The 72,089-nt window shown below is 45.0% G+C and overlaps 1 protein-coding gene and 1 long non-coding RNA gene across 3 annotated transcripts in view; both read left to right on the top strand.

The window, feature by feature from the left end:
- Positions 1–26,359: 26,359 nt before the first annotated feature.
- On the top strand, positions 26,360–52,316 carry LOC130295771 (uncharacterized). Of its 2 annotated transcripts, none has more exons than XR_008848980.1 (3): positions 26,360–26,795; positions 34,921–35,337; positions 51,616–52,316. It is a non-coding gene; the product is annotated as an uncharacterized LOC130295771 (long non-coding RNA). The 2 variants fall into 2 exon arrangements; XR_008848981.1 differs by lacking the exon at positions 51,616–52,316 and adding an exon at positions 36,250–36,880.
- Positions 52,317–68,311: 15,995 nt separating this feature from the next.
- LOC130295768 (protein-L-isoaspartate(D-aspartate) O-methyltransferase-like) overlaps positions 68,312–72,089 on the top strand; it is a 134,896-nt gene continuing 131,118 nt past the window's right edge. Inside the window, exon 1 of the mRNA XM_056546853.1 lies at positions 68,312–68,367. Within this exon, the coding sequence (XP_056402828.1) occupies positions 68,327–68,367 (41 nt within the window). The 5' untranslated portion in view covers positions 68,312–68,326. The remainder of the gene's footprint in view (positions 68,368–72,089) is intronic.

The raw sequence follows: 72,089 nt of genomic DNA, 5'->3' as shown, positions 1-72,089 counted from the left end.
CCAGTGACTACTGCCGGCAGTGAGGACCTACACCCTGCCCAACATCACCAGTGACTACTGCCGGCAGTGAGGACCTACACCCTGCCCAACATCACCAGTGACTACTGCCGGCAATGAGGACCTACACCCTGCCCAACATCACCAGTGACTACTGCCGGCAGTGAGGACCTACACCCTGCCCAACATCACCAGCGACTACTGCCGGCAGTGAGGACCTACACCCTGCCCAACATCACCAGTGACTACTGCCGGCAGTGAGGACCTACACCCTGCCCAACATCACCAGTGACTACTGCCGGCAGTGAGGACCTATACCCTGCCCAACATCACCAGTGACTACTGCCGGCAGTGAGGACCTACACCCTGCCCAACATCACCAGTGACTACTGCCGGCAGTGAGGACCTACACCCTGCCCAACATCACCAGTGACTACTGCCGGCAGTGAGGACCTACACCCTGCCCAACATCACCAGTGACTACTGCCGGCAGTGAGGACCTACACCCTGCCCAACATCACCAGTGACTACTGCCGGCAGTGAGGACCTACACCCTGCCCAACATCACCAGTGACTACTGCCGGCAGTGAGGACCTATACCCTGCCCAACATCACCAGTGACTACTGCCGGCAGTGAGGACCTACACCCTGCCCAACATCACCAGTGACTATAGCCGGCAGTGAGGACCTATACCCTGCCCAACATCACCAGTGACTACTGCCGGTTTTGTGGCAATTCCTTCCTACACTTCGCAGGTTTCCTCGGGGTCCTGTGTGTAGTACCTGAGCTTTGTACATAGGATACATAGTATTACCTTATTGTTACAGTGTAACCTTCAGTGTCTACAGCGGCAGTACCTGCGTCCTGTATACTAGTAGGCATCCTACATCTATTCCTAATCTATGCAAGGTGACCGGGATGGGGCCAAGGGCGGTTGGGACACGGTGACCAGGATGGGGCCAAGGGGGTGGGGACACGGTGAACGGGATGGGGCCGAGGGGGATAGGGACACGGTGAACGGGATGGGGCCGAGGGCGGTAGGGACACGGTGACCAGGATGGGGCCAAGGGGGTGGGGACACGGTGAACAGGATGGGGCCGAGGGCGGTGGGGACACGGTGAATGGGATGGGGCCAAGGGGGTGGGGACACGGTGAACGGGATGGGGCCGAGGGGGTGGGGACACGGTGAACGGGATGGGGCCGAGGGGGTGGGGACACGGTTAATGGGATGGGGCCGAGGGGGTGGGGACACAGTGAACGGGATGGGGCCAAGGGGGTGGGGACACGGTTAATGGGATGGGGCCAAGGGGGTGGGGACACGGTGACCGGGATGGGGCCGAGGGCGGTAGGGGCACGGTGAACGGGATGGGGCCAAGGGCGGTGGGGACACGGTCAACGGGATGGGGCCGAGGGGGGGTTAACCCCTTCATACTGTACAGACGCCTCTTCCCAATGTCTCGGACATCAGATCGTCATGTAACTTTATAAACTATGACACACATAGGCACTTACATACACCAGTGTACGACAATGTTTTTAAATTAACCTTGGGGACCGTCTCAGGCCGGTGGCGCCCCCTCTCTGCCCCATCTCGTGTTGTTTACACGCTCACACTTTTATCCTCAACCTCTCCTTTATTATATTCCGTTCTTTGCACTTTTAACGTAACCAAAGATTTTTGTACTAACTAAAAAAAAAACTAAAAAGTTCCTAAATCTATAAATCTATTTTTAACCTTTTTTTGTTTTTTTTACTATGGCATAAAGTATTTTTTGTTTGTGAACAGCAGTGATGTATTGTATGTGGCGGAGCTGACGGAGGTTATTCCTGGACAAGTCAGCGCCTGTCGCCCCCCCGGGAGTCGGTCAGACGCAAATGGGAGGGTTAACCTGTTCAGTACCGAGTCGGGGGGGGGGGGGGGGGAAGGGTGTGTGGGATTTTTTTTTTAACACTTTCTATGAACTTCTCAGACAGTATTAAATCATTTTATATAAAAAAAAAATTATAAAAATATTACGTTTCTTGTTGTTAATTCAGAAACCTTTTTCTGGAGGTAAAGGGAAACTCCGGTGCTCCAGCGGAGGCCGTGATCGTGACGTTACGGGCACACCACTTTGTTACGTGACGCCACGCCCCCTCCATTCATGTCTATGGGAGGGGGCGTGTCGTTAGACACGCCCCCTCCCATAGACATGAATGGAGGGGGCGTGGTGTCACGAAGGGGCGTGGCTGAGACATCACGACCACTGCTGCAGGAACCCAGGTTTAGATAGCCCGTTGCTGCGGGAGATCGCAGGACCTCCGCCCCCCCCCACCCTGCGATCTGACATCCCCTATCCAGCGGAGTACCCCTTTAAAGGCTATGCATTTCGCAGCAGCAGAGTCCCATTGATTTTAATGAGATTCTGCTGCGCTGTGCACTTGGCGGAATTTCCTTGGCAGAAGTTTCTGCCGCGGAATTTCCGATTCTGGGGATGTATGAGTTGGCGCATTTCCGAGCGGTCCTAGCGCCAGCATGTTATGCCATGGCTCCGCTGTTGGTGGAAAGTCCGCACGGAAATTCCACCGTTGTACATAGCCAAATAGACTATGGTTGTTTGCAGTCTGTGGACCTACGAAAGTTGCATAACTAGAACCCACAGCATGCTGGGAGTTGTAGTTTTGCAACAGTTGGAGGTCCTCAGTTTGGAGACCACTGCTAAGGAATCTTTGACATTTTTGCTACTAGTGGCCTAAGGTTATGTTCACACTATGGAATTTCCAAGCGGAATTCTAATGTGAACTTCTTCCTAGTGCAGTGTCTTCAGCTGTTGCAAAACTGCAGCTCCCAGGATGCTGGGGGTAGTAGTTTTAAAACTTGTTGACATGTCTCTAATAAAGAGGTACTCCAGTGGGGGGGGGGAATATATATATATATATATATATATATATATATATATTAATCAACTGGTGCCAGAAAGTTAAACAGATTTGTAAATTACTTCTATTTAAAAATCTTAATCCTTCCATTACTTATTAGCAGCTGTATACTTTTCTTTTTGAATTTCCTTTCTGTCTGACCACAGTGCTCTCTGCTGACACCTCTGTCCGTGTCAGGAACTGTCCAGAGTAGGAGCAAATCCCTATAGCAAACCTCTCCTGCTCTGGACAGTTCCTGACATGGACAGAGGTGGCAGCAGAGAGCACTGTGATCAGACTGGAAAGAACTACCTATACAACTTCCTGTGGAGCATACAGCAGCTGATAAGTCCTGGAAGGTTTAAGTTTTTTTTAAATAGAAGTAATTTACAAATCTGTTTAACTTTCTGGCACCAGTTGATTTAAAAAAAATTTTTTTTTTTTTTTTTTTTTAAATGATAGTTATGGTTTAAAGGGAACCTGTCGCCTGTTTCACGCATGGATTAGGATACCGGGACTCAGTTTTAAATATCTGGAACCCTGGTAAGTGGTCATTGGGGCGGATCCTGGTGGAGCGTTGCACAGTAAATCATAGTGTGTCAGCATCCCGCTGCTTTAATCTGTTCCATGTTGCCCATAATTTGGTACAGGTGACTGGTTCCCTTTAAAGTTAGGTTCACATCCAAGTCAGAAGCTCCTTTCGGGGTTCCCTATCACAGATTGCGTTCCTGTCAGGAGAGAGGGAGGAGCCGGGGAGCTGGAGACAACACCATACTGACAATGTGAGGACTACACAACTTTCTGTTAGGAGAAAGGGAGGAGCAAGGAAGCTGCTGAGATAATACCATACTGACAATGAGAAGACTACATAACTTCCTGTCAGGAAAGAGAGAGAGAGGAACAGGGGGGTGGGACTGCTGAAACAACACACTAATAATGATGAGAGGACTGCACAACTTCCTGTCAGGAGAGAGGGAGGAGCCGGGGAACTGAAGACAACACCATACTGGCAATGAGAGGACTACACCACTTTTTGTCAGGAGAGAAGGAGAAGCCAGGGAGCTGCTGAGACATCACCATACTGACATTGAGAAGACTAGACATCTTCCTGTCAGGTACGAGAGAGGGGGACTGCTGAGACAACACCACACTGACAGTGATGAGAGGACTACACAACTTCCTGTCGGGAAAGAGGGATGAGTGAGAGAAGGAGGAACTAGGGAGCTGTAGACAACACCACACTGACAATGAGAGGACTACACAACTTCCTGAAGAGCGAAGGAGGAGCCAAGGAGCTGCTGAGACAATACCATTATTACAATGAGAAGACTATGCAACCTCCTGTCAGAAGAGAGGGGGGGGGGGGGTCTGCTGGGACAACACCACACTGACAATGAGAGGACTACACAACCTCCTGTCAGGGGTGAATCACACAAAAAAAACATGATAAAGCCTGTACAACTATAATACAATAAAACTAAATTAGTAAGTTATATATTATAGGGTGATAGCTGAAAACACCCAGAACCAGTTCTTCCCTCCCCCTCCAGAGGGTCCAACATTGAATGGCTTGGAGTTACAGCCCAACACCAATGTAGAAAAAGGAAAGGGTTCCATCTGAAGATCTCAAGCTCAGAGGTACAGATAGCTCAGAGTCAGAAATCTACGACTAAGGTGTTCTCACCGAAACGCGTCAGATCCTGAGCTATCTGTACCTCTGAGCTTGTGAAACTACATTTTAATCTTCATTTTAATAAAAGACAAAGTTTTATCCAAGATCGTCAGCTGGGATCCTCTTTCTACATTATGGGGTGATATTCTTATTTAAATACAATTTTCGGAAACTGGAATACCCCTTTAATAAAATGATTAGTAGAATACACAAGTGACCTGGTGATGTAAAGTTTTCTACGATCCTTAGAAAACTAAGAGCGCATGCGCAGTTTTCTGCTCACACACAGTTAGCCTAGGGCTAGCGTAAGTCTGCGCATGCGCAGTTGTTAGTCAGGGGAGTCCATAGTAAACTGTGAGCGCATGCACTCACAGTTTACTATGGACTCCCCTGACTAACAAGTGCGCATGCGCGGACTTACACTAGCCCTACGCTAACTGCGCGTGAGTAGAAAACTGATTATGCGCTCTTGGTTTTAGTTTCTTTTTTTCTACGGATCGTAGAAAACTTTACATCACCGGCAGGCAAGTTTGTATGATCTACACATTTTCCACTTTAGTGAATTCCACTTTTTTTTTACATTTCCTTAATAGTTTTCCCTACAGTGGCGCCCCCCAGACCACCTGGTGGTGTAGAGAACAGCAGACGACCCCATTCATTACAAAGGGCTAGGCTGCAGTTTCTGGCAGAGCGTTGTCCCGATCATAGAACAGTGGAGTGGACGCAGATCTATATCACAGCTGCAGCCCTTTTCCGTAGATCATAATCCCCCCTCTTATGATAGTTTAAAGGGGTACTCCTGTGGAAAACTTTTTTTTTTTTTTTTTTAAATCAACTGGTGCCAGAAAGTTAAACAGATTTGTTAATTACTTCTATTAAATAATCTCAATCCTTCCAGTACTTATTAGCTGCTGAATACTACAGAGGAAATGGTTTTCTTTTTGAAACACAGAGGAGCTCTCTGCTGACATAATAACCACAGTGCTCTCTGCTGACATCTCTTTCCATTTTAAGAACTGTCCAGAGTAGGAGAAAATCCCCATAGAAAACATATGCTGCTCTGGACAGTTCCTAAAATGGACAGAGATGTCAGCAGAGAGCACAGTGCTCGTGATGTCAGCAGAGAGCTCTGTGTTCCAAAATGAAAACCATTTCCTCTGTAGTATTCAGCAGCTAATAAGTACTGGAAGGATTAAGGTTTTTAAATAGAAGTAATTTACAAATCTGTTTAACTTTCTGGCACAAGTTTATTTAAAAAAAAAAATAATACATTTTCACGGGAGTACCCCTTTAAGCCCCTAGAATTGATGCTGCAGATCTGTAGGTATTCTGGTAATCGCCACTTGAGAGACATGGAGGAAGGTTTATCAGTGCGCACCGTCTACACTGTGATCACAAGTTTTTGCTGTCGTTCCTTTTCATAGTTACAAGGAGTCTCTTTGTCACGAAAAGAATTGCGAGGTTACCATCTCCGGGCCCTGTTATAAGTAACACAGAGCAGCCATGTAATCCTTGACCTGCAGCGGTAAGTGAGTGACACAATGGGGGATCTGTCCTGGGCTGCACATTCCTCATGGTATTACTGGTGTCAGCGGCATCGGGTCACCAGCCCAGAGACCCCAAGTCGCCTTCTCATATACAACACCCAACTGCTGAGCTTACGGGTTGAGTGTAACGGGGTCGGTACTCCAATTTCACCGACAAAAGAATGTTTTTACACCAAACATCATATATATCAACATACCCGTAAAACTAAGACAAAAATATAACAAAAAAATCATAAGAAATAACAATACTATAAACAATCAATGAAAACCAGCAGTCACATGAATCCCCGACGCGCGTTTTGGTTTCCCTTCATCAGGGGGTGAATCTATGGTTGTCCCCAGTGGTTTAAATAGCCAATGAGATCGCATACCAACGCATAATATTCTCAGATTGTATATAGCACCTGTGCAACATGTCTGCCAGGCCAGCTGAGGAGGAAGTGAGGCGAAAACAGGAGCCCAAGACGCATCGCCTTTTCCGTGTCCGAGTTAAAGGGGTAGTCCAGTGCTGAAAAACGTATCCCTATCCTAAGGATAGGGGATAAGTTTAAGATCACGGGGGGTCCGACCGCTGGGGCCCCCCACGATCTCTCTCTACGGGGCCCCGGCTCGCTGTCCAGATAGCGGGTGTCGACCACCGCACGAAGCGGCGGCCGACACGCCACCTCAATACGTCGCAATGGCAGAGCCGGAGATTGCCGAAGGTAGCGCTCCGGCTCTGCCATAAACTTGTATTGAGGGGGCGTGTCAGCCGCCGCTTCGTGCGGTGGTCGACACGACCCCTTCCCGCGGGCTGCCAGGGCCCCATACAGGAGATTGCAGGGGGCCCCAGTGGTCGGACCCCCACGATCTGAAACCATCCTCTTTCCTTAGGATAGGGGATGTTTTTCAGCACTGGACTACCCCTTTAATAGGGGATCCCTTATTACTGAAACCTTATTTGTTAGGCCATGTTCACACCTTTGGGGTTTCTGGAGAGTTGTTACTGATAGGACGTTTCTCTGGAGCACCAAGCACGTCGTCCATCTACTTCACAGACAACCTGTTGGTTTCAAAAGGAACGGTGCAATGCGTCATCTCACCTACGATGGCGCTACAGGAAACCGAAGCCCTTGGGGGAGACTTATGGTGCTGTTTTATAGTATAGATTCTCTCTGTTGCCCATAGCAACCAATCAAAGCTTAGCTTTCATTTTACCAGAGGAATAGGAGAGATGAAAGCTGAGCTCCGCCTGGTTGCTATGGGCAACACAGGGACTCTTACTATCAAACTGAAACTGGCTGCAATTCTGCAACCACTGAGAATCCTAATATTGAACGTACAGCAATATGTATGGAGATGGTTTTTAGGCAGTGTATATTGGCATTATTTGAGCACTATGTGCAGCATACCATTGTTATTAAGGCAGTTGTATGGATGTAATACTTGGCCATCATGTGGTACTGTATTTGGGCACCATACTGTATGGAGCTGATAATTGGGGACAAGGTGGTTTTGTTGAATGACGGTACATTAAGAAGGAGGGGGAGGGGGCCAACCTTTGGGGCCATCTTTCTGGCAGTGGTTTATTTTACCGAGAACAAATGGTGAACCTACCATTGGCAAAGAGACGGAATGTTCCCATACACATTAGATGGGTGGCCAGTCTGCCCAAAATCAGTGGGTTTAGCCAACACAAATTTCATGTATACGGCGAGCAGCAGCTCCCCCATCAGTGCAGGTGGTCCACAAAATCATGTCTGTTGGCCCCCATTCTATTGTGAAAAGCTCCAGTACCAATGATATAATGTTCCAGAAAGCGGCACATGGGCGCCACTGTGCATGCCCATCCATCCTGACACAGGACATGGACTGTAAACCTCCATTCACCGCATCTGCGCGTGTTCTCCCTGCAGGAGAAGGACTACAGCAGGACATAACCGCACCATGAGAATGGTGGTAGGACTTGGCCAAATAGTTATTATTTGTTAATTTGGCTAAGATCTAGTGTAGTATCAGTTCAGATCAGTGGTTTTCGGGTACCCATTAGGAAAGCATGGATTTGTGCATGAAGGGGACAGGTGCACCAGGGCGTTCCAAGGCCAAAATACTCACCAGCTAAACGGCTGCCCCGGTGAGGCCTGTTCCCTCCGGATCTCGTCACTGGGAGGTAAGAGCCAAGTTACTTTGTGCCTTGGGGAGAGGTGACCTCGGGGTGTCTGATCTCACTGGGTGGTGGTTACCATTGAGTGTTGGCACGAACACTACCAACGCTCACCTTTGGCACTCAACTCTTGATTGCTGGCCTTCTGGCTAAGGTCGGAGGGGTCGGAGTAATTTTCATAAACACGGCCAGATGACCAGGCGGTAACTTACCGTATCTATTTAATTTATGTTTTTTTTTTCACGTGTTGGTGGTAACAGGATTGATCAGGGTGCAGTGCCCTTCCTGTCGGTCTAGGGGAGCAGTGTGTGGCCATCAGGTTCCGCACCTCCCTTCAACCCTGGCTCCCCATGCCACCTTGTTGCCTCCCTGGTTGGGTTGATGTCTAGGTTGATGCTAGGAACATTGTTGGTCCTTCCTGAGCTTCGGACAATGGGGGACTTTGAACCCGGAACCTTGCAGGTGCCTTTTAAGGCCCGGAGGCGAAAGGGTAAGGGTATGGGGGGCCTCTCTCCTTAAGGAGAAGGGCTAAGCCATAGACCGCATCCTCCTGAACATTTTTGTGTGAACACATTTTACTGCATTTGGGGTATTGAGCACGTTCTTTGACCCTTAAAAAAAAGTTGTGGTGGGAATCCCTCTTTAAGAGTATGTTCACACGTAGAAGATGCACATTGGGTATTTCAGCAACAGAAAGTGACCCCGTCTCATACAAGCTTCCAGTTTTGTTACACGTCTCTTATGGTAAAAGACGGAAGGCGTCGCTAGGATCGGCTCCCTGCTGTCAATAGGGGGCGCTGCTGCCCCGAAAGTGAAGGAGGCATGCGGCTCATGTTAAGTGATTTTTGTACCGTTAGTGGCCACTGAATCACACTTTTTACTTATCCTGGATTTGGCCGTAATAGTCCTATACAAGGACCGTGATTTAAACAAGGATTGTTGGGTTTGGCAGGACCTCATCCTAATGAGACATTTAGGAAGTGTTGATGGGTCTTCTTTGCCTTGGTGACCCCATGATAACCTATAGACGTAGATGCAGTCTGGGGACTTTCAAGTGGGGGGGACTGTGGGGGGTCACCACTGCCCTCAATGGGATGTGAACCTGAGGCCCCCCGTTGAGAACTGAGTGCTGGCGACTGCCTAGCTAACAGTCTAGGCCAGTGCTTCCTAATCGTTGTGCCTCCAGCTGTTGCAAAACTACATCTCCCAGCCTGCCCGGACAGCCGAAGGCTGTCCGGGCATGCTGGGAGTTGTAGTTTTGCAACAGCTGGAGGCACAACGATTAGGAAACACTGCTCTAAACGATATCCTTGAGACCTGGACTGTCTATTGTTCAGATATGTGGGTATTACCCCTTTTAAAACATTAAAAAAAACAAAATCTGTGTACTCAGCTCCTGTGCGGACTTATGTGTCTCCATGGCTACAAACAATCCCTACATTTAGTATGATCCCGTAGTCGTGTGTTTCTCTCCTCTTTTTATCCCTTCCCCTCCCCTAAAGTGCAGTCTGTTCTGCAGCTCACTCATTCTGACATCCACTGCTCAGGAAGGGGGCATGTCCAAGGCAAGCACTGAACCCGCCCTCACTCACCATGCATTCACTTCCTCCCTGAGTCTGCTGTGCTGCGCCGGTTTTCTTCACCCAATCACTGCAGGCTGATCTGTTACCCTCCTCCTCTCTGTTTTCATGCTGCAGTCTGATAGGACAGGAGAGATAGTCCCGCCCTGGCTTTCTGGACATTGTCCCTGCCTGTGCTTCAGCTGGGACATAGATGATGCTGCAGTCGGACAGGATTATGATCTGGATGCTATGGGGACCCCTAGTGGTCTTTTTTTATAAGCCATGATTTCTATAAAATAAAATAAAATAAAAAGTTTTTCATTCTGACTGCGCCCATTTAAGTCTTTCAAACTTGTTACATAAAAAAATGGATCATTTCGCAGTGAAATTTTGAGTCTCTTCTATTGATCACTTAGTTGTAGATTGTGGCAATTTTTCTTTTTTTGTCTATTTTATATAATAGTGGATGGATTATTCACATAAAGGAGTAAATACGAATGATTTTTAGTGTTTTTTATTACACACGATTGGACTTTTCTTCTCGGACATGTCATTGCCGCTTCAAAGCTGCGCAGTGTGCACTGCAGCCTATAAGTAAGAAGTAATAGTGGAAGGATACCCCATGAATTTATTCTCCATTTTGCTGCCCCCTGTGCTCTCATCATTATAGTAACCCCCCCCCCCCCCAAAAAAAAAAAACTGTGCGCCAAAATGTAAGAGTGCCCCACACAATAATTGGGATTGATGGGATTCAACACAGTAAGGTTAGGTTCACACTACGGAATTTCCGCCTGCAATTCCTCTTTGGAAGAAATTCCGCTTACTAAAATGTATAGTGTAGTGAATGGGTTTCCGTTCACAAATTTACACTTCCGAATTTGTGAAGCGGCATTTGAGAACGGAAAATCCGCTTGGAAATTTCCGCCTGAAGAAGGGCGTTGCTCATTCTTCAGGCGGAAATACTCACGGAACACATTGCGGTCTATTGGAGACTGCAGTGTCCGCACTGATCAGTCTGGCGCTGGCCGCACTCGAAATCTCTTGGTCGGAAATTTTCTGCTTGGAGATTCCGTAGTCTCAACTTTAGGCTAAGGCTAGGTTCACACTGTGGTATTTCTGGGCAGAATTTCTGCCAGAGATCGAGCCGACGGCTCTAGGACCAAGCAGACTGCATTGCTGCCCCCATAGACTGCAATGCATTTCTGGGTGGATCTTTTGGGAGACCTGCTCAGAAATGCATTGCCATCTATGGGGACGGCAATGTAGTCCGCGCGGTCCTAATGCTGCCAGCTTGATCTCCGGCAGAAATTCTGCCCAGAAATTCCACAGTGTGAACCTAGCCTAAGGGTCTATTCACACGGCAGAAATGCTCCCTCAAATTAAAGCCCATAGACTTCTATGGGATTCTGCACTCCCATTCACACTTCTGAATTTCTGCTTGCGGAATTCCGCAAGCGGAATTCCGCAAGCAGAAATTCAGAAGTGTGAATAGGAGTGCAGAATCCCAAAGAAGTCTATGGGCTTTAGTTTGAGGCGAAATTCCGCAACTAGAAATTCTGCCATGTGAATAGACCCAAAGGCTAGTTTCACACTGCGGAATCTCCGGGCAGAAATTTCCGCCCGGAGATTCCGAGTGCGGCCAGCGCCGACTGATCAGGACCGTGTGGACACTGCAGTCTCCAATAGACCGCAATGTGTTCCATGAGTATAAGGCTGGGTTCACACTGTGGAATTTCTGGGCAGAATTTCTGCCTGAGATCGAGCCGGCGGCGCTAGGACCGAGCAGACTGCATTGCTGCTGCCCCCATAGACTGCAATGCATTTCTGGGTGGATCTTTTGGGAGATCTGCATAGAAATGCATTGCCATCTATGGGGACGGCAATGTAGTCGGTGCGGTCCTAGTGCCGCCAGCTCGATCTCCGGCAGAAATTCTGCCCAGAAATTCCACAGTGTGAACCTAGCCTTACCGTCTGAAGAATGAGCAACGCCATTCTTCAGGCGGAAATTTTCAAGTGGATTTTCCGTTCACAAATTCCGCTTCACAAATTCCGAAGTGTGAGTTTGTGAACGGAAACCCATTCACTACACTATACATTTTAGTAAGCGGAATTTCTGCCTGCAATTTCAAAGCGGAATTGCAGGTGGAAATTCCATAGTGGGAACCTAACCTAAGGTGCCAGAAAGTTAAACAGATTTGTAAATCACTTCTATTAAAAAAAATCTTTATCCTTCCAGTACTTATTAGCGGCTGTATATTACAGAGAAAGTTCATTTCTTCTTGGATTTCTTTTTTTTTCTGTCCACAGTGCTCTCTGCTGACCCCTCTGTCCGTATCAGGAACTGTCCAGAGCAGCATAGGTTTGCTATGAAGATTTGCTCCTGCTCTGGACAGTTCCTGATACGGACAGAGGTGTCAGCAGAGAGCAGGAAAAAAATTCCAAAAAGAAAAGAACTTTGTCTGTAGTATACAGCAGCTAATAAGTACTGGAAGGATTAAGATTTTTTAATAGAAGTTATTTACAAATCTGTTTAACTTTCTGGCACCAGTTGATTTAAAAAAAAAATGTTTTCCACCGGAGTACCCCTTTAAAGCAGTGTAAAATGTGACGTGTATTTTATAGTATGCGCCAATTATCCCAGAAAATCTACTTTTCTTTTTCAGAGGCCTTTTCAAAAACGAAAGAAGCGATCTGATTGGTTGCTACGGACAACTGCTCAATTTTTCCTCTGCCCAAGATTTCATGAACCCCCCCCCCCTCCCCCATTATGTTAAAAATATGGACAAAATTTTTCCGCGAATTTTGCGAATGAAATATGCTTAGAAATTTGCTGTGTCAACCTGGCCTTAGTACGAGAGGAGGAAGAAAACTTAGCAGGGACTCGACATGTTAACCGGTGTGGTGCGCAAGATTTATTATTCCCTCCAGCAAATCAAAGATAAGAAGCACAAATTGACCGTGTCATCCAGATCCTCTCCGGTCTCCTGCGTAGATAAAAGTTGGACACTTTCATTGTTTTTGTTAAAAATAAAAAAAGGTTTAAAGGGGTACTCCACTGCCCCAGCGTTTGGAACATGCGGTTCCGAATGCGGGCTGCGGGGGTTGTGAAGTCACAGCCACGCCCCCTCAATGCAAGTCTATGGGAGGGGGCGTTTCAGCTCAAGACTCCCCCAGCTCAAGACTGCATTTCCTGATTTTGGACTTCTGCCAGGCCAGCAGGAGTCCAAAGTCTGTACAAAAGATGGGGGGGGGGGGGGGGAATGTGTTCTGGGCAAGTAGGGAGACACCTAGTGGCAGCTTTTTTAAACAGAAATAAAACATACAAAACTTCTTTTTTTTTTTTTTTTTTTTTATTCAACAAAGTACATTAGAAAGATGTTTTATTTAACATAAGGAGTGCAATAGCAAAAATTAGTTTTAATGAGAGCGCCCATTTAAAGGAAAATGTACATCTTCAGTGAACCACCTCTGAAGATGATACCATGTTCAAAAATGGTTCTTATAATGGAAGATGAGGGAAACCATTGCAATAACTTTGAAAATTAATTTCTAAAATCATAAACTCCTTTAAAGAGTACCAGTCACCAAACTATAATTTTAATATATTGTTCCTTATGTTATTATAAGACCCTTTTGTTAAAATTTTCAACCTTTATATGTTTTTAATATGATTGGAAAAAAACGGCCACTAGGTGGCTCTGTTCTGTTCCCAAACAGTTAGTTTGGTCTCCACCTGGACTTGCAGGAGTCCAAACTCAGGAAGTGCGTGCGGGGCATGGCGAGACACAGTGTGAGCAAGGGGAAAGGTATGATACACAGCTTTTTAAAGTTCAGAATTTTTTATATAGGGCAGGAGGGGTATTAGGAGTTGTTAGTGAATATAATGTGAGTTAGTTTAGAAAATATATTTTGATGACAGGTTCTCTTTAAGGAAATACCGTATTTTTCGCCCTATAGGACGCACCGGCATATGAGACGCACCCAATTTATAGGTGCAAAATCTAAAAAAATGGAGATTTTGAACCCAATAGTGGTCTTCAACCTGCGGACCTCCACATGTTGCAAAACTACAACTCCCAGCATGCCCGGACAGCCGTTGGCTGTCCGGGCATGCTGGGAGTTGTAGTTTTGCAACATCTGGAGGTCCGCAGATTGAAGACCACTGCATAGGAGGTAATACTCACGTGTCCCCGCCGCTCCGGACCCGTCACCGCTGCCCTGGATGTCGTTCCATCGCTGTCGCCGTGTCCCCGTCGCTCCGGAACGTCTCTGCTGCCGGCCGGGTATCCTCGCTCTCCGTCGCCGCCATCATGTCATTACGCACGCCGACGCACGTACACGACGACGTGATGACGAGGAAGGAGAGCGCCGGCCATACAGGGGATCCCTGAACGGAGAAGACACCGAGGAGGCAGGTAAGGTCCCTCCCGGTGTCCTGTAAGCACTAACCCGGCTATTCAGTCGGGCTGTTCGGGACCGCCGCGGTGAAATCGCGGCGGTCCCAAACAGCCCGACTGAACAGCCGGGTTAGTGTCACTTTCCCTTCAGACGTGGCGGTCAGCTTTGATCGCCGCATCTGAAGGGTTAATACAGGGCATCACCACGATCGGTGATGTCCTGTATTAGCCGCGGTTCCCGGCCGTTGATGGCCGCAGGGACCGCCGCGATAGGGGTGTATTCGCCGTATAAGACGCACCGACTTTTTCCCCCCAGTTTTGGTGAAGAAAAAGTGCGTCTTATATGGCGAAAAATACGGTATATTTACAGCAGTTCTCTATCTGATTTATTAATTTTCAGTATAATAAGACACAATGGATTAGAGGCGATTACATCTTACAGATTAATTATTTTCCATTTAGTCTTCAGCCTTTGTAGAATAATAATAATAATCTCGGGGTGATTAATTAACTAAAAGAGATAAATTATAACTAGAAGAATATTAATTATTCACTTATCAGCTTCTCTTTTATCTTATTTCCCAACATGGTGAGAATACTCTCCATCATCGTCATGCAGATATTGTCTAATAACAGTGGGGTGGACACGGACGCCATGATGTGTGAGAAGCAGAGTATAGTGTTATATGGAGGAATTATTCGCGTAAACTATACACGTTGCTTTGTGATTTATTTGCTCAGATATATTGATAAATGATGTGACTTTATTATGAGATATACAGTTTATAGAAATCCTGTACCACAAAAGCTTATTTTATATGGGAGGGGGTCGGACTGTATATTTTGTATTCTGTTTTAGATCCTGCTGTCCTCTCACAAATGGCGCGTCCTTGTATAGTGATAAGATCTGTGACTCTGGAGCGCAGTATAAAATCCATTAATCAGTGTTTGTGTGACTTGGAGCGAAAGCTGGTCATTGGGGCTAGGCTATCCAGGGCCAGGATCTTACTACAAATGGTGTGGGGTTTTCTTGTACAGTGGTGATCTTGATCACATGAATCCAGATCTCTGTGAAGAAACATGGCCTGGTCAGATGGATCCAGATCTCTATAGAGAAACATGGCCTGGTCAGATGGATCCAGATCTCTATAGAGAAACATGGCCTGGTCAGATGGATCCAGATCTCTATAGAGAAACATGGCCTGGTCAGATGGATCCAGATCTCTATAGAGAAACATGACCTGGTCAGATGGATCCAGATCTCTATAGAGAAACATGACCTGGTCAGATGGATCCAGATCTCTATAGAGAAACATGGCCTGGTCAGATGGATCCAGATCTCTATAGAGAAACATGGCCTGGTCAGATGGCTCCAGATCTCTATAGAGAAACATGGCCTGGTCAGATGGATCCAGATCTCTATAGAGAAACATGGCCTGGTCAGATGGATCCAGATCTATAGAGAAACATGGCCTGGTCAGATGGATCCAGATCTGTGTGAATAAACATGGCCTGCTCAGATGGATCCAGATCTCTGTAGAGAAACATGGCCTGGTCACATGGATCCAGATCTCTGTGAAGAAACATGGCCTGGTCAGATGGATCCAGATCTCTATAGAGAAACATGGCCTGGTCAGATGGATACAGATCTCTGTGGAGAAACATGGCCTGGTCAGATGGATCCAGATCTCTATGGAGTAACATGGCCTGGTCAGATGGATCCAGATCTCTATAGAGAAACATGACCTGGTCAGATGGATCCAGATTTCTATAGAGAAACATGACCTGGTCAGATGGATCCAGATCTCTATAGAGAAACATGGCCTGGTCAGATGGATCCAGATCTCTATAGAGAAACATGGCCTGGTCAGATGGATCCAGATCTCTATAGAGAAGCATGTCCTGGTCAGATGGATCCAGATCTCTATGGAGAAACATGGCCTGGTCAGATGGATCCAGATCTCTATAGAGAAACATGACCTGGTCAGATGGATCCAGATCTCTATAGAGAAACATGGCCTGGTCAGATGGATCCAGATCTCTATAGAGAAACATGGCCTGGTCAGATGGCTCCAGATCTCTATAGAGAAACATGGCCTGGTCAGATGGATCCAGATCTCTATAGAGAAACATGGCCTGGTCAGATGGATCCAGATCTATAGAGAAACATGGCCTGGTCAGATGGATCCAGATCTGTGTGAATAAACATGGCCTGCTCAGATGGATCCAGATCTCTGTAGAGAAACATGGCCTGGTCACATGGATCCAGATCTCTGTGAAGAAACATGGCCTGGTCAGATGGATCCAGATCTCTATAGAGAAACATGGCCTGGTCAGATGGATACAGATCTCTGTGGAGAAACATGGCCTGGTCAGATGGATCCAGATCTCTATGGAGTAACATGGCCTGGTCAGATGGATCCAGATCTCTATAGAGAAACATGACCTGGTCAGATGGATCCAGATCTCTATAGAGAAACATGACCTGGTCAGATGGATCCAGATCTCTATAGAGAAACATGGCCTGGTCAGATGGATCCAGATCTCTATAGAGAAACATGGCCTGGTCAGATGGATCCAGATCTCTATAGAGAAGCATGTCCTGGTCAGATGGATCCAGATCTCTATGGAGAAACATGGCCTGGTCAGATGGATCCAGATCTCTATAGAGAAACATGGCCTGGTCAGATGGATCCAGATCTCTGTGAAGAAACATGGCCTGGTCAGATGGATCCAGATCTCTGTAGAGAAACATGGCCTGGTCAGATGGATACAGATCTCTGTGAAGAAACATGGTCTGGTCAGATGGATCCAGATCTTTGTGGAGAAACATGGCCTGGTCAGATTGATCCAGATCTCTATAGAGAAACATGGCCTGGTCAGATGGATCCAGATCTCTATAGAGAAACAGGACCTGGCCAAATGGATCCAGATCTCTATAGAGAAGCATGTCCTGGTCAGATGGATCCAGATCTCTATAGAGAAGCATGGCCTGGTCAGATGGAACCAGATCTCTATAGAGAAACATGACCTGGTCAGATGGATCCAGATCTCTATAGAGAAACATGGCCTGGTCAGATGGATCCAGATCTCTGTAGAGAAACATGGTCTGGTAAGATGGATCCAGGTCTCTGTGAAGAAACATGGCCTGGTCAGATGGATCCAGATCTCTGTAGAGAAACATGGCCTGTCAGATGGATCAAGATCTCTGTGAAGAAACATGGCCCGATCAGATGGATCCAGATCTCTGTGGAGAAACATGACCTGGTCAGATGGATCCAGATCTCTGTGGAGAAACATGGCCTGGTCAGATGGATCCAGATCTCTGTGGAGAAACATGGCCTGGTCAGATGGATCCAGATCTCTGTGGAGAAACATGGCCTGGTCAGATGGATCCAGATCTCTGTGGAGAAACATGGCCTGGTCAGAAGGATCCAGATCTCTGTGGAGAAACATGGCCTGGTCAGATGGATCCAGAACTCTGTGGAGAAACATTGCCTGGTCAGATGGATCCAGATCTCTGTGAAGAAACCTGGTCAGATGGATCCAGATCTCTGTGGAGACACATCACCTGGTCAGATGGATCCAGATCTCTGTGGAGAAACATGGCCTGGTCAGATGGATCCAGATCTCTAAAGAGAAACATGGCCTGGTCAGATTGATCCAGATCCCTATAGAGAAACATGGCCTGGTCAGATGGATCCAGATCTCTGTGGAGAAACATCACCTGGTCAGATGGATCCAGATCTCTGTGAAGAAACATGGCTTGGTCAGATGGATCCAGATCTCTGTGGAACCATGATGGGAGAAATTGGCACAATCAGCATGAATAGATGAGCCCTTTCTTTCAGGTGTGAACACAACAGTTCAGGCTGGTAAAGCAGGTGTAATATTGTGGAGAATGTTTCCTTGGTTGCACAGGGGCTCTATCCCTGCATGCCAGCTGCTTCCTTTAAGGGTGTGTTCACACTGCGGAATTCAGCGAGCGGAGATTAAGCCTGGCAGCCGCCGTCGGCGGTAGGACCCTGCGGCACAGCGCATTCACCATTGATGCAGTGCTATGCAGTGCTCGCAGAATTCCGCACAAAGAATGAACATGTTAATTCTCTGTGCGGAACAATTTCAGTGGCGGAATTGTCCGCCAGTGAAATTGCTCAGTGTGAACGGGTCTCGCGGAAACCAATTCACACTGATGTAAAGGTTCACTGCACGGAATTCCGCGGGCATTGCGTAGTGTGAACGCACGCTATGGCAGAAGCAGAGTGTAGGCAGGACGGTGTACCATCCATATATATCCATCATAAATCGTATCCATTGTATAATCATAGATTGGCCCCAGGAACATGACAGTGAGGTTTTCTTGCTTTCCCAACCTTCACAGACCCCCAGATCTTAATCTGAAAGACATCTCTGGGATGAGGTAGAAAGGGCTATCAGAACATGGCCTGATATTCCTTCAGAACCATTTCATCCCCTAGTGTCATCTCCTAATCTATACCGTGAAGAATTGCGGCGGTTCTAAAGGCTAAAGGAGGATAGGGAGGCTCTAAAAAGTGTCCATATCGGGGCTCCAGTTACCGATTCGGACCGGGTCCCTTCTATGTTCAGTAAATCTAATTTTATTCATTTACTTTGAATGTTTGGTAATGCGGCTTTGTTAGGTTCATGATCAATACTCTTGTAAATCTGCTCAACAAGATCTCCTCAGGCGGCTTCTATGTGACTAATAAATCTAAGCCCTCAATCGCTTCATCTCCAGCCTTGTCTTCATATACAAACTGCAGGAATAAAATATGTTAAAGGAAAACATATGATAGGAGATTGACTTCATCAGGGGTCGTTCTATAATTTATCTGCCCTGTTAAAGGAAAACGGTCGTCTGTTCTCCCACATTAAACCCAACACACTGTGTTATAGTGTGGGTAAACAGGAAACCAATGAGGGTTAATGGGTTAAATACATACCTGCACTCCGGAGATCTGCCCCTCCGGAGATCATCATCCAACTTCAGTGAATTTCACGCTGGAGACCATTTGTCTTTACTTTTCACACTATAACAAATCACATTATATAATTAAACACCAACCATTTTAGAGACTTGAAAAACAAAACACATACGTGACAAATAACTGACCTTGCACATCATTTTATAGCCATAAAAAATGTAACATTTTACTGAATGGGAATTGGTAGGCCATCATTAAAAAACGGTCATTTTTGGGTCCATTTTAAGGCTGGTTTTGGCCTGTTTTATGGCTCATAAAACAGATTAAAACTGGGTGACATATTCCAAACTTTTTTGTCCTTACAGTTTACAAAAGTAGCGTGGTGTCGGATTTTGTCTAGATTATGGAACATACCCGTGTTCACATGAAAATGGTGATGCACCTTTTGTAGATGGTACACTGATAGAAGTTGTTTAAGTATTTGTAAAATGGTACAATGGCTGTAGATTGTAAACTGGTAGAAGTTGATGCAATTCTTGTAGAGGTTACTTTGGTTGTAGATGGTACAGTGATAGAAGTTATAGATGGTAGAAGTTGATGCGGTTTTGTACATAGTACATTGGTCGTAGATGGTACACTGGTTGTAGATGGTACACTGGTTGTAGATGGTACACTGGTTGTAGATGGTACACTGGTTGTAGATGGTACTCTGGTTGTAGATGGTACACTGGTTGTAGATGGTACTCTGGTTGTAGATGATACACTGGTTGTAGATGGTACACTGGTTGTAGATGGTACACTGGTTGTAGATGGTACACTGGTTGTAGATGGTACACTGGCTGTAGATGGTACACTGGCTGTAGATGATACACTGGCTGTAGATGGTACACTGGTTGTAGATGGTACACTGGCTGTAGATGATACACTGGCTGTAGATGGTACACTGTTAGAAATTGATGCATTTTTTGTAGATGGTACACTGGTTGTAGATGATACACTGGTTGTAGATGATACACTGGTTGTAGATGGTACACTGGTTGTAGATGGTACACTGGTTGTAGATGTAACACTGGTTGTAGATGGTACACTGGTAGAAATTGATGCATTTTTTGTAGATGGTACACTGGTTGTAGATGGTACACTGGCTGTAGATGGTACACTGGCTGTAGATGGTACACTGGTTGTAGATGCTACACTGGTTGTAGATGGGACACTGGCTGTAGATGGTACACTGGTTGTAGATGGTACACTGGTTGTAGATGGTACACTGGCTGTAGATGGTATACTGGTAGAAGTTGATGCATTTTTTGTACATGGTACACTGGTTGTAGATGGTACACTGGAAAAAGTTGATGCATTTTTTGTAGATGGTACACTGGTTGTAGATGGAACACTGGAAGAAGTTTATTGCGGTTTTTGTACATGGTACGCTGGTTGTAGATGGAACACTGGAAAAAGTTGATGCATTTTTTGTAGATGGTACACTGGTTGTAGATGGAACATTGGAAGAAGTTGATGCGGTTTTTGTACATGGTATGCTGGTTGTAGTTGGGACACTGGTAGAAGTTGATGCATTTTTTGTAGATTGTACATGGGTTGTAGATGGTACACTTGTAGAAATTGATACGGAAATGTAAAATTTTGGCTCAAAATGGCATAAAAGTGGCATGACAGGGAAACCTCATATATATTTAAAGCAACACAAAGTGAGCTTTAAAAATGTGGTAATTAAATAAAAAGACATGATTAATATTACTTGAAAATAAACTACACAGGTTTCTAAAGATGAGAAGGGGAAAAAAAGGAAAAAGAAAAAAAAATAGTCTGGTCCTTGAGGGGTAAGGAAAATTGTGTTAAGTATTTACAGATTTGTTGTGGGGAATCCTTGTTTCCTATCAATTTATCATAAGTTCTAGACATTTTATGCAATGTTTTATGGTCAGGACAAAATTTACAAAGGTCTTTTTTTGGTTTGTCGAATACAAGACCCTGCTCTCCACAAACCTGGAAGACTATCTCCTATGAAATAGAAATATGTTTTATCAAAAAAAGAAAAGCCGATGCTGTAAGGAGGACATAGCGGGTGATTTATTCATAAAATGTCAGATCCCTTGTATATGTATCGGCAAATCCCCGTTGCTACCCAGATAAAAGATCCATTATTTCCTTCACCTATTTGCAGGATAAAAGGGAGATGTGACATTAGTCATCATCCGTGGAGCTCTGAACCTCAGCCGAGGGTGGAGGGCCATCCATTCTTCTAATGCTCTTTTTCTTTGTAGCGGTAAATACCTTTGTAGCAGTCAGACCAGAGCAATGAAATGTATTCCAATTCAGATTGTTTGTGTCCTGTAATGGGAATATCAAGGGCTGTACAAATGCATGAAAGGGCAATAAGAGGGCGGCGAGCGGAAGAAAGAAAACGGGGCCACTGAGGGGCTAAGACAATGGGTCTCTACAACTGCATGAAGCTCCTTGAAGAACAGTGAGGATCCTGGATGGCATAAAGATCAACTACGAACTTAAAAAGGAACGGTGCGCAATGTATTGCCATCATGCCCGAACAGTTGAATGTGTTCTCAGTCCAACGTTACTTAAACTACTGATGAGGATCTTCACAGGTTGTCCTCCTGTGGTGCAATATGTAGACTTTTATATAGAGAAACTGGAAAATATATACAGCTCACCCTCGTAGTGTTCGGTCTCTGCTGCTCATCCAGTCTGGGTGCACGGGAAACGTGGCCGCTCCACGAGGCAAACAATACAGGAAGAGATCACTTGAAAAAATCCATAGTGAAAAACTCCAGCACTTCCAGAGTGGATAAAAAAGTATAGAATTTATTCAATCTCCGTGGAGGTAAAAAACATGCATAGAAGGCAGGAAAATACGATAAAAACCGACGCGTTTCGTTAGCCTTTGTCAAGGTATGAGACTTTTATATACTCACACAACTCTGTTTCTGCAACATGGTACCCAGAAGGACTCTGGAAGGGAAACTTATCAGGACGTGACAGTCAAGCAGCACTAACTCCGACCGGAGGCCAACAAAGAGATTAGTGTGTTGCAGAAAGACCTTTGTCCAGCCTTCTTCTCTCTGGCATAGACGATAAAGCCCCCTTTTGGAGATGGAGAACTTTGAACAGGTTATCCATACAGCATTATTGTAGACAGTATTTTACCTAGGTAGGAAGATTCCTTTATGTTTTCTGGCATCCCTGCTCACTTGTATCTGAACAACTCCAAAAATTGTCATGAGACGTCTGTAGAAAAGATTGGCAGCTTGCAGTATGCCAGTACAGAGTTGTAAGTCATTACCTTTAATTTAGCTAACTTTACATTTCCAATTGTAGTGATCACCCAACTCCACCCAGTCCAGCTGACTCAATGGCTCACTTGCAGGCTTTACAGAAGTGGGTGTGGCTTTGCATAAAAGCTAGACCCCAAAAAAATATATGTATATATTATTTTTTTCATTGTTCTGCTCGTATTATTATTTATGTATTTAAGTGAGTAGTGACAGATCGGTCTGTCGTGGTACAACCGAAGAATGCCCGACACTCGCTGCTTCTTTGTAATGCAAGGCGAGAGTCACAGAGAAGTAAGAAGTAATGAGTGTCGGGTATAATATGGCACAGGATCGGTTGGCCATGCGCAGTGCGGATTGTCGATCACCGGGAAAACAGTGACAGGTGGGACCAACTTAGGTAAAATTTGCCGTAAGCAGGCATTGCGCGACACTATTTTTCCATTATATGGCGGGGTGGGTTTGATTCCAGGATAACTTTTTAGTCCTAGTCTGGCCCAAATGTAGAGTATGGAGCAGTGTTTTGCAACCAGGGTGCCTCCAGCTGTTGCAAAACTACAACTCCCAGCATGCCCGGACAGCCAACGGCTGTCCGGCCATGCTGGGGGTTGTAGTTTTGCATCAACTGGAGGCACCCTGGTTAGGAAACACTGGTATAGAGGTTCACCATGAAGTAACCCCTATAACTAAGTCACTGCGCCCTCAGGCCACTTTTACATAATAAGGCATGCATATTATTTCTCAGCGAGTAAATTATATATCATATAGTGTAAATTCCATCAATCAGTACAAGAGGCCGAAGTTCCGATCCTCCCAGGAACGGCGTTCATTTCCAAAGGGATAAACCGAGCCTTAATCCTTTAATACTACAAGCATTTTAGGCCTGAACCACTTTCTGTTTTGCAACCGCTGGAGGCACCCCTATGGGAAACACAGAGATAGATGAGGGCATAGTGTCCATTTACCTCACACTAAACCCCAAACTGCAACCCCACCCCCCCCTTTCCCTCCAAAAAGTCACCTACTCGCCTTACAGGGCGGCATCAGCGGTGGGTAGGGGGAAGTCTTTCTGTTCCCGATGTTCTTCACATCACCGGCGGTGCAGGTGTCAGGGTCTATGGTGGAGCAGGAAGCAATGCATGGGCCTGCTCCACCAATAGGGCTGCACACAGGGGAGCGTGCATCCCCACTCTCCTCCCAGAGACTCAGCACTGCCGCTACCCCAGCGCTGATTTTAAAGGGGCCATAGGATAAGGGTAATGGCACCAGTGGGCCCCTTCTCAGGTCCTGTCAGTGCACTCCTGGACATAACTTGATTGGCTTTACCCCACTTGCAGTAGCAAAAAGAAAAAGTCCAGCAACTCACCGCAACCGACACTGAGTGTTGAACAGCCGCCATGGATCACCGGGATCTTACGGGAAGCTCAGAGGCTACAAACCGGTGAGTTTCGTGCAATCAGCACTTCTTCCGGCCCCATGACGGCTGTTCAACACTGAGTGTCGGTTGCGGTGAGTTGCTGGACTTTTTCTTTTTGCTACTGTATTATTTGCCTCTTGGATTCCTTTGCACCACCGTTTTGCTCAGTTAAATATAATTTTTTGAACCACTGTGACTCCACATATTCCATTGTGGTAGCTTGGGGGGTGTAGGGTATATGGGGGTGTGGCTGTGCGGTTACTAAAGGGTGCTTGCTTAACCCTTTCTATTCGTGACGCCAGGGTGTGGGCTTTTCTCTGTATGCTTGTCCCACCACCGCCCATCCCAAGAGCGATAGGGAGATAGGAAATAATTGATTGGCCACAACCGGAGATTTGTAGAAGCTTGTCGGAACTTTTACTGAAGATTTTATGCAATAATGAACAGGAACAGTCCATATAACAAAGTCTATTAGAGCTTGACAAGTGGTTGGGACCTCGTGAGTCTATTGAGCTTAAGAAGGTAATTGTTGCACTGATCCACTGGCTTTAGGGGTTTAGATTCGGTCCAGTAATCACGCTAGCTTTAGCGGGGATTGTGATTTTAACTCACGGTTTAGTTTCAGGCTGAGGCCGGCAGGCTTCTGGCCTAGCTTGTCTTTGAAAGTTGCGCTGGTCCGTCCTAAGAGTCCGGCATCCACAAGAGCAGCAACCCAAGAGAGCGATCATTGGCTACAGCTCCCTTATATAGGCAGGGGCTGGACTAAAGCTCACTTGTCCATAACAACTGTCAATCTTCTGTACATAGAGCTATGGGTAATCATGTGACCCAAAGGTCCTCCAACATACCATAGAGGAATTAACATAGTCACATAACCGAAGGTCCTGCAACGCTACCAAGGTAAGCATACTAATATACATTATGTTAAATATATACATTTAAACATTACAAAAGAGGTCGACTAGGGGCTGTCCCACCTGGGGGACCCTACCTGAACGTAGTAACTCTGACTTTGGGGACCACTATACAAGGTACGGTCTGCAATACGGTACCGAGACACCACACCATCGATTGCTTTAGGGTTTTTTTTTGGGTCAGGTGCCTCCAGATGTTTTTTCTTTATTAGTTTTACACCACTTGCACCAATGTTCTAATTGTCCCTGCATTTTTTGTGCAATTGCATTATATGCACAATTTTTTTGCTCAGTTTTTGGTAGAACATCTTTCAAAGTTGTCTACTGTTTGGTGCACCGTACACCACTTTTTGCAGACACAGAGGGAGCTGTGAGTCGCACGCAATGTGCAGCTCCCCAGGCATCACAGCTGCTCGCTTTGCTCCCGAAGCTAGGCCGAGAGCTGCCGCGATGTCTGGAATACAATGTGCATACGCACGTGCGACTCGCAGCTCCCTCTGTGTCTGCTTGTAGTGGCGGATTGCTGCTGGGAACAGGACCTAGGGGGACAACAGCTGGAGGCACACTCTAGGAAAGGGCAGTAGTGCATCCGCAGCAGATGCGCTACGTGTGACCCTACCCTAAGGGAGATTAATCAAAACCTGTGCAGAGAAAAAGTTGACCAGTCACCCATAGCAACCAATCAGATCACTTCTTTTATTTTTTAAAAGACATTTGAAAAATAAAGGAAGGAATCTGATTGGTTGCTGTGGGTGACTGGTCAACTTTTTTGATGAATCTCCCCCCCAATACATGGAGCACTGGATTCCCGCTCTACGGGTGCATTCACACCACGTTTTTGCAATACAGTTCCAGTATACGTTTTCAATGTGATAACCGTACGGAACCGTATTGAAAACCGTATGCAGTGACTCTCCATTGAAAACCGTATGCCGAACAATGCATCCGGTTGCATCCGTTTTTCATCTTGTAAGGTTTTGTCAGTTTTTTTTCCCGTACCCAAAGCCGTAGCCTACCACGGTTTTTGGTCTGGTTGCAAAACCGTATTAAGCCGTATACTTTTTTTTTTTTTTTAACATGGGAGTCAATAGGAACCGTACAGAACCGTATGTGTGTACGGTTCCATTCGGTTTGCACTATACGGTTTTTGACTTTTTTTTCTTGGAATTTCAATCAAACAATTGAAACTTTATTCATAATGGAGTGAAAAGTTAAAAACTGTTATACTGTTTTTAACCGTATTCAGATAAAATTTGTACACACGTTTTGATACAGTTTAGTCCGGTTTTGAGTAATCCGTTTTTCATCAAAAACCTGATACGGGAACTGTACTGCAAAAACGTGGTGTGAATGCAGCCGACCTCTTCATCCAAGTAGCTGCAACCAGTGGATCTTTTCTGCCCGGCAACAGAACCTCTGGCTGGAGAATCTGCCCAGCAACAACTGGGGTAAGACCACCTGAGGAATAGAATAAAGGAGGGGGGGAGGGACAGACTGGACCGAACCAATAAATGTTTTATAACAACCATGAGTAAAAATGGGACAGACAGTGTCCGTGCAGTCCTAGCACCCGGCCGCCCTCATAATTAGGAATTACACACTCACCTCTCTGTTTTTATCAGTGTGAAAATCTCTTTTTCTTTTCAGCCAACACTTTCTGAGCTGCTCATCCACTTCCTCCATCTTCCTCATCGCCACAAGGTGAATTCTGGGATGGATTCTCCTCATCCACCATGGTTGCCTCTGTTGTTATGGCTCTGCTTGTAGATGCAGATGGATCCTCCTCATCCACCATGGTTGCCTCTGCTGTTATGGTGGCAGGAGATGGAGATTGCAGGACTGACTATCACAACAAGGTTCATCCTCCTGTGGAAAATGTGTCTCTAAGATTTTTTTTTCATAAAGAGTTGATATGGCCTCTGGTGTCTTCCTGGAGTCTCCACACCAAGTCATGACAGCATCCATCTTTCCTCTATCCCAGAGTTTAAGTTGTCAGGTAAGGATGTGAGGTAAAGTTGTAAGGTAAAGATGTGAGGTAACGTTGTAAGGTAAAGATGTGAGGTAAAGATGTGAGGTAAAGGTGTGAGGTAAAGATGTGAGGTAAAGGTATGAGGTAAAGGTGTGAGGTAAAGATGTGAGGTAATGATGTGAGGTAAAGGTGTGAGGTAAGGGTGTTAGGTAAAGGTGTTAGGTAAAGATGTGAGGTAGCGATGTGAGGTAAAGGTGTTAGGCAGCCAACATTTGCTCTCATCAGACCCCAGTGATTGCACTGCAGGGGTTCAATGAGCCCCCCTAACCCACTGACATCTAACACTACCCTTATACATGTCATGATTGGCATTGATCACGGCACCTAAAGAGTTAATGGCAGCGTTCAGCGTGATTGCTGAGGTCTGCCAGTAGCCTTGTGTTCCCTGCTGCTGATAGCTCCTGGTGCGCAAAATAGCATGCTGCAGCACTGTACATTTATGGCACGTGTCCTTAAAGGGGTACTCTGGTAAAAAAAACTATTTTTTTCTAAACAACTGATGCTAGAAAGCTAGACAGATTTGTAAATTACTTCTATTAAAAAAAAAATATTAATCCTTCCAGTACTTATCAGCTGCTGTATACTACAGAGGAAGTTCTTTTGTTTTTGAATTTATTTTGTGTCTGACCACAGTGCTCTCTGCTGACACCTCTGTCCATGTCAGGAACTGTCCAGAGCAGGAGAGGTTTGCTATGGGGATTTGCTCCTGCTCTGGACAGTTCCTGACATGGACAGAGGTGTCAGCAGATAGCACTGTGGTCAGACAGAAAATAATTTTAAAAAGAAAAGAACTTCCTGTGAAGCATACAGCAGCTAATAAGTACTGGAAGGATTAAGATTTTTTTTAATAGAAGTAATTTACAAATCTGTTTAACTTTCTGGCACCAGTTGATAAAAAAAAATCTTTTTTCACCGGAGTACCCCTTTAAGGGGTTAAGTTTTCTTTTTAATGTATATACATTTTGGTTAGTAAACATGACGTCACGCTCCACCCCCTCAATGCAAGCTGTCACGCCCCCTCCATAGGCTTGCATTGAGGGGCGGAGCATGACATCACACGGGGGCGGAGCCGTGATGTCACTATGCTCCGTCCCAGTGATCGCCAGTAATCAGACCCGGAGCGAGCACGCTCCGGGGGCTGATTCTAACGGGGTGCGGCGTGGAAGATCACGGGGGTCCCCAGCGGCGGGTCCCCCGCGATCAGGCATCTTATCCCCTATCCTTTGTATAGGGGATAAGATGTCTTAGCACCGGAGTACCCCTTTAAGTCTAGTAATGTTTACTAACCAAAATTTATATACATTAAAAAGAAAACTTAACCCCTTAAAGGGGTACTCCACGATCAGGCATCTTATCCCCTATCCTTTGGATAGGGGATAAGATGTCTTAGCGCCGGAGTACCCCTTTAATTCACGACATTTCAATCTTTACCAAATGATTATAAAATCCCCCTTCATTCCAATGCAGTCATGATGGAGACCACGACTAAGTAGATGAGGCCATTGGAGAATAAGTGGCGAGAGTCCCTTGACATGTTCTGAGACGTATAGATTGACACTAACTTCATAAGATCACAGCGATGAAATTGCTTCTCTGTGGCTGAAAGTTCAGAAAGGTAAAAAAAAATACATCAATCTGTCTTGGAATCGCCAGGGAGCACAAGCTTATTTTATTTCATTATTCATCCAATTTTACATTCATTTCACCAATATCAGAGACCAGTACAGTAATATATATCACACAGCAAATACAGATCATTGACAAATAACCAAAATACCATGCGACATAATAGTCATTTCTGCCATATATAAAATACTCAGGATACAATTGATAGCCAATTGCCTAACACAGTGATTTTCACCACTTACCGCAAGAAGAGCATCCGCATCCCGCTCCTCTGATTGAGACGTCGTCATCTTCCTCTTCTCTCCACTAAAGTATTAGAGGTCACAGAACATTGTGAGTGTTTGTAAGATAATGCATTTAACGCCATGAAATCTCCTACCGCATACCTACACTGATCACTGTCACCGCACCGAGGATTCTCTGCCATCACTCCATCACAACGAGGCTGCTAGATATAGAATCTTTTTAGTAGTGATGAGCGCCATAGGCCATATTCGAATTTGCGATATTTAGCAAATATTTGGACACATTTTTTTTTTCTATGCGCATATGTGAAAATTCCATCCCACCCCAGGACTCGAACCACCGCACGGTCTCCCATCCACTGTACTGCCAAGACCCTCCTGCTTATCTTACAGTTTTACATACCGTGAGATCCCCAGAGACCACAATGGGCATATTGGTTTCAACAGGCAAAAAATCACAGAGTTAATGCACTAGTGCAGCGGTCTCCAACCTGAGGACCTCCAGATGTTGCAAAACTACAACTCCCAGCATGCCCGGACAGCCAACGGCTGTCTGGGCATGCTGGGAGTTGTAGTTTTGCAACATCTGGAGGTCCGCAGGTTGGAGACCACTGCACTAGCCCATTAGTTCCTTATACCATTAAAGAAGGGAGGGCTCAATATTCGCGAATATGCGCGTATGCGAAGAGCAGTGATGATCATGTGATGTGTACTGTGAACCAAATTTTTTTTTAAAGCGAATATTCGTAATTGCGAATATATAGTGATATATTCGCAATATTCACGAATATGCGTTATTGGCGATTAAAATTCGAATTGCGAATATTCGCGAGCAACACTACTTTTTAGGAAGAAATTTGTTCTTCTACAAAATTGAAATAGTTTGGATTGTAATAGAAAACTTTTTGCAACATGTTCTCTCAAAGGTTCATTTAAGTCCAAGGTGGAATGTGATTCCTAATGTGTTTGTACGTCACTTCATCAACCAAAAATGGCTCCTTACCCCAGAAAAACAACTCCAAAGTCTTGGCCACTAAGAGTCTCTCTTACCTAAAATCTATTGTCCACTAACTGGTGTTAGGGGAAATCCGTCTCTAGTAACAGCCAGATCAGGACAGAATACAGGAAGTGGGGGCAGGGATTAGCAATTGCTATGTACAGGAGATAAAGAGAGCCTGAAAAAACCTGGGCTAAGTCACTCTGTCTAATGAACATCTCACTGTGCCTGCAAGTTAAATCAAGGCTTCCCTCTCATCTCTCACCACCCCTAAAGCTCAGGACAGCTGTCCCTTGTGTAAATACCAGTGTACCTACTGCTGTACGTCCACAGTGCGGCAGGGTAATCTCCCCCCTCCTTTTACCTTTTCAGCATCAGCTCCTCAGTAGTTAATGTAACCCTTTCCTTGCTGTGATCCTTATCTGCCCATCTCAGCATCAGTTCAAAGCACTTTCGACAGCACTATGTCATAACATAGCATAAGGAGTATGTGTCTTGATTGGCCAAAGAAGTAAGGGAAAGGAAGTCCATGTATGTGTATTACTAATATACCACAGTTCTGAACCTACTCCCCGAAATGTAGGGAATATGAAATAACTGTAAACATGGAGGGGTCTTTTAGGGGCTACTTTTCCACTACTCTGAAAGGTTAATAAAAGGTTTGTAAAAATGTCTGCATAAATGAATAGCACAATACACACAACTTTGCAATGTATCTTATCAGAGAAAAATGCCAATTTCTCCTTTCATCAGGAACCTTTTCTGCCCCTCCCCCATTTATTTTTTTTTTATGTCAAGAAAATTACTTGGGTAAAAAAAAAAAAGAAAACTACTTATGTTTGTCTTTAGAGACAAGAAAGAGTAGCAGCTCAGTGAGGGATCAGATCAAATGCTGCCCATACAAGTTTATAGGAATGGGATAATACATAAATTTAGGTTCACTACTGTGGTAGATGTAGACAGTAACATATGACTTACCCTCAAAATGATGCTAAAATTGAGACATTAGCCAGTATATCCTTATATGAAGGACATTCCTGAGCCCGCACACCAACGCCAAGGTTTCTCAAGTGGCGCGAATGTCTGGGGTGCCGCACCAGAGATCGCAGGGGTCCCCCACGATCAGACATCTTATCCCCTATCCTTTGGTGGCACACTGGTTGGGAAACACGGTTCTACAGCCTTGCTTGCTTGTTGAAGCTACGAGGACACATCGGTATAAACTTGTGTAGTGGAGAAGAGGACCTGCCTATGTTTTTTCAGGTCAGTTTGATTTTCATGTGCAAATAAATAAGTAAATAAATACAATTGCATTCATGGAACGAACCGGTCCTAGATTAAATGCAGCAGGCAGGGAAGCAGAAGCTTGTTCAGACACAACACAAACAGGAACAATGCACAGAAGTCTGCGATCTGGCACAGATACAGGGATACATTACCTTCTCTTTAATCATGATTTAAATTTTGTAATCTGGATCCAGAAGCCGGGCGGACGTCAGCGGAATATATTAATATATCGGCCCAGGTTTACTAAGCAACGACATTCTGCGCAGAATTCTCAAGGAGGCGTTCTCCAGTGTTTTTGTTCACGTTATCGAGAGTTCCTTTCGTTCCATATCGCACCATGTCTTCTGCGGATGGAGTTAGTGAGTTAGCGGCAGGGCCCATATTCGAATTTGCGATATTTCGCTAATATATGGACGAATATTCATCCTTTGTTCACAAAATACGCATATTCTCTATGTTCGTTTTGTTTTTTTCATGCGTAAATTCGGAATTAAAGGGGTTATCCAGGAAAAAACTTTTTTTTATATATCAACTGGCTCCAGAAAGTTAAACAGATTTGTAAATTACTTCTATTAAAAAATCTTAATCCTTTCAGTACTTATGAGCTTCTGATGTTAAGGTTGTTCTTTTCTAAGTGCTCTCTGATGACACGTGTCTCGGGAACTGCACAGAGTAGAAGAGGTTTGCTATGGGGATTTGCTTCTAAACTGCATGTTGAGATGTCTTGGGGGCTAAACAGCCAGGATCAGAGTTATCTCTGATCTTGGCCACTGTAGTAAACAGGAAGTATCTGCCGTGTATGGAGCAGCCTTAGCTCCTGAGCCTGCTACACACTCCCGATCCCAACATAAACTTTCAGTATGGGGTCCATATGGTCAAAGTGAGCATATGGAAAGGGACTGCCTGGGCATCCTGGGACGTGTATTTTTTCAACAGCTGGAGGTGCATAGTTTAAAGGGGTACTCCACTGCCCCAGCGTTCTGAACATTTTGCTCCAAATGCTGGGTGTGTGTTGCAGGGGTCGTGACGTCACGGCCAGGCCCTTCCTGACGTCACGTCACGCCCCCTCAATGCAAGTCTATGGGAGGGGGCGTGGCAGCCACCACGCCCCCTCCCCTAGACTTGCATTGAAGGGGCGTGGCGTAACATCACGAAGGGCCTGGCCATGAAGTCACGGCCACCGCAGCCAGCATTATGAACAAAATGTTCCAAATGCTGGGGCAGTGGAGTACCCCTTTATAGACCAGTGCAGTAGATGGTCTATTTTTCATTAAAGGGGTTATCCAGGAAAAAACTTTTTTATATATATATCATCTGGCTCCAGAAAGCTAAACAGATGTGTAAATTACTTCTATTAAAAAATCTTAATCCTTTCAGTACTTATGAGCTGCTGAAGTCGAGTTGTTCTTTTCTGTCTAAGTGCTCTCTGATGACACCTGTCTCGGGAACTGTCCAGAGTAGAAGCAAATCCCCTTCTACTCTGTGCAGTTCCCGAGAGAAGCAGAGATGTCAGCAGAGAGCACTGTTGCCAGACGGAAAAGAACAACTCAACTTCAACAGCTGATAATTATTGGAAGGATTAAGATTTTTTAATAGAAGTAATTTACAAATCTGTTTAACTTTCTGGAGCCAGTTAAACAGATTAGTAATTTTTTCCCCCCTGGAATACCCCTTTAAATGTAAAATCGAGGGCCATTGATATTTATGATGGTGCCAATGGCATATATCATAAATGGCTGATAGGTGGAGATCTTAAATCTGGGGCACCAACCTATCAGACTTTCAGGTTGTATCCATTGGATATTCCATAAACTCCAATGGTTCATCAGAAATGGTTGGAACATAGACCATGGTTTTATCGTATGTAAACACAAAAAAAGTGCATCCTTAGTGTAGTCCACAAGACAGTACAGTTTGCCATTATAAGGAATCACGCTTATCGGATAAGGTTGAGCTTAGAGCTCAACACCTTCACGTGCATGTAGACTCGCTAGGGTAAAGTCAACTGGCTCCAGAAAGTTAAACAGATTTGTAAATTACGTCTATAAAAAAATATTAATCCTTCCAATAATTATCAGCTGCTGAAGTTGAGTTGTTCTTTTCTGTCTGCCAACAGTGTTCTCTGCTGACATCTCTGCTTGTCTCGGGAACTGCACAGAGTAGAAGAGGTTTGCTATGAGGATTTGCTTCTACTTTGGACAGTTCCCGAGACAGGTGTCATCAGAGAGCACTTAGACAGAAAAGAACAACTCGACTTCAGCAGCTCATAAGTACTGAAGGGATTAAGATTTTTTAATAGAAGTAATTTACAAATCTGTTAAACTTTCTGGAGCCAGTTGATATATAAATATATATATATATATATATATATATATATATATATATATATATATATATATATATATATATATATATATATAAAAGTTTTTTCCTGGATGACACCTTTAAGTCCAGGCTAGTGTAATACATCTGGGTGTAGAGTAGTGGTCTGATTGGACATCAGTAAAGGTACTTCAACCAATATACTAGATGACTCGAGTTATGGACACAAATGTTATTTATTCCATAAAAAGCAACGCATTTCAAATTCTTAGGATTTTTTGTCAGACCAATTGCATGAGGAAGAATCCTGTTTATTAAAACAGTGTAAAAAACAGTGTACTATTTAGTAAAACAGTGTATGTATACAGTGACCCCCCGACCTACGATGGCCCCGACATACGATAATTTCAACATGCGATGGCCTCTCAGAGACCATCGCATGTTGAATGCTTTTGTATGTCGGGGCCATCGCATAAACGGCTATCCGGCAGCACTGACTGCTTCAGCTGCCACCGGATAGCCGTTTACGGTGCCCCGTGTGCTCCGGTGATGTTCTCCTACCTGTCCTCGGGGCTCCGGAGCTCCCCTTCGGGATTCCCTGCATTGCCGGCGCTCTCTATCGTTGTCATCACGTCGCCGCCCACGCCGTCCCGTCATCCAAAAGGAGCGGCGTGCGTAGTGACGTGATGGCGGCCACGTGAGAGTGACGATCCCGGAGAAGCAGAGACGGTCCGGAGCATCGGGGACATCACGGGGACTGGTGAGTACAGCTTCCTATACTTTACATTGCACGGATCCCTCAACATACGATGGTGTCAACAAACGATGGTCCATTTGGAACGGATTACCATCGTATGTTGAGGGACCACTGTATGTGTCTGTAAATCTTATCTATACGCAGAAGCGCCTTGCTGATGTCCACTTTGAAGACCACGACTATACACCTGTCTCCACATGGTTTTATCGTAGGTGTACCCAGTAGATTTAATTCACAAGCTGGTAAAAGCTGGTAAGTTGTCAAAATGGGTGGGATGGATCTCTGGGGACGTGACGTGGCAATACTATAAGGCTGGGTTCACACTACGTTTTCTCCCATACGGGAGCGCATACGGCAGGGGGGAGTTAAAACCTCGCGCTCCCGTACACCTTCGTATGCGCCCCCGTATGTCATTCATTTCAATGAGCCGGCCGGAGTGAAACGTTTGGTCCGGTCAACTCATTTTTGCGCCGTATGCGCTTTTCCCCCGGACCTAAAACTGTGGTCAACCACGGTTTGAGGTCCGGTCGTAAAAGCGCATACGGCGCAAAAATGAGCCGACCGGACCGAACGTTTCACTCCGGCCGGCTCATTGAAATTAATGACATACGGGGGCGCATACGAAGGCGTACGGGAGCGCGAGGTTTTAACTCCCCCCTGCCGTATGCGCTCCCGTATGGGAGAAAACGTAGTGTGAACCCAGCCTTAGACAGATTGTGAACAGTAAGTAATAGGGAGTGTTAAGTATCATTTGAAAATTTGACCTGTTGTTCAAAAACTTTTTCTATATGTTGTACATCTTGGTAAAACATTAACATTTCTAATATACATTAAAAACATTTTTATTCCTATTTATAGAAATCATGGCTTATAAAGAAGACCACTAGGGGTCCCCATACCATCCAGAACATAATCCTATCAGGCTGCAGCATTATCATTGTCCCAGCTGAAGCACAGGCAAAGTCCAGGAAATGAGGGCAAGACTAGCACTCCTCTGTGATCACTCCTGTCCTATCAGACTACGGCATGAAAACAGAGAGGATGGGGTTACAAAAGCAGCCAGCAGTGATTGGAGGAAGAGACCTAGCACAGCACTGCAGACTCAGGGAGGAAGTGAATGCATGGTGAGTGAGGGCGGGCTCAGTGTTTGCCTCAGACACGCCCCCTACTCATCAATGGATGTCAGAATGAGTGAGCAGCAGAACAGAGGGATTTGTGAGCCTAATACGGAAGCTACACACATAAAAAGGAAATGTAAAGCATCTGCCTGACCTAGTAAGTAACATATAGAAGCATTATTTCTTTTCTGTGATATGACAGGTACACCTTAAACGGGTACTCCGCTGCTCAGCATTTGGAACATACTGTTCCCAACGCTGGAGTCGGCGCCGGGATCTCGTTACGTCACAACCCTGCCCCCTCAATGCAAGTCTATGGGAGGGGGCGTGACGGTAGTCATGCCCCCTCCCATAGACTTGCATTGAGGGGGCGTGACCATGACGTCACGAGCCTCTGAAGCTGCACCCGGCGCTTTAAACGAACGCTGGGTGCAGCAGGGAGATCGCGGGGGTCCCCAGCGATGGGACCCCCGCCATCAGACATCTTATCCCCTATCCTTTGGATGGGCAGAGTACCCCTTTAAATGTTCTATGGGCAGAGTACCCCTTTAAGTGTAGGGGGCGCTACCAGACAGGAATTCAGTGCATGCACTTCAGTAATACAGGGGTTTTACCAGTGAATACCCATTCTGATTGGTCGGTTCTTCCAGCCATTGACACGTTTTGCAGATTCCATAGCATTGTATGTTGAGTCTGTTTTCAAGTTACAATGGTCCAGAAAAAACCATTGTATGCTGCAACTATTGTATGTTGAGGCCATTGTGAGTTGAGGGATCACCGTACAATAAGGTACGGGGCTAAATATGGGGCAGCGTAAGAGGCATAACTTCCCTTATTTGAAACATGGGGATTAGCTGTAATACCAGCTACGGCCCACAGGCAGGGGTAGCGCTGTTTCTGGGGAAAAAAAATTTAGCCACCTTTCCTAATGACATTTTGAAGTGATTTCTGGATGAATAACATATGGTCAGAAGTAATGCATGATATATAATTTAGTTCCCTAATATACATGATGTACGATCTTATATAAGCCTCTCGTTAATGTCATCTCTGATTAACCATAATTTAGGCCTCGTGTTATGGCGGCAGATGAATAAGAAAAGAATGAAGTGGTGCTACGCGGAAGGCTTCAATGTTTGCATCCTTCTTCCTTAATTGCACTTGGGTTTTGTAGGAGAAACTAATAATTTGGCATTAATAGCTGGAGAGACGTGTGTCTGAACAAGCTGATCCTCAATATAAGGAAATGAGACGTCTAAATTGCCGTATTGTCTCTGTTTGACGCGGACGGTCTCTGCCTAATGCTGCAGCTGATTATCGCCCGTTTCCTACCCCAAGGGGTTAAGTGGCGAAGCTTTAAGGATTTCTAATTTCACATTTTAGGATTGATCCTAGTGCATTGTCAGCCGAACAACACATTGTATTGTCCTCTATGACTGAAGAGCTGAGGGTTCTATTCCGTATAATTATACAGTTATTTAAGCTTAGTGTCCGTGTGAATAGAGAGACGGCCATTCTACATTCGCATCGATTCCACAATATCACTTTGTCCGCCTCTCATTTGGCCACAAAAGAATAAGTATCCCCTTAGCCATATATCATATCCTTATTTTATCCCTTCCTGTATCGGCGAGGCTCCAGACTCTTCTAGCAGTGTTGCTCAGCTCCATTGTGAATGCGGAACAAAAAGGTGTTTGCAGTGCGGTGCACGTGTTGGCGGATGTACTCTATCTTATCCAGAAACATCATGTCTGCTCCAGGTTTGTAAGCCGACTATACACATAACACGAAATCACTGTGTGCGCCATAATTAAGCAATGGCACTCCACAACCGTGATGGTGCAAAGGACACTTGTGGACTGCCGAGGCTGCAGTCATCCAGTGTAGACATTCAACACTTTGATTAAAGGGGTACTCCGGCCCCAAGGGTTTCTTTTGGACATCTGCTCAATGTAAATGTGCTCCCGAACAGTATCAAGTCATTCGGTCAATTGTTCCATTATTCTTGGAAAAAACAAGGTACTACTGCACATTGACTCAACCTGACAGGGCCTAAGTACTGTACGGGACTATATCCCATACTGGGACATCACACCTGGCTCAGCCAAGACTCCTCCAGAGGTGACTTTTCTCAACACGAACAAACTAATGGGGCAGGTGAAGTCCAGTAGGCTCCTACTCCTCTCTGCTCGGGATGCCACCATACACTTCAGAAGGTTGGACAATCCTGCCAAACCTAGTCTGTATGGCCAACTTTAAAGGGGTACTCCGAGCCCAAGACATCTTACCCCCTATCCAAAGGATAGGGGATAAGATGTCTGATTGAGGGGGTCCCGCTGCTGGGGACCCCCGGAATCTAGCATGCAGCACCCACCTGTAACTACTGCCGGAAGCGCTGGAGGTTCTCAGTCTTTTGCCTCCCGTCCACGGGGATGGAATATTGTGACGTCACGACTCCACCCCCGTGTGACTTCACATCTTGCCCCGCCTCCTCAATGCAAGTCTATGGGAGGGGGCTTGATGTCACACGGGGGTGGAGTCGTGACATCACTATACTCCGTCCCCGTGGTCGGGAGGCAAAAGACTGAGAACCTCCAGAGCTTCCGGCAGTCCTTTGGATAGGGGATAAGATGTCTTGGGCCCGGAGTACCCCTTTAAAGTTGGCCATACAGACTAGGTTTGGTAGGATTGTCCAACCTTCTGAAGTGTATGGTGGCATCCCGAGCAGAGAGGAGTAGGAGCCTACTGCATTTTAACTGCCCCATTAGTTCGTTTTGAGAAAAGTCACCACCGGAGCAGTCTTGGCTGAGCCAGGTGGGATGTCCCAGTACGGTATATAGTTCCGTGCAGTATTTAGGCCCTGTCAGGTTGAGTCCCTCTGTGTCCTAGGGGCCCTCCTGCAGTGTCTCCCCCATAGTAATATATATTATGTACAGTATTATGTGTGTTATGTATAAAGGACCTTTAAGGACCTTTGAGTTAGTCACATGATAATGTGCCCACATGATGTGTTTGTTACCCAGAGAGCACCAGCTTCTGGCCATTTATAAGAGGGGCAGCCATTACAATCTCTCTCTTCCATCACTCTTATGACTCCTGCTGTACAGTAAAGACCAGATGACAATTTTAAACATACTAATTTTGGTGCATGTAGTTGTATTTTTTTTAATTAGTAAAATGAAATAAAACCTACATAAATTGGGTATCCTTGTAACCATATGGACCTATAGAATAAATATGTGTCACTTTTACCGAAAAGTGCACTGCGTAGAAACGGAAGCCGCTAACAACTACAAATGGCGTTTCCCCCCCACAAATAATTATTTGTTGGTTTTTTCATAGAATTTGTGGTAAAATGACTGATATCATTGCAAAGTAAAATTGGTGGTGCATAAAACAAGCCCTCATATAGGTCTGTAGGTGGAAAACTGAAAGCGTGATGGTTTTTAGAAGGTGAGGAGGAAAAAACGAAAGTGCCAAAACGGAAAAACGCTGACCGAATGAGGCCGGGTTCTCATATATCAGGCCTAGGGTTAGGGTTAACTAGGTTAGGGTTAACGGTAGCTTTGCTGAGGTAGACAGATGGAAATAATCTTTACAGCTAGGCCAGGGTCCCAGAGAGGTGACCAGTAACACAGGGGACCTCGCAGCTTGCTGGGACTTCTAGTGACTTTAACAGACTTTAGCGCAGCCACACTGACTATAATAGACTTGACTGTAGGTAGTGACAGCAGACAGAGATGACTTACTGACATGTGGCTGTAATTTAGACTTGAGGCCTCCAGATGTGCTGGACACTGGCTCTGAGATGTCTTTACTGTATCTCAGGATCTAAGAGAGAGATTGTAATGGCCGCCGCTCTTATAAAGGGGGGCTGAGCCAGAAGCCCATTGTTCAAGCTGCAGGTCACCTGGTTAGCTGGTGCTCTCTGGGTAACAAACACATCGGTCCTCATTTATCATTGGAAACCCTACAGTTTTTGTCGGTTTTTTTTTGGCGCAAGATGTCTGCAACAAAGCGCAGACATCGTGCGACAAACTGCGACAAGCCTTTCCTACGAACTCCGGGATTTTGTAAGCCTAAAAAGGGGCGTTTCCCGACCAAAACCTTGGTTTCCCACTGATTTATTATGAAAACCCGACCCGAATTTTAGGGTTTCAGTGTCCTTTTTTCCCCACTGCTTCAAGCAGTGGGAAAAAGTGTTTGCCATTTCCCTAATTTTGGAATCTTCATCATTTTTGTTGTTTTTTTGCAAATTTGCAAAATAATTGAAATAAACTCGACATTTTAAAAATCGGACAGCTGCGACAAAAAAATCCGACTGCGCCCAAAAAAATCCGACAGCGACAACACTTGCGACAAATTAATAAATTGATAGGGAAAAAGATGGTCAGGTTAAAAGCCCCCCAAAAAAAACAACCCGACTTTTTTTTATAAATGAGGGCCATCATGTGAAGACATCATCATGTGACTAACTCAAAGGTCCTCAAAGGTCCTTTATCAATAACACACATAACACTATACATTATATATATATCACTATGGGGGATACACTGCAGGTGGGCCCCTAGGACACAGAGGGACTCAACCTGACAGGGCCTAAGTACTGGACTATATCCTGTACTGGGACATCACACACTCCAGCAGCCGCAGGGGACCCTCTGGAGGATGGGGCCCTGGGCAATTACCCAGTTTGCCATGCCCTAACGCCGGTCCTGCCCATAGAGATAGCAGCAGCAGTATACAGATAGAGATGGAGGGGAGGTGTATAACTACTATATATTCTGACCCCACAGAGATAGCAGCAGTATACTGATAGATCTGGAAGGGGGAGGGGGGTACATAACAATTATATATCTTGATCCCATAGAGATAGCATCAGCAGTATACTGATAGAGCTAAGAAGGGTGGGGTCTGGAGGTTGCCAGACAGGATCTAATAGGAGATGATTTCATCCTGTTGTTCACAGGAAGTCAGCTGGCCCAGGACTGACCACTTCCTCTGACACTTTAAGCACTGTGCTTTTCTGTGGGTCAGACTGATGCTCACATGACCCAGTTACAGTAATTAAAAGCATTGATGTAGCTGTGCTAGAATGAAACAGATAGCACTGTAGGACTAGTGATGAGTGTACATGATAGGATTCTTTAACAGGATTATCTTAGATCCTCAGAGTTACCCAACCTTTACATCTGTATGATAAAGGGTATGAGAGAAATCCATTTGTTATAATGAAATAGCATAATGGCAAAGTAAGAGTTAATATATTATCTATCTCGTATTTTAAAAAGATAATATTATCTATGACGTTCTTTGGTGACACGACTTGAGAAATTCTAAAAACCAGAAGATCTTCACTGAGAATCCTCCTCTCGCTCCACAAACTCCTACTTCATGTTACCCATACGTTGAAGCTAATTATGAAGAATTACAGAACGTTCAATGATTTGCAAACAAGGTCTTGTTATTCATCAAAGGGGGTTCTCCTAGTACCATTCTGAATTGCAATGTGTGAGTCACAAACCCTCAAGTGTCAGCGTCCGCTAACTATAACTGGAGCACTTACAGCGGCACTACCTAGCAAATCATACAAAAATACACAGAGAATGTAAAGCAAAGTGCACACCTGGTCCCCTGTTTATTTTTATCCATTATTGCATTGCAGTCAGTATAATGTTGCACCTGTTTCCGGTACCTCGCCCCCTTCCCCTTCACAAGTTACAAATAGATCTAATAAAGAAGTAAGGGTGGGTTCACAATACATTTGTCGTGTACGGGTGCCTCATCCGGTTGGGAGGAGCGAAAACCATCCGCTTCCGTATCCCAGCCGGATCCGGCCCGAACCCCATTCATTTCAATGAGCCAACCGGAGTCAAACGCTGACTGCGGTGGGCTCATTTTTGCCCCATATACTCTAACTGGACATAAAGCTGGGCGTCCTTCTACCTCCCCTGCCTCGGAACATCTACCACTCTTCTGTGCCATCCTGAAACCGCTCATGTCACCGAGACTAAGCCTACGCTAGTCAGGCTGTAACATACGAGAGGTGGGTGCTCCGATTTTCATTCTCCATTATTATATGGTTTACAAAGACTATTTCTATTAACGTGAGCACCCCCTACCTATCGGGCATCCTTCTACCTCCCCTGCCTCGGAACATCTACCACCCGTCTGTGCCATCCTGAAACCGCTCATGTCACCGAGACTAAGTCTACGCTAGTCATGCTGCAACATACGAGAGGTGGGTGCTCCGATTTTCATTCTCCATTATTATATGGTTTACAAAGACTGTCAGTATAATGTTGCACCTGTTTCCGGTACCTCGCCCCCTTTCCCTTCACAAGTTACAAATAGATCTAATAAGGAAGTAAGGGTGGGTTCACAATACGTTTGTAGTGTACGGGTACCTGATCCGGTTGATAGGAGCGAAGACCGGCCGCTCCCGTGTCCCAGCCGTATCGGGCCAGAACCCCATTAATTTCAATGAGCCAACTGGAGTCAAACGCTGACTGCGGTCGGCTCATTTTTGCCCCGTATACTCTAACTGGACCTAAAACCGTGGTATACCTGACTAGTGTAGACTTAGTCTCGGTGACATGAGCGGCTTCAGGATGGCATAGATGGGTAGTAGATATTCCGAGGCAGGGGAGGTAGAAGGACGCCGGGCATCCTTCTACCTCCCCTGCCTCGGAACATCTACCACCCGTCTGTACCATCCTGAATCCGCTCATGTCACCGAGACTAAGTCTACGCTAGTCAGGCTGCAACATAAGAGAGGTGGGTGCTCCATTCTCCATTGTTATTTGGGTTACAAAGACTGTTTCTATTAACGTGAGCACCACCTAGCTATCAATAGCATCTGTGGATGGCACTTCGCAATTAACCTCATACTATTAATTTGGACTTTTTAATGGTAGCAGTGCCAATGCTCCTTCTTTTGGCATAAATTGTAACTACACACCAGAGGTAATTCCTCAACGTCAAAGCAGGAGGCCGTCCATACTGGTAAGGTGGTTGGTACTTTTCTCCCCACCACCTTACAAGCCACATTATGGTACTGCATAGTGTATCATCCATTGTGGTTGGCACTGGTTCCTAGTAGCATTAGTGTAAAAGATGGCAAAACGTAACCATACCCTTCCGCTGTCTCACTTCAGATTGGACACAGACTAGATAGATACAGGGGAGCGTAGTTATTCTTGTGGCTATTTTGCTTATACATAAATTTAATGTACCATGTACCTTACAGAATGAAAGCATTAAAGTGAATACGATCGAGTACTTTGACTGATGTCATCCAACCATTTGTATTAATAAAATTCCGAGAATCTGTGGTCTAACTTCATCAGTGTTTATTAACTGTTCCAGCAGCATTCAGACGGTTATGTAGGACAACATCTTTATAGGCGAAAACAAAACTAATGTTACTAAATTCTGGAGGCATTTAATGGAAAACACCATCACGGCCGCAATGAATTCTCCATCTCCACAAAGCAAATTGTTCTGGAGTGATTAGCGGGGATGTCATAGGAGGCTGATTAGTGTTATCATCCGCTTCTCTGAATACACAAGCATAAGAGTGATGAGCGGCATTGTCCATATTCAAATTCGCGATATTTCGTGACTATATAGACGAATATTCGTCCTATATTCGCAAATTTTGAGTATTCGTTATATTCGCATATGCGTATATTCGCATATGTGAATATTTGCATATTCGAGGAAGAAAACAGTGAGGGAGGGGCAACTTTACTATTGTTTGCTAGCGATGTTGTTGATAACCTCTGACAAGTGTATTTGCATCATTCTAATTGGCCCACAAGTGAAAAGAAGCAATATGCGAATATTCACATATGCAAATATACGCATATACGAATATTCAAATATATGCGAATGAGGAAAAAATGAATATTCGCAATTTCGAATATATAGCGAATATATTCGCAAAATTCGCGAATTTGCCATATTCGAGATAAAAATTCAAAATGCGAATATTCGCGCCCAACACTAATAAGGAAGAGGCATGACACAACGCGACTGGTTACAGGACTGGTGGTAGTGAATTGCTATATTTCCTCAAGGTACCTGTCGTATGTGTTTACCAGGTCTTAGGAAATGCAATATCTCTTCCAGGAAAAAAAAGGAAGAAGAGATATGGGAAATTCTAGAAATCATTAAAAATCACTTGCCAGACTTTGCTTGCTTAAATGGGCACTGTCACCAACTTTATTTTTTGATATGACGAGGCCCGTCAAAGCACTAACTAGTGCGAAACATCGGTGTCGCCTCTCTGTGGTACCCCCCCTGTTACCATCTACTGTCCTCCCTCGAATATGTACTAAGGCTGTGAGTATGTGCAATAAAAACTGCTGAACTGGAAGAACCGGTGAGTGCCGACTTGTCACTCTTCTGTCAAGTTTAATTTACAAATCTGTTTAACTTTCTGGCACCAGTGGATTTAAATAAAAAAAGTTTTCCACAGGAGTACCCCTTTAAAACAGTCACAGAAAGCAGCTCCAATAGGTGGTGCTGGTCATCAGCAGGAGATACAGCAAAGGCTAAGCAGCCTCAAGGTGTACATGTAGCAGAGCTGAAGGTGTTCTGGTAGCAGCAGGGTGAATAGCCGGTCAAAGAAAGGTCCATGTTCAAAGGGCCGGGTTATACACAGCAGCATTACAATACAGGGTATGCTCACCGTACTATATATGTGCTGTTTTGGATACAGAATCCCGCTGCGTTGTGGTACCAGTGTCTAGAATCGCTCCTCCAGTTGACTTCAATGGGAAAAATACGCTCAAAAGAAAGTGACATCACTTCTTTTCAGCACTGAAGAATCTTATACTCCTTGTACTGTATTATAAGTTTATTTTTGTATTTTTCCAGACTGCACACGATATATTCCTCAAGGCGATCGATTCATTTATCTATAACAAAACATAATTTAACGCATCCTGCTGCAATGAACACACCGGCTCCGGCCCGCGTCATTCACAAGCGAGAGGTTTCCCTTTATTTGTTTCAGCAGTAGTGGAAATGTTGATTGGTGTTGAATAAAAATGTAAAAATACAAAAACAATATCTACAATTGTACGAGTTACTGATCCCAGTCCTATAATGATGGAATTTTCCATAGAACTGTTGAATTAATAGATGTGTTCATAAAGTTCAACTAGATGTGGGTGAAGGGGAGGCGTGCGGGTAGAATGTTGCTTTTTCCTATTGATCCAGAGGGAAGTAAGAAAGGTGTAAGACGTGAATCAATCCTAACTGGAGTTTAGGCTGGATTGACAACATTCTATAAAATAATTCTATATACTTATATAAATGTCAAAGGAAACCAATCATTAGATTTTAACATATATAACTGTCATGTCCCAGTACAGAACATGGTTCTGTACAGTCCTAAAGTCCCCTCAGGTAGAGTCCCTCAAGTCCACAGGGCTCTCCTGCAAGGTCTCCCAGGTCACTATTGTGGTATTCCATTGTATATTAATTATGTACAGTAACCCCCCGACATGCGATGGCCCCAACATATGATCAAATCGACATACGATGCTTTGATATGTTGGGGCCATCGCATTAACTGCTATCCGACAGCGCAAAATGCTTAAGCTGCTGCCGGATAGCAGTTTAAGCATCCCGGACAGGTTCACTTACCTATCCCCGCTGCTCCGGGTCCACTTTGTGATCCTTCGGCATCTTCTGCATCTTCTCCGGGGTCCGGGCCTCGCTTTCCGGCGTCGTTACTACGCGCTGCGCACGCAGTCCCGGAGCAGCAACGTAATAACGTCACCAGAAAGCAAGGCCCGGACACCGGAGAAGATGCGGAAGAAGACGGAGGATCCCGAAGAAGACGCCGGAGCAGCGGGACAGCATCGGGAGCGGTGAGTATGCGGTCCGGAGCGGCGGGGACAGGTGAGTATTAAATGCACTTTTTACATTGCACGAATCCCTCAACATACGATGGATTGGACAAACGATGGGTCTTTGGAACGAATTACCATCGTATGTTGAGGGACCACTGTGCATTTATTATAGGGATTGCACAGTGACTATAAACTATGTGTAAAGGTTATTAGGATGTTTATACTGTATAGGACCTTCCTAAGATCATGTGATATGGTCATGTGATATGTGATCACCTGATACCCAGAGTTCCAGAGGCACAAGTAACCACAGGCAACCAGCTACCAATGGGCTTTAGTCCAGCCCCTGATATATAAGGGGCTGTAGTCTCCATACTCTTTACTTCCTGCTCTATTCCTGGAGACTGAAGCAAGCACCAGTCCTGTACAAGTTCAGTATATCTAGGCCAAAGCCTAAAAGTCTACCACCACATCTAATCTGTAAGTCTTCTATGTCTACCAGTTAAGTCTCTACTGTCCCTACCAAAGTCATAACAGTAGCCCAGTGGCCTGCATCATCATTATTACCACTACAAGTCCAAGCCTGAGAGGTTCCCTGTGTCCCGGTCACCTCTGTGGAAGTTGGCTATCTGTAAGAAATGTTATACTGCCTTCTTCAGTAAAGGTCCAGGTGCATCAAAACCTGCTTTGGACTCTCATTTAATCTATGCCCTTTTGGGTTGGTTGTCGGCGGTGCCCTACACCATACAACCACATCCTGGCATCACGAATACTACGGGTTAATAACATCTTGCCCCAGGGGTTAATACCATCTCATCCCACCACTCAGTCCGCTACACCCGTGGTCCTGCCATATACCGGTGGTTTACCACATAATGTTGGCAATGCATTATCTATGGGGCATTTTTTCCCCCCAGTGATAGTGAAGATATAATGTTATAAAGTCCCCTACTCCAGACTTATATTTACCAGCACCCTTGGCTCTTGCGTGACCACCCCCCCATGGATTGATTGATGGCTGGTGTCACCGCTCTGCTCTTTCTGCTTAGGGAGCGGAGTGATGACGCGGCGGGGCCACGGCTGGAGCGCCAGGTAACAACCAGGAGACTACTTGTGGGGCGGCTTCATAACTTCATATCCTCACCATCCCTGGGGGTAAATATGTTCCCCTGGAAGGTGAGGATACAGATTTTACCATATATTACGTGTTGCCAAGCTTTATATATGGTAAAATCTGATGATTAGTTCCCTTTAAAGTGTAACTCTGATCATATTTCAGCAGCAGGATAAATGTCTCCCAGCAACTTTGTAGCCCAAAACTTGCCCGAGACTAAAGCGATCAGGATACGGATTTGCATCATCTGAGGAAGAGGTAGTTTGTATACCTCAAAACGTGTCAAGATATATTGGCTTTTTACAAATTAATATGCTCTTTGACACATTTTGATACAGTTCTCACTTTTTGATACAGTTCTACTTTTTTCTATATAGATTATTTTTTTACGTTGGCTTGTTAGCCCCATGTAATAAGGAACTTGGACTAGCAGTCTACAGAGGATCTAGTCATGAAGGGGTTAACTTGGCAAATGAACTGTTATCATCCCTGCAGTGTAGAATGGGACACTGAACTGAATAGATGTTTAATGCATATAAATTTAGAGGGACTGTCAGAATTGAATACACTCTGTACCTCCAAGCTAATTATACATCTCCCCAAAGCAACACACGTCCGCTTTATCTATCAGCAAATGGCATTTTAATGTAAAAATAGAAACAACTAAATGCTTTTACCTGTGTATTCAGGCACTAGAAATACTTCCATTAAGTGCTTTTGGTGTATTAATAATTCTGGGAAGCAGAGCCTCCGTTTGAGAGAGATTCATCCAGAGTGAGAACAAATCCTTAACTAGTTTCAAACCAGAATGTTTCAATAATAATATTCATCCCTCAGTTTCTTCTTAGGAACTCTTAAGGTATCCTCAGGGGTGGAGCCTGATTTTACTCCACCCCTGAGGAAACCCTATGCAAGTGTTTTTTTATGGACCTCTAAACCCTTGGTCCCCTGAATTTTAGCTGTCAGATGGGTAATTATTCATGAAAACAATTACATTTATAGATTCCTTGATCCTGTAAAGGAAGCAGCATCACTGTCTGACCTAGGAGGTAAGTAGTGGTGCTGTGTTAACTCCTTAAACCATAGGTGCTCTGCACATGGCCCAGGGAGTATAGGGTTGAATCCACTCTGCGGTTGGTTGGGGCAGTGGGGGCAATGGTTTAGCATATCTTTAACTTTCATGGCTTATCGAGGCGAAGGTCTGTTTCGTGCTTACTTGGCCCAATGGGACCAATGAAGCTTTAAGTTACCACGTGAAACGGACCTGACCTTCACCCAGGTAACACCCCCCCCCCCCCCACGCCTATGCACTGATCTTTGTCTTACCCACTGCACCCGTTGTCTCCTCTATGACTGAAGAAAGAACCACCAGCAAGACAACAATTGATGAGTGCCCTGTGCATTTCGTGGTATGAACAGATTTTAACTATGGCTGTAACTATTGAACAGTGAGCATCACCAGGTTTTGGACATTTATTGCTGCATTAACAGCATTGCTTACCTGGGCGAGGGTCCATTTCACGCTTTCTTAGCACTTCATAGGGCCCAATGGCTCTAAAGAAGTGTGCAATGGACCGTCGACCAGGAATGTAGCAGGAGGAACTTGTTGAGGGATTTTCCCTGCTTTGGCACATTCATCCTCACAGACCAGAGGGGTATGGATGCTCTTATATGTGGATACCCACCCTTTTGGTACAGCCAATATATTTCGGACAGTTAATTGTCTTTTATGAGGCTAGAGATCGAACCTGATTAAGGAGAGTTAACTGTCCAAAATGCGTCCGCTCCACCAGTGATTTTTTTTACAAGATGTTCAATAAAGTTTAAGAAAGGAGCTGGAAGTCTTTTGTGTATTTGTGTACTGCTGGATTAGTTATAATACTCGAGGGCCTGTTCCTTGGAGATAAGACTGTTCTTAATCTGGATCTTCATTATTTCTACAATGATTTGATTTTCAGATATAAGAAAGAAAATAATTCAAAGGATGGATTTTTCTTCTCGTTCTGTAGCAGCTTTGCCACCAGGGATCCTTGAGCCCCAATCTTTCGAAACTTTTACTTGCTGGAACTTTTGTTTGTTTGTTTACATTTTAAGATTTAGAATGATCTTGGAGTATAAGAAGAAGTATAAGGGCAGGTTCACATATGTCGGATGGGACATGGATCCTGGGGAGGATTTTTCACCAAAATCCACATCAAATCCGACAACAGTCCACATCCTGTGTATGAGAATGGGATTCCCGCAACCCCATACAATGCAATGGATCATTTCTGCTGCTGTGCAAAAAAAAAGTTTGTTTCCGTTTAATGTTTCATACAACTGCTAACAGACAAGGAATTGAGCAACCTTGCGTATGCGTGACCCACTGCTACATTTGCCAAGGAAACTTGTGGTTGTGGGGGTTTCAGCGGTCCGATCCCCTGCAATCTGAAACTGTTTATGCGACTCCTACACAGTGACCCCTCGACCTACGATGGCCCCGACATATGATCATTTCAGCATACGATCACTCTCAGAGGCCATCGCATGTTGAAGGCAGCATCAACATACGATGCTTTTTTATGTCGGGGCCATCGCATAAACGGCTATCCGGCAGCGCAGACTGCTTCAGCTGCCACCGGATAGCCGTTTACGGTGCCCCGTGAGCTCCGGTGATGGTCACTTACCTGTCCTCGGGGCTCCGGCGCGTCCTCTTCGGGATCCTCTGCATCGTGGGCACTCTCCATCGTCGTCCGGTGATCCAATAGGAGCGGGGTGCGTAGCGACGTGATGGCGTCGAGAGGGAGAGCGAGGATGCCGGGGAAGCAGAGGCCTTGCCGGAGCGTCGGGGACACCTCGGGGACTCGGCGACAGCGATGGAGGGCGACATCCCGTGCAGCGGTGACGAGCGGTGAGGGTCCGGAGCGGCGGGGACAGGTGAGTACAACTTTCTCTAACAGTGGTCTACAACCTGCGGACCTCCAGATGTTGCAAAACTACAACACCCAGCATGCCCGGACAGCCGTTGGCTGTCCGGGCATGCTGGGTGTTGTAGTTTTGCAACATCTGGAGGTCCGCAGGTTGTAGACCACTGTCCTATACTTTACATTGCACGGATCCCTCAACATACGATGGTTTCAACAAACGATGGTTCATTTGGAACAGATTACCATCGTATGTCGAGGGACCGCTGTATTACTATCGAGGCCAAAGGGTGGCCAGGAATGCTGGGAGTTGTAATTTTTTAACAGATGGAGGCACACTGGTTGGCGAACAGTGTCCTACCCTAAATGGAGATATACCCCAATGCGCATGTGCAGATCACCTGATCTGTTCAGTCTTTTACCCGAGATATTCCTAGGAAATTTCAAAATATCCCTGATCGTGTCTTACATATTTTAGCAACATACAAGAGCATTATATATATATATCTGCATTTCTCCTTGTCAGTAAGCCATGGTGGTATTTTCTGATATCGTTGCCCTATAGATGTGCAGCCACATGATATTTATGCTAATGAGGGGGTCACATGATAAGGTTACATTATAATCAACAATAGAAATTCTCCTGGTGATTAAGGTGACACATCATTATGCCGTTCCTTAATGCTAATTTTATATAAAGCTTCCACTCTGCAGTAGAACGAGATGTCTGCACTGCTGCAGGATTGTACGTATACAGTATATATATATATATATATATATATATATATATATATATATATATAGTGGATTCTTATGTGTCCTTTTAATTCTGCCATATTTGACCTGTGTGTCTGTCTGAATACTGCCCTTTTTGACCCAGGCAACTTCTACCTTGCACCATATGGAGAAAAGTAATGTGCTCTTGCTCTTCATTATTGACTTCAGGTGTCTCATTCAGTCCCATTGCCCCAGGTGTATAATATCCAGCCCCTTCCATACAAACATTTATGATAGAATAAAACCCTATAACACCCACTGATAATGGGAGCCACCACTGCAACAAGTCACTCCCAGATATTTCTTCCCTCTAGATCTACCCCCATCAGCTATAAGTGGTAAGCCATTATGGTCTGGGCCGGTGCAAGGATTTTAGTCTACACAGGCAAAGGGCATTTTGGAGACCCAAACCCCCCTTAGTTAGGTATTGTAGCCTCCCCCCCCCGTAGCCTTTCCATAGCGCTGGTGTCACGATTTAGGGGGGCAGGGAGAAGTGAGCCCCAAAGCTGTCCCTATAAACCACTCTTCCTGCCTACTAACCCAGACATCCTAGTGGTGAATGACTACTTGGAGCCGGTCCCTTCCTTGCGCTAAAGTGCATTGGTGTTTAAGTCATCAAAACAAACAGAACTGTACATAGTTAGGGAACAAGTCAGGAAGATAATGGGAATTCAATAAGCAACTAACAGATATATAAATACAAACAAGGCAGGATATAGCATACTAACATAAAACAGGTCAGAAAATCAAGAGCACTGTTCACACTGGACTCAGAACAAGGAACAAACTAGACACCCCATTCAAAGCATGGAGGGACATCAATGTCAAAGCCAAATAGGTTTCTAGCCAGCGGGACTCTCCACCGAGTGATCAGGATACTGGCCTAGGAGGAAACAAAAATCCTAAATACAAGCAAACACGAGTACAGGCACAAGACTCACTAACTCCTAGATAGACGGAATAGCACAAGGCTCAGAACAGGAGTCTATCCTAAGAGTTGCAGGATCAAATATGGTCAAAACAGGACTGACAAAATGCACAGTGTGAACACGGACTAAGGCAAAACAAAGCAAATGCAGACCGAACATACACAAATACAAGAACCCGACAAATGTACTAAAACAATGCAGGCTAAAATCTATATTTCTAACAGGACAGATAACCATGGTTAAAACTCAGGATATGTGCACAGACATAGTGAACATCAAGCAAAAGTTCCAGCAGAACTAGGGTCTAAATAACCCCACCCGGGATCTCATAGGTGGGAAGCATTAACTCTTCCCAAACCAGGGAGAATTCCCACAAAAACTGTTCAGACACAAACCTAATGTCTGAGCAGGACCCAAAGCAGAAAAATGCAAAACCACAGAAACAGACATTACAGCTGGGCCTGATTATGGTAAGCCCTGTAACTGTACCGTACACACCTGGACACACCTAAAACAAGGATCTTGGCTCTCCGGTGCCACTCTGTAGCTATGGCTACCAGCCCTGCAGCCAGCCAAGCCAATCAGGTGCAGCTCCAGCATTCTCCTTGAAGAGGAGTTCTGCTGGACATAAGCACCTGGAATTGAGTTCCTTGGGAGCCTCAAACTTTTTTGCCAAGCTTCGGATCTGGTGTGTACCTGACTCCTGGCCTGTTTTCCTGGTTTCCTTCTGACTTGGTTACTGATGTTCCTTCCTGGTTCTGACCTTGGTATTGGCCTCTGACTACAGTATTGCATATGACTATGTCTCCTGGCTTTGACTTTATTACTCATTTGTCTTTATACTAGGTTTCCTGTGCACAGATAGTACGGGACCGTAACCCATTTGGTGCCGCCACCAGTTAGGACAAGAACTCAAAGTAAGTAGGGACAGGGCGGCAGGTAGATTAGGGTTGCGCTTGCCACCATTCATTATATCTCATGCCAAGTACTGTGATGCAATGCATTCAGAAAGTCTTCAGACCCTTTCACTTTTCTCGTTTTATCTGCTCTCAATACCCCATAATGTCAAACTGCCAACAGAATGGTACCAACCTTTGCTAATCTATTGAAAAGTAAAAACTAGTCATCCGCCACGGAGCGAAGTTCGGGATCCCTGCGATCAGACATCTTATCTCCTATCCTTTGGATAGGTGATAAGATGTCTAGGGGTGGAGTACCTCTTTAAAGCCCCTTTGACAGTGATTCCTCCAGTCTTCTTGGGAATAAGGTCACAAGGTCTGGATTTGAGGATTTTCTGCCATTCTTCTCTGCAGATCTTCTCAGCTCTGTCAGGTTGGATGGGGAATGTCGGTGGAAGCCATTTTTGGGGAATGCTCTCCTTCCTCAGATGACAGTACCCACGTAAACATCAAACCAAGCCTTGTAAATATGATGCCATGTTTGGTTATACTCAGAGATTAAACTGATCGGTTGTACAAAAGAACAATCCCTTAACATATTACTAACAGATATTTAATAAGGCAACATTGAATAAACAAAATCACTGATAGACATACCTCTAATACATTGCCAATGGGCATTCATAGTTACATAGTTAGTACGGTCGAAAAAAGACATATGTCCATCAAGTTCAACCAGGGAATTAAGGGGTAGGGGTGTGGCGCGATATTGGGGAAGGGATGGGATTTTATATTTCTTCATAAGCATTAATGTTATTTTGTTCCATGAATTTATCTAATCCTGTTTTAAAGCTGTTAATTGTTCCTGCTGTGACCAGTTCCTGAGGTAGACCGTTCCATAAATTCACAGTCCTCACGGTAAAGAAGGCGTGTCGCCCCTTGAGACTAAACTTTTTCTTCTCCAGACGGAGGGAGTGCCCCCTCGTCCTTTGGGGGGGTTTAACCTGGAACAGTTTTTCTCCATATTTTTTGTATGGGCCATTAATATACTTATATACGTTTATCATATCCCCCCTTAAACGTCTCTTCTCAAGACTAAACAATTGTAACTCCTTTAATCGCTCCTCATAGCTAAGATGTTCCATTCCCCATATTAGTTTAGTCGCGCGTCTCTGCACCCTTTCCAACTCTGCAGTGTCCCTTTTATGGACAGGTGCCCAAAACTGAACAGCATATTCCAGGTGAGGCCGTACCAATGCTTTATAAAGGGGGAGTATTATGTCCCTGTCCCTTGAGTCCATGCCTCTTTTGATACATGACAATATCCTGCCGGCTTTGGAAGCAGCAGCCTGACATTGTGCTATTCTGTAGTCTGTGATCTGCAAGTCACCCAGATCCTTCTCTACCAGTGACTCTGACAGTTTAATCCCCCCTAAGACATACGACGCATGCAGGTTATTAGTACCCAGATGCATAACTTTACATTTATCCACATTGAACCTCATTTGCCAAGTGGATGCCCAGACACTTAGTCTATCCAAGTCATCTTGTAACTTATGCACATCCTCTATAGACTGCACCCCCCCTCTATATACACATCCTCTATAGACTGTACCGTGCTACAAAGCTTGGTGTCATCTGCAAAGATAGAAACAGAGCTGTTAATACCATCCTCTATATATACACAGCCCCCCTCTATATACACAGCCCCCCTCTATATACAGAGCTGTTAATACCATCCTCTATATCATTGATAAATAAATTAAACAACAGCGGGCCCAGTACTGAACCTTGGGGTACACCACTAATAACCGGGGACCAATCAGAGTACGAATCATTTACCACCACTCTCTGGGTACGATCCATGAGCCAGTGTTCAATCCAGTTACAAACTAAAATTTCCAAACCCAAAGACCTTAACTTACCTGTCAGACGTCTGTGAGGGACAGTATCAAACGCTTTAGCAAAATCCAGAAACACTATATCCACAGCCATTCCTCTGTATACACAGCCACCCTCTATATACACAGCCCCCTCTATATACACAGCCCCCCCCTATATCCACAGCCATTCCTCTGTCAAGGCTTCTACTCACCTCTTCATAAAAGCAAATTAGATTGGTTTGACAACTTCTATCCTTAGTAAACCCATGCTGGTTATCACTTATAATACTATTATCCCCTATGTATTCCTGTATGTAATCCCTTATAAGTCCTTCAAACTATTTACCCACAATGCACGTTAAACTTACCGGTCTATAGTTTCCTGGGGAAGACCTAGAGCCCTTTTTGAAGATTGGCACCACATTCGCCTTGCGCCAGTCCCTTGGCACAATACCAGACACCAGAGAATCTCTAAATATCATGAACAGGGGTACAGATATTACTGAACTTACCTCTCTAAGAACTCTTGGGTGTAGTCCATCCGGCCCTGGGGATTTGCTTACATTTATATCACTTAACTTACCTTGTACCATCTCTACATTAAGCCAGTTCAGTACATTACATGATGTGTTACCAGCACTGACCTGTACATGATGTGTTACCAGCACTGACCTGTACATGATGTGTTACCAGCACTGACCTGGCCAATGTCAGCTCCTTCTTCCATAGTATATACAGAACTAAAGAACCCATTCAGTAGCTCCGCCTTCTCTTGATCGCCTGTGACAACCTCCCCATTATCATTATTAAGGGGTCCTACATGCTCTGTCCTTGGTTTTTTTGCATTTATATATCTAAAAAAATATTTAGGATTAGTTTTGCTTTCTTTGGCCACCTGTCTCTCATTTTGATTTTTTGCTGTTTTTATTACATTTTTACAGATTTTATTAAGCTCTTTGTACTGTTTAAATGTTATCGCTGACCCATCAGATTTGTATTTTTTGAAGGCTATTTTTTTGTTGTTTATTGCTCTTTTAACATCATGTGTCAGCCATGTAGGATTTAGTTTTAATCGTTTATATTTGTTCCCCTTTGGTATATATTTAGATGTATAGTTATTTAGAGTTGATTTAAAGATGTCCCATTTACCTTCTGTATCAGTATTTGAGAACCCCTCCCCCCAGTCTATGTCCTGTAGTGCAGCCCTCAGCCCAGGGAAATTTGCCTTTTTAAAGTTATATGTTTTTGCCTTCCCCGCCTGTCTTTGTTTTCTACATTTTAAGTCAAAAGTAACTACCGGTATATTGTGGTCGCTATTACCAAGGTTTTCCCGCACAGTTACATTACCAACCAGCTCTGCGTTGTTGGAAATGATCAGATCCAACAAGGCATCACTTCTTGTTGGGTCCTCCACAAACTGGCCCATAAAATTATCCTGCTATAAATTTAGGAATTGTCGCCCCTTTGTAGTTTTAGCCAACCCCGGACCCCAATCTATATCTGGATAGTTAAAATCTCCCATTATTACCACTGTACCTGCCCGGGCGGCCCTCTCTATTTGTTTATGAAGCCGAACTTCTATCTCTTCAGTGATATTAGGGGGTCTGTAGATTACACCAAATACTATTTTTTCAGTATTTCCCTCCTTTTGTAATTCTACCCACAGTGATTCCACATCCTCAGAATCATCACACACTATGGCATCGTTCACACTGACTTTCATACCACTTCTTACATACAGACAGACTCCACCACCTTTTCTGTTCATTCTATCCTTGCAAAACAATGTAAACCCCTGCAGATTAACAGCCCAGTCATGCGAGGAGTCCAGCCATGTCTCAGTGACCCCAACTATATCACCAGCCATGTCTCAGTGACCCCTACTATATCAATATGTTCCTCCAGTATCAAGGCCTCAAGCTCCCCCATTTTATTTGCTAGGCTTCTGGCATTTGTGAACATACACTTTACATTTCCATCCTTTATGTTATTGGGGTTAATGGGATTCAAGGGTGTAAGTTTTATTTTCCTATGAAGCTTATTCCTATTAACTATTCTAACCCCTCCCTCCGCTCCACCCCCAGGTACATTTATAATTCCCACCTCTCTATCTACACTATCTTCCACCTCTTTGCTGTAGGTTCCCTCCCCCCAAGTCCCTAGTTTAAACACTCCTCCACCCTTCTAGACATCTTCTCCCCAAGCAAAGCTGCACCCTCCCCATTGAGGTGCAGCCCGTCCCTACGGTAGAGCCGGTAACCGACAGCGAAGTCAGCCCAGTTCTCCATGAACCCAAACCCTTCCTTCCTACACCAGCTTCTGAGCCACTTGTTTACCTCCCTGATCTCCCGCTGCCTCTCTGGTGCGGCTCGTGGTACTGGTAGTATTTCAGAAAATACTACCTTGGAGGTCCTTGCCTTAAGCTTGCGGCCTAAGTCCCTGAAATCATTTTTAAGGACACTCCACCTACCTCTTACTTTGTCATTGGTGCCAATATGTACCATGACTGCTGGGTCCTCTCCAGCCCCGCCCAGCAACCTGTCCACCCGATCCGCGATGTGCCGAACTCGTGCGCCAGGCAGACAACACACTGTTCGGCGATCCCGGTCTTTGTGACAGATTGCCCTGTCTGTCCCCCTAATAATTGAGTCCCCCACCACTAGTACCTGTCTGGCCTGCCCTGTACTCCTCCCTCCCTCCTTACTGGAGCAGACACCCCCCTGGCGGTCAGAGGTGGTATCCTGCTGCAGTTCTGCTAGCTCTGTAATGGCATCCCCCTCATCTGCCAAGCGGGCAAACTTGTTGGGGTGTGCCAGTTCAGGACTAGCCTCCCTGACACTTTTCCCCTACCCCTCTTTCTAACTGTAACCCAGCTAACTGCCTGACTGTCCTGCAACTCCGTCCCACTGTCCTCCCCCACCTCTATTCCCGAGAGTGCCTGCTCAGTGAGCAGGAGACTCCTCTCCATGTTGTTAATGCTTCTCATTGTTGCCAGTCGCCCCTCTAGATGCAGGATCTGGGCTTCCAAACGGACAACTAGCACACATCTCGCACAACAATATGCACCTCACACTGCTGGTCAAGGACTGTATACATTGTGCAGGGTATATACCGGACTGCATGGTCCAACATGGAGGCCATCTAGTTATGGGGATTTCACAAATGTATAGGAAAAAACAGACAGTCAAAATGACACTTAAAATTTTTTGTAGACCTTGTGGGTTCAAAAATTAAAACTCACAGCGATCTCAACCTCCTGCTTTCAAACTCCAGTTTTTGAAACTCCTCTTTCACGCCCCCTCTTACACAGCAACACTCAGAAGAGCAAGCTCTCAATAAGAGTCCCAAGCTAAGATTTATACACCTGTGCCCAATCTACTCCTCCTCCCCCTAGAGGTGGAACAGAGAAAAAAAAAAAATGAAAAAGGGTGTTTAAACTCTAACAGTTATCCCACTGTGTGCAAAAGAGAAAAACTTACCCAAAATATGAATGTGGGCTATAGGCAGTCGCACCCACTCCACAGATTCACTCCGCACAACAGATAATCACAGTTTTTGAAACTCCTCTTTCACGCCCCCTCTTACACAGCAACACTCAGAAGAGCAAGCGATTCCTCTATCTTAAAGGGGTACTCCACCCCTAGACATCTTATCCCCTATCCAAAGCATAGGGGATAAGATATCTGATCGCGGGGTTCCCACCGCTGGGGACCCCCCGCAATATAGCATGCGGCACTCACCTGTTTCTGGTCCGGAAGCACTGGAGGGTCTGGGTCCCGACCACGGGAACGGAAGTTTGTGACGTCACGACTCCGCCCCGTGTGACATCACACCCAGTCCCCTCAATGCAAGTCTATGGGAGGGGGCGTGACGGCCGTCACGCCCCCTCCCATAGACTTGCATTGAGGGGACAGGGTATGACGTCACATGGGGGCGGAGAACAGGTGGGTGCCGCATGCTATATTGCGGGGGGGTCCCCAGCGGCGTGATCAGACATCTTATCCCCTATCCTTTGGATAGGGGATAAGATGTCTAGGGGTGGAGTACCCCTTTAAGTGTATGTGTCTGGAGTATAAAATTTAAGGAATCTGTTTTCCACATTATGGGGTACTGAATGCAGAATGATAAATATTTTCATATCCAAGCCAATGAATTGGTATAAAAACAGGAAAATATAGAAATACAGGAAACGATGTGAAGTATTTGGTGTATTACTGCTCAGAACATAGAATGTCTCATCTCATCAATGGCATCCGTATTATTTCTATGTTCCCAATGTCACATTCCAGACTTTGTAATAAAGAATTTTAACAAACAACCAATCTTCAAGGGGTTATTGTCTGTGTCAAATAAATTAAATCTGAATGCGGCCTGAATAGTGTCTGTTCTCAGAGAGATGTGGTATTATTATCATTCTTCTTATTATTATTATTATGTTCATCAAGTTTTAAAAGAAATGAAAGATAAAAATACAAACAAAATAAATTCAAAAGACAATGTACCAAAAGGCCCAGTACATGAAAGAATACACAAAAACCTTTTTATTTTTCAGTCAACGAAGACATATGGGAAAGCTTGTTTTTCATAAGACAAGTTGTACTTTTTAATGCCGCCATTTTGGGGGTTCTTTTTTGTAATTGGTAATTTTTTTTGGTCTGGAAACTGACTCAAATGACCAAGGACTACCTTCAGTCCCATAAAGTCAATGGGCCCCACCTACGTAATACTTCAGCCTATGCTTTGCATACGCTGGCACAATAGACGACAAATCAAGAACAACATATTATATATGCAAATATATTTATTAAAGTACAACATTAAATTCGTAGAGCAACTGGTACGGGCCAGTAGTATTTACATTGACAATGAAGGATAGTATGAATTGGATCATAGATGAACTGGGGAAGACTGGTATAACCCTATCTAGTGGCCCTGCCTGGCGATACTGCAGGTCCCCTGTCCTTATGACCTGGGCCATTGACAATGTCAATACTACTGGCCCGTACCAGTTTCTATACGAATTTAATGTTGTACTTTAATAAATATATTTGCATATGAAATATGTTGTTCTTGATTTGTGTGATGTGGTCTTAACATATTTCCTCTTACCCCAGACATGTAATGTCTACACAAGTTACATCTATGCGACCATAGACGACAATTAAGATGCCAATGGCTCATTACGCTGATGAAATGTAATCATTTGACTTAAAATGGTATTCTAATGGAGGCAAGTGCCACCTCTGGGACCCCAACTTATCACGGTGATCGCCATTTGCCATTTCACGGCTGCTACATTCTCCATAGACTTTAGTGGAAAGTTGGCTTGCTTGACTTGCAAGTGTGGCTCTATCCATTAAATGCTATAAAGTTGAAGTGGCCATTAGACATGCACTACTCTTTAGCAGGGTGTACTAGGAGTACTTAGATGGCAGGACTAGAGACCTTAACTTGGTCACTGGCTGCCATCCGAGTCACTCAGCATCCTGATACCTGGGAAGGGAGAGGGGGGGGGGGGTCGATCAAATGCCAAAGTACTAGACCTTTCTTACTAGTTAGATGCTTTGTTTCATACTTACTGTGGCATCTAGGGAGTAAAATGGCTAGAATGAAAGTTATCCAGTGGGTGTCAGCTGTTGTAAGCACCCACAAAGTAAAGGACCCAGCTAGTTAGTAAAACATCTCAGATACTTTTGTAACATCCTCACCTGTCCTGGATCCTGCGTTGACTTGGTCAGGTGCCCAGGCTGCCCAATGAGTAGGGGTGAGTGTCTGACCAATCAGATTGAACAGTTAAACTCTGCCCACTATGCAGAAAACCCCCATGATAGATGTTCTTCCCATTACCAGCATTCCTGTATTGCCTGTGCCTATCTTCTGGCCTCTTGTTACCTGACCATTTCTGCCTGTTTTCTGACATTGACTTGCCTGTTGTCTAGGTTTGACCTTTTGCCTGTTTCCTCATGTTGCATTTGCCTTCTGATTTTTTACCACATGTCTCTCTAGGTTTGACCCATAACATGTCTCTTAACCCTTGTGAGTTTGTAGCTTATCTGCCTGTGTGAACATAGTCCAGGGAGGATCGTCGAAGGAGTAAAAGTAGAAGTAGAGGTAGTAAAAAGACACAGGTACACTAAATAGCAGCCCCCTGCTGATGCGTTTCCGCCCTTAATCATGGGTGTTCTGTGGTGCACAACCTTCACATTATATATGGATAAGAACCATAATTAGCTTTCATCTGACCAACCAAGTCAGGAAAAGAAAAGGGTGGACCCCATAAGGCCCATATTCTGTGCAGAGGTGGGAACCCGAAACTGAAGAATGGTGAGCTGGACTTTTTACGTATGTCAGATGTCTGAGTAAGGTGAACATGGCTCTGGCTTTGAGGAGCAGCCCCGTTTCCTCATTGTTGCCATATTAATTGCCAGAATCCATAAACCTGAATGTTTTTACCGTATTTTTCGTCATATAAAACGATAGGATAAAAATCTAGTAAATAAAGATTCAGAACCAAATACAAGTATAGGACAGTGATCTTCAACCTGCGGACCTTCAGATGTTGCAAAACTACAACTCCCAGCATGTCCGGGCATGCTGGGAGTTGTAGTTTTGCAACATCTGGAGGTCCGCAGGTTGAAGACCACTGGTATAGGAGGCAATACTAACGTGTCCCTGCTGCTCCGGACCCGTCAACGCTTCCCTGGATGTCACCCTCCATCGCTGTCGCCGAGTCCCCATCGCTCCGGAATGTCTCTGCTCCCGGGTATCCTCGCTGTCCGTCGCCGCCATCACGTCGCTACGCACGCCGGCGCATGTGCGCGACGACGTGATGATGACAAAGGAGAGCGCCGGCCATGCAGGGGATCCCGGCACAGAGCAGACACGTCTCAAGGGTTAATACAGGGCATCACATGTCCTGTATTAGCCACAGGTCCCGGCCGTTGATGGCCCCAGGGACCACCGCGATAGGACAGGTATTTGCCGTATAAGATGGCGAAAAATACGGTATTTATTTTTTAATGTCTATACAGGGTAGTTCAGGCCCTCCCTACCCCTATAGATCCCATGCCCCTCCCCGATCACAGACTGTAAAATGTTTTTGGTATTCGACTTTGTTTCTTCGATAACGAGTGATGGAGCGGAGTGTTAGTGTAGCATGTGGTATAGTGTATAGTGCAGGGAACCTGTACTGTATATTGTACCGTCATGATTTGTGTGATTGTAATTTAATGTATGACTTGTAATGACGACTGAATGATGAATAAAGCCCTTTCAGTAGTCAGTTCACAACTCCTCTACACAAGTCTAATGCGCCATATGTACAGTTTGCTATAATAATATTGTTCTATATCCTCATCCATCTCAGGCTCCTGTATACCCGCTCCGCTCAATTCCGTTCCAAGTTACAATGTTCAGCATGCATGAAAAATTTGCTGGAAATAAGACGTGGCTTATAATAAAACAATCTGTTCTATCTCCTGTAGAAGCCGGCCTTGGGTATAGAAGTGTCTCATGATTATTATCTATGATTGAGTTTTATTGGTTGTCATTTGCCGAGATCAATCATTTTACATTAATCTTCATTTTGATAGCTGCTTAGAGGAATAATCAGTCTGTGACACTGAAACAAGTCCCCAATCACCGGCTCTCAATGTTCCCGAACGCGTCGCCTGCCTTTCATGTTCTCAAATGAAGAGGGTAAAAAAAATGGTTCCTACTCCCGCTACGGTATTAACCTAAAGCTCTGTCTATGATAAAGTCTCACGAAAAAAGACAAAAATTACAATGTCTTTTAATGTTAACCCTTGGAATAAATTAAAGGGGTATTCCAGGAAAAACTTTTTTTTATATATATCAACTGGCTCCAGAAAGTTAAACAGATTTGTAAATTACTTCTATTAAAAAATCCTAATCCTTTCAGTACTTATGAGCTTCTGAAGTTAAGGTTGTTCTTTTCTGTCTAAGTGCTCTCTGATGACACGTGTCTCGGGAACCGCCCAGTTTAGAGGAGGTTTGCTATGGGGATTTGCTTCCAAACTGGGTGTTTCCTGAGACACGTGTCATCAGTGAGGATTTAGACACACAAGAACAACCTTAACTTCAGAAGCTCATAAGTACTGAAAGGATTAAGATTTTTTAATAGAAGTAATTTACAAATCTGTTTAACTTTCTGTAGCCAGTTGATATATATATATATATATATATATATATATATATATATATAAAGTTTTTTCCTGGAATACCCCTTTCAGGTTATTCCGGGGGCTCCTGTGCCACCTTCTGAATGCACAAGCCTGCAGACCTTGGCACGCTCTGGCCCCCACCCTTGGAGACGGGCTTCAAGCTGATCTCCGAGGGTGGGGTCGAAGTGCACCGAGGAGGAGTAGCCGGCCCCCATAAAGGAGTTTGTCCCCATGATCAGAAATTTATGCCCTATCCCATGAATAGAGCATAGGATAGGGCATACATTTCTGATCACGGGGGCAAACTCCTGTATGGGGGCCGGCTACTCACCCGTCCTCGGCGCACTTTGACCCCACCCTCGGAAATGGGCCAGAAGCCTGTCTCCAAGGGTGGGGGCCGGGGCATGCCAAAGTCTGCAGCCTTGTGCATTCTGGAGGTGGCGAGGACTCTGAATGAGTGGTAGTGTGGGAGAAGCTACTGCTCGCCACCACAAGGGGCAGCACAGAGCAGCGTCTTTCTCAGCATAGATGGCTCTGCACTAGATAAAAAGAGGATACACCAGCTGGCGGGTGTATCTAATTGCTATACGCTGCCGCCAGCGCTCAGGCTGACAAAGTCTATGGTGACCTGGGTTTTATCGAGCCCTGGCTAAGAAACATTTGGGGGTTAACGAGAGGAAAAATGCCTTAAAGGTAAAAGTCATGCCATGAACAAATAGTTAAAAACAAATTGCTGCAAGATAAGCTGAAGAATGTGAAGAAGAAGGGCCCTAAAAATCTATATGGATGGCCCATATTACTGATCAGTGCTATGCCTATGCACTTAATAAAGAGTTATAAATAGTCCCTGTGGGGTCTCAAAAATGTAAAAAAAACTAAAAAAAAAATTATAAAAAGTTCTTATAAATATGAATAAGCTCCTCCCCCAAATAAAAAGTAAACCCTCCCTCTTTTTTACTATTTTCCAGATATAGAAAAATAAAAATATAAAAAATAAACATATTACGTATCACTGCATGCAGAAATGTCCGAACTATTAAACTATAATGTTAACGATCCCGTATGGTGAACAGCGTAAACGTAAAAAAGACCAAAAAGTCCAACATTGCTGATTTTTGGTCACAAGACATCCCAGAAAAAAATGCAACAAAAAAAAAAAAAAGATCAAAAAGGCACATATATGCAAAAAAATAAATTGTACCGATAATAAGTACAGATCACGGAGCCCTTACACAGCCCCGTATATGAAAAAATGAAAAAGTTATAGGGGTCAGAAAAGGACAATTTTAAGCATGCAAATTTTCCTGCAAAAAGTGTTTTTTTTTTTTTTAAAGCAGTACAATAATAGAAAAGCGTGTAAACATGGGTATCGCTTTAATCGTATTGACCCACAGAATAAAGTAAAGTGCACTGCGTAAAAATGTAAACCTCCCCCCCCCCACCACCACCTCCACCATCACCAAAAGTTTATTTTATTTTACATCACTATGGGACTGTGGATGCAAAAATAAAAGCGTTATGGCCCTTAAAAGTTAAGTTAAAGGGGTACTCCGGTGGAAAATATTTTTTTTCATATAAACTGGCTCTAGAAAGTAAAACAGATTTGTACTTCTGCTGTATGCTCCAGAGGAAGTTGTGTAGTTCTTTCCAGTCTGACCACAGTGCTCTCTGCTGACACCTCTGTCCATGTCAGGAATTGTCCAGAGCAGGAGGAAATCCCCATAGAAAACCTCTCCTGCTCCGGACAGTTCCTGACATGGACAGAGGTGTCAGCAGAGAGCACTGCGGTCAGACAGAAAGGAAATTCAAAAAGGAAAGAACTTCCTCTGGAGCCTACAGCAGCTGATAAGTACTGGAAGGATTAAGATTTTTATATACAAGTCATTTACAAATCTGTTTAACTTTCTGGAGCCAGTTGATATGAATTTTTTTTCCACTGGAGTACCCCTTTAAGTCAATTTTTGTTAAATTTAATTTATAGTCTAAAATGGTGGTCTCCAAACCACGGACCTCCAGTCGTTGCAAAGCTAGAACTGCTGTCCGGGCATGCTGGCAGTTGTAGTTTTGCAACAGCTGGAGGTCCGCAGTTTGGAGACCTAGGGTCTAAAGCAGTGGACTTCAACCTGCGGACCTCCAGATGTTGCAAAACTACAACTCCCAGAGTAACCCCTGGTTGAGAAACACTGACCTATACCATATACTACTATATAGTCCAACATGCTGGGAGTTGTAGTTTTGCAACAGCTGGAGGCACCCCTGGTTGGGAAACACTGACCTATACTATATACTACTATGTAGTCCAACATGCTGGGAGTTGTAGTTTTGCAACATCTGGAGGTCCGCAGGTTGAAGACCACTGGTCTAAAGCATAAAGTTGGGAATGATGGTGTTTTTTCTCGTTTTCTTGTAACTTTTTGCGGCGTCGGAGCTTTTCATATAAATCACTCTGAAAAGAAACAAATCTGCACCTTATGTAGAAATCTCAACAATTTCCGACAGGTTGACTTATCCTTGACAGATCCCGGTGGTTCCGCTCCGAGCCGTCGCACCATCTCTCTTTATATCCTACAGAATGAATACGGCTTCATGTCATATCCCAGGAGCCGCGCCGGTCTTAGTTGGGATTTCCCGCTGTTCTTAGATGCAGTGAAAGCCGAGCCCGCGGAAGGTGTGCACGCTTTGTTGTACCATTCGCTCTATGGGTGTCGTGGAATTCTTTTGCCGAGTTCTGCCTCTTACACCATAGGGGGCTTTATTTATCTGTTTATTGCGTTTGGGACATGTAGGATTGAGCACCGGCAGAGATGACGGGAACTTTCCAACAAAGAGAATTAGTATAGGCATTCGCTCATTTTTTTATTTTCGTATAATATCTGGAGGGGAAACCTGTCAGCAGATTTGAGCCCTCCATATTGCTCGCAGTCCTATATACAGTGGTCCCTCAACATACGATGGTAAACCGTTCCAAATGAACCATCGTATGTTGAAACCATCGTATGTTGAGGGATCCGTGCAATGTACAGTATAGGACAGTGGTCTCCAACCTATGGACCTCCAGATGTTGCAAAACTACAACACCCAGCATGCCCGGACAGCCAACGGCTGTCCGGGCATGCTGGGAGTTGTAGTTTTGCAACATCTGGAGGTCCGCAGGTTGAAGACCACTGGTAATGGAGGTTATACTCACGTGTCCCCGCCGCTCTGGACCGTCACCGCTCGTCACCGCTGCCCTGGATGTCGCCTTCCATCGCTGTCCCCGACGCTCCGGAAAGGCCTCTGCTTCCCCGGCATCCTCGCTCTCCGTCGCCGCCATCACGTCGCTACGCACGCAGCTCCTATTGGATGACGGGACGGCGTCCGCAGAGACGTGATGACGATGATGGAGAGCGCCGACGATGCAGGGGATCCGGAAGAGGATGCGCCGGAGCCCCGAGGACAGGTAAGTGATCGTCAGCGGACCACACAGGGCACCGTAAACGGCTATCCGGTGTCAGCTGAAGCAGTCTGCGCTGCCGGATAGCCATTTATGCGATGGCCCCGACATACAAAAGCATCGTATGTTGATGCTGCCTTCAACATGTGATGGCCTCTGAGAGTGATCGTATGCTGGAATGATCATATGTCGGGGCCATCGTAGGTCGGGGGTAACGTAGAAGAGGTTGATAAAGAAAATGTAAGAAAGGGTGCAAAGACTTTGCTGTCACCCTCATAGGAGCCAAATCTAAGCAGAGGATATATAGGTATAGCACGCTCTCCTTAATGGGGTACTCCAGTGGGAATTTTTATTTTTTTAATGAACTGGTGGCAGAAAGTTAAACAGATTAGTAAATTACTTCTATTTCAAAATCTTAATCCTTCCAGTACTTATCAGCTGCTGTATGCTCCACAGGAAGTTCTTTTCTTTTTTAATTGAATTTTGAAAATTTGTCTGAATACAGTGCTCTCTGCTGACACCTCTGTCCATTTCAGGAACTGTCCAGAGCAAATCCCCATAGCAAACCTCTCCTGCTCTGGACAGTTCCTGACATGGACAGAGGGGGCAGCAGAGAGCCCTGTGGGCAAACAGAAAATACATTCAAAAAGAAAATAAATTCCTGTGAAGCATTCAGCAGTTAATAAGTTAATAATGAAAGGATTAAGATTTTTTAAATAGTAATAAATAAGTAATAAAGTAATTTATAAATCTGTTTAACTTTATGGCACCAGTTGATTTAAAAAAATATATATTTTCCACTGGAGTACCCCTTTAACGTGTTGTGCTGCAACCATGTTCGCCTGTCAGTTATCAGGGATGTAGCCTTGACCAGGACCAATACCCAACCAGGGGTCGATTGAATATATGTCGGACTTAATAAAAATAATAAAAAATACCTTTAATAACAAAGCGGGCAATGCGTTTCAGGAGGATCTCCCTTCCTCAGGTCTAACAAGTGGGAAGTGTAATGATGCTGAAGAAACATGGACCCATTTCCTGTTACAGCAAGTGTCCAGGAGGGGAGCTCTTTGTGTTAGGTGCCCAGAGCTTTCCTGGCCTCTCTTCTCAGCTCTGGCATCCAATTCGGAGGCGACTAGAGCTGTCAATCATAACTGAGAGGAAGGTCCGAGGGAGTGGTTAATACAGGCAGCTAACAAGAAGAGTCCGCCTCCTGGACACTTGCCATATCAGCGGCTAGAACCTCAGACAATGGGAGATTGGTTGCATGACTGTTGTTGAGCATGGCACATCGACACCCGCCATGTCATTATCTCTGACGGCAGGTTTGGGTTTTTTGCTTGAAGAATGGATCCATGCCGGATTTTAGTTCTATCTGGCTGTTGCTATGGTTTGTGCCTCTCCACGCTTATTTAAAGGGGTATTCCAGGATTTTTTTTTATTTGACTATGCTACAGGGGCTGTAAAATTAATGTGGTCCATAATATAGTGTCTGTACCTGTGTGTGACGGTTTTCTCACAATTCTTCTGTGATTTTCACCTCAATATTTATTTTTACCAGCATACAAAATGACTGTTGTCTCAGATTTTTCCCAGGTTGCAATGCGGCCGAGACCTGACATCACTAGTCAGCTGATGACAGGGAGCCTGTCTGCTTCAATGGGTGGAGGGATCGCTTGGTGGGGGAGAGATCAATCTGCAACTAATGCAACAGCTAATGGACACCCCGGAAGAAGCCTTCATTGGTGAAACGTTGGGTGGCGGGTGGCTGTAGCATTGTACTCTCTGCTCCACTTGGTAAAGTATTTCCTTATATTGTCTAGCTTAGGGTTTGTTCTACTTATAATGCGCTTTTGATCCCCTGGGGCTCTCTCTTGCTCTTTGATTTTCTGTATTTAATTGCGATCCGAGCATTGCCGGATCAGTTCCTAATATCTATTCCACAACCCTTGAGCCGTAGCCTCCCTCATTAATTCATGGGAAACAATACTTATGTGCACTATTTATTTAACTCTTTCCCTGGCAGACAAGCATAGCCCCCGTTCTTCTCTCTCAGCATCTCTTGGATTCATGTTTACTACTATATATGTATTCTTTTAAATTATTTTAAATGTCTTGTCATTTTTCATATTAATAAAGTATACTTTGTGTCAATTATGTCCTGTTTGACGCCTTTTTCTTTATGAATTATTCTAATGCAACAGCTGTAGGCACCCTGATTGAAAACCACAGGTCTTTTGAATGGATGCAGCTCATTTATGTTTCAATGGGTGGGGTGGCTGATGTGTGGGAGGGAGTAAAATGGAATTGTGGGATTTGTAGTCAAAAAAGAAACGTCAAACAGGAAATACCAGTTCACAAAAAGCTAGCCACAGTGTTATGGTAATCTCACAGCATAGCCATTTATCCCCAAGACAAGTGCAGATCCTTCCTAAGCATGTCCATTACTGTCTGCCAGGTACGTACTAAAATCACCTTATAGTGGAGAACCCCTTTAAGGTACCATTTGCCTCTCTGTAGGTTCCGGTAATCTTGCTTTTGCCATTCAATCTGTCTCTCCTCTCTGTCCTGTTTGGCTGCTATAGCCAACATCTGGTTTGTTACCCTGGGTCTGCTGCTAGCTTGTAAAAACCCAACTCCTATAAAAAAAATAAAAACAAGCTATAAGGACATAGCGGGTGTCAATCTACCATGCATAACAATCTCAGCCTAAGGTGTCTATATAACCATCTCCCCGTCCTTTGTATAGGGCTGACGGGAGTGTCCAGGGCTCCATAGAGATGACAGTATGATATTTGCTTACATCCAGCCACTGAAATATCTGGTAATTCGAACCTATTAAATAGCCTTTCTATACTTTAGAAGACAAGTTGCGCAAAGTTAATAAGAAGACCTTCAGCTATGATCTGTACGCTATGGTATTTCGAGCACCATTAAATCAGAACTAAAAATGTCAGACATGTCTACAGCCATAGTAACGGAAAAGCTCATAGGAATTAGCAAGACAGGACATGGTTTGGGTTTATCTGAAGTCTCCGGAAAGAACATGTATGATGGTTGTCCTTGTATTTGAACAGGGAGCGGAGAAGAGGGCCCCCCGGTGAAAAAGGACAGCCTGGAACGACTAACCCTCCCCACCGGACGGTCCCTGCAGCATAGATGGCCCGGACCACATCACCCTTCCTTCCCACCGAGGGGAGGTGAGTAGAGAACTAAAGGAGGGTCTGGATGATGACGAAGGCCCGCAGTGGTCTTCAACCTGCAGACCTTCAGATGTTTCAAAACTACAACTCCCAGCCTGCCCGGACAGCCAACGGCTGTCCGGGCATGCTGAGAGGTGTAGTTTTGCAACATCTGGAGGTCCGCAGGTTGAAGACCACTGAGAAGGGATTGACAGGCAATGATGATGGGGGGCTGGATGATGACATGGGGGGATGATGTATTTCCCACTCTAGGCTTATAGTCGACTCAATAACTTTTCCTGGGTTTTTGGGGTGAAATTAGGGGCCTGGGCTTATATTCGGGTCGGCTTATACTCGAGTATATACGGTACGCGTTTCAAGCATCAAACGCTCTTAGTTTCACCTAAGAGGCTTGGAGATGATTTGATATGGTCATATTGGAAAAGAATGTGGCCTCAAGGGTGAGATTAGGGCTGGACCTGAGCCACAGTTGGCCAAATTATGAAGGTTCGTTTAGAGCATCGGGTGCAGTGCCGGAGGCTCGTGACGTCACGGCAGAGCCCCGCTCGTGATGTTATGGCCACGTCCCCTCAATGCAAGTCTATGGGAGGGGGCGTGACATCCGTCACGCCCCCTCCCATAGACTTGCATTAAGGGGACGTGGCCATGACGTCACGAGCCTCTGCCCAGCATCGCCAGTTATCCGGCATGGAGCGAAGTTCTCTCCGTGCCGCAGCTGAGATGAGCACTGTGGCCAGACAGAAAATTAATTCAAAAAGAAAAGAACTTCCTGTGGAGCATATAGCAGCTACTGTACTGGAAGGATTAAGATTTTTAAATCGAAGTAATTCACAAATCTGTTTAACTTTCTGGCACGCGTTGATTTAAAAAAAAATTTTTTCCAGTGGAGTACCCCTTTAACTACTAAAAATTTGCTGGATTCAGTGTCTGACGCAGCAAATCACAACAGAAAAGACATGAGATTTCTCTCGGCGATGAAATTATTGTTAAAGGATGTGACAGTGCCTCGGAAAATAATAACTTATGGGGATTTACTGAGTTACTCGGCTCATTGAGGATGATGGAGAGATGGAGACGAAATGCAGCAGAAAAATAGGCTATAGTGTTTAATCTTATATACAAAAAACTTCCAAAAGACAACGAAAAATATTGGCAGACAAGGGAAGACTGTAGGGAAATAAATGTAACCATAATGAAACCATAGTAAGAACACAGAGAAAATACAGGAAATTAAGAAAATGTTTGTATGTTACAATAAAAGTGAAATATCATTAAAAAAAAAGCCAAAAAGAATAAGAATAACAACACCAAATCACGCCCCCCCCCCCTTCCTCCTTTGCAATCTCAAGAACCTGAGTTACGTCTAGGAATGGATGGAAGGTGGAGCGCTGTACCCAAGTACCTCTGGCACTCCCATAGACAATAAATGGAACGGCTTCAAGGCTGACTACAATACAGCAAAAGGAGCACAAATACAGAACAGTACACTTAGGTCCAACGTAGGGGTAGCCTTGGAGTACAGACATCATCACCCTGAATTAGAAATTTAAGTCATATCATCAAAAAGCGTAGTATAGTACTGAAATATAGTTATAAAGTATAGTGTAGTACAGTAATACTGTTTGGTGTAGTATAGTAATATAGTGATATAGTATAGTGTAGTATAGTAATAGTATAGTGTAGTATAGTAATATAGTCATATAGTATAGTGTAGTATAGTAATACTGTTTAGTGTAGTATAGTAATATAGTGATATAGTATAGTGTAGTACAGTAATACTGTTTGGTGTAGTATAGTAATATAGTGATATAGTATAGTGTAGTATAGTAATAGTATAGTGTAGTATAGTAATATAGTCATATAGTATAGTGTAGTATAGTAATACTGTTTAGTGTAGTATAGTAATTGTTACGCCGAGCGCTCCGGGTCCCCGCTCCTCCCCGGAGCGCTCGCTTCTCTCTCGCTACCGCAGCGCTCCGGGCAGCTCCACTGACCCGGTGCGCTGCGATACCGTCTCCAGCCGGGATGCGATTCGCGATGCGGGTAGCGCCCGCTCGCGATGCGCATCCCGGCTCCCGTACCTGACTCGCTCTCCGTCTGTCCTGTCCCGGCGCGCGCGGCCCCGCTCCCTAGGGCGCGCGCGCGCCGGGTCTCTGCGATTTAAAGGGCCACTGCGCCGCTGATTGGCGCAGTGGTTCCAATTAGTGTTTCACCTGTGCACTCCCTATTTATACCTCACTTCCCCTTCACTCCCTCGCCGGATCTTGTTGCCATTGTGCCAGTGAAAGCGTTTCCTTGTGTGTTCCTAGCCTGTGTTCCAGACCTCCTGCCGTTGCCCCCGACTACGATCCTTGCTGCCTGCCCCGACCTTCTGCTACGTCCGACCTTGCTTCTGTCTACTCCCTTGTACCGCGCCTATCTTCAGCAGTCAGAGAGGTTGAGCCGTTGCTAGTGGATACGACCTGGTCACTACCGCCGCAGCAAGACCATCCCGCTTTGCGGCGGGCTCTGGTGAAAACCAGTAGTGACTTAGAACCGATCCACTAGCACGGTCCACGCCAATCCCTCTCTGGCACAGAGGATCCACTACCTGCCAGCCGGCATCGTGACAGTAGATCCGGCCATGGATCCCGCTGAAGTACCTCTGCCAGTTGTCGCCGACCTCACCACGGTGGTCGCCCAGCAGTCACAACAGATAGCGCAACAAGGCCAACAGCTGTCTCAACTGACCGTGATGCTACAGCAGCTACTACCACAGCTTCAGCAATCATCTCCTCCGCCAGCTCCTGCACCTCCTCCGCAGCGAGTGGCCGCTTCTGGTCTACGACTATCCTTGCCGGATAAATTTGATGGGGACTCTAAATTCTGCCGTGGCTTTCTTTCCCAATGTTCCCTGCACTTGGAGATGATGTCGGACCAGTTCCCTACTGAAAGGTCTAAGGTGGCTTTCGTAGTCAGCCTTCTGTCTGGAAAAGCTCTGTCATGGGCCACACCGCTCTGGGACCGCAATGATCCTGTCACTGCCTCTGTACACTCCTTCTTCTCAGAAATTCGAAGTGTCTTTGAGGAACCTGCCCGAGCCTCTTCTGCTGAGACTGCCCTGTTGAACCTGGTCCAGGGTAATTCTTCCGTTGGCGAGTACGCCGTACAATTCCGTACTCTTGCTTCAGAATTATCCTGGAATAATGAGGCCCTCTGCGCGACCTTTAAAAAAGGCCTATCCAGCAACATTAAAGATGTTCTGGCCGCACGAGAAATCCCTGCTAACCTACATGAACTCATCCATCTTGCCACTCGCATTGACATGCGTTTTTCCGAAAGGCGTCAGGAGCTCCGCCAGGATATGGACTTTGTTCGCACAAGACGTTTTTTCTCCCCGGCTCCTCTCTCCTCTGGTCACCTGCAATCCGTTTCTGTGCCTCCCGCCGTGGAGGCTATGCAGGTCGACCGGTCTCGCCTGACACCTCAAGAGAGGACACGACGCCGCATGGAGAATCTCTGTCTGTACTGTGCCAGTACCGAACACTTCCTGAAGGATTGTCCTATCCGTCCTCCCCGCCTGGAAAGACGTACGCTGACTCCGCACAAAGGTGAGACAGTCCTTGATGTCTACTCTGCTTCTCCACGTCTTACTGTGCCTGTGCGGATATCTGCCTCTGCCTTCTCCTTCTCTACTATGGCCTTCTTGGATTCCGGATCTGCAGGAAATTTTATTTTGG

The sequence above is a fragment of the Hyla sarda genome, chromosome 11, assembly GCF_029499605.1.
Source record: "Hyla sarda isolate aHylSar1 chromosome 11, aHylSar1.hap1, whole genome shotgun sequence".
Lineage (NCBI taxonomy): Eukaryota > Metazoa > Chordata > Amphibia > Anura > Hylidae > Hyla > Hyla sarda.
This window is presented reverse-complemented; position numbering and strand designations above follow the sequence as displayed.